The sequence below is a fragment of the Plectrocnemia conspersa genome, unplaced genomic scaffold (genome assembly GCF_051122295.1).
Source record: "Plectrocnemia conspersa isolate PC_06_02 unplaced genomic scaffold, ASM5112229v1 ptg000010l, whole genome shotgun sequence".
In the NCBI taxonomy this organism is placed as follows: domain Eukaryota; kingdom Metazoa; phylum Arthropoda; class Insecta; order Trichoptera; family Polycentropodidae; genus Plectrocnemia; species Plectrocnemia conspersa.
In genome coordinates this window covers 16511276-16582478 of record NW_028277174.1, presented here as the reverse complement: position 1 = coordinate 16582478, position 71203 = coordinate 16511276, and the positions used below count along the sequence as shown (strand labels likewise).

General features: G+C 31.0%; 10 protein-coding genes across 10 annotated transcripts in view; 6 read left to right on the top strand and 4 right to left on the bottom strand.

Annotated features, from left to right (window-relative positions):
* Positions 1 to 496, top strand: part of LOC148230756 (uncharacterized) — a 2042-nt gene extending 1546 nt beyond the window's left edge. The window contains exon 3 of the mRNA XM_088194562.1: positions 248 to 496. Coding sequence (XP_088050688.1) covers positions 248 to 346 — 99 coding nt within the window. The 3' untranslated portion in view covers positions 347 to 496. The remainder of the gene's footprint in view (positions 1 to 247) is intronic.
* A 13252-nt stretch (positions 497 to 13748) lies between these two features.
* Positions 13749 to 22219, top strand: LOC148230755 (synaptic vesicle 2-related protein). The gene is made up of 13 exons (XM_088195676.1): positions 13749 to 14167; positions 14636 to 14795; positions 14866 to 14962; positions 15032 to 15156; positions 15951 to 16014; positions 18293 to 18418; positions 18495 to 18566; positions 19457 to 19593; positions 19664 to 19821; positions 21406 to 21517; positions 21582 to 21666; positions 21743 to 21832; positions 22013 to 22219. The coding sequence occupies exons 1-13, from the start codon at positions 14038 to 14040 to the stop codon at positions 22151 to 22153; spliced, it is 1497 nt and encodes a 498-aa protein (XP_088051802.1). The 5' UTR covers positions 13749 to 14037; the 3' UTR covers positions 22154 to 22219.
* Positions 22220 to 23518: 1299 nt separating this feature from the next.
* On the bottom strand, positions 23519 to 27971 carry LOC148230754 (lysine-specific demethylase 5-like). The gene has a single exon (XM_088195675.1). It carries the CDS (start codon positions 27969 to 27971, stop codon positions 25734 to 25736), a length of 2238 nt encoding a protein of 745 aa, XP_088051801.1. The 3' UTR covers positions 23519 to 25733.
* An 86-nt stretch (positions 27972 to 28057) lies between these two features.
* On the top strand, positions 28058 to 31238 carry mRpL38 (mitochondrial ribosomal protein L38). The gene is made up of 4 exons (XM_088195677.1): positions 28058 to 28247; positions 30038 to 30606; positions 30668 to 30826; positions 30909 to 31238. Exons 1-4 carry the CDS (start codon positions 28072 to 28074, stop codon positions 31181 to 31183), a joined length of 1179 nt encoding a protein of 392 aa, XP_088051803.1. The 5' UTR covers positions 28058 to 28071; the 3' UTR covers positions 31184 to 31238.
* Eaf (ELL-associated factor) lies at positions 31235 to 35948 on the bottom strand. Its single transcript, XM_088195679.1, has 8 exons — positions 35792 to 35948; positions 33837 to 33973; positions 33673 to 33765; positions 33015 to 33153; positions 32741 to 32938; positions 32234 to 32402; positions 31670 to 31805; positions 31235 to 31600 (listed from the first exon to the last, which is right to left on the bottom strand). The coding sequence occupies exons 2-8, from the start codon at positions 33931 to 33933 to the stop codon at positions 31497 to 31499; spliced, it is 936 nt and encodes a 311-aa protein (XP_088051805.1). The 5' UTR covers positions 33934 to 33973; positions 35792 to 35948; the 3' UTR covers positions 31235 to 31496.
* An 868-nt stretch (positions 35949 to 36816) lies between these two features.
* On the top strand, positions 36817 to 39067 carry Pcmt (Protein-L-isoaspartate (D-aspartate) O-methyltransferase). The gene is made up of 6 exons (XM_088194685.1): positions 36817 to 37012; positions 37798 to 37934; positions 38011 to 38236; positions 38313 to 38398; positions 38497 to 38571; positions 38636 to 39067. The coding sequence occupies exons 1-6, from the start codon at positions 36859 to 36861 to the stop codon at positions 38729 to 38731; spliced, it is 774 nt and encodes a 257-aa protein (XP_088050811.1). The 5' UTR covers positions 36817 to 36858; the 3' UTR covers positions 38732 to 39067.
* A 4100-nt stretch (positions 39068 to 43167) lies between these two features.
* LOC148230750 (cytochrome P450 9e2-like) lies at positions 43168 to 49081 on the top strand. Its single transcript, XM_088194684.1, has 10 exons — positions 43168 to 43329; positions 46075 to 46292; positions 46356 to 46519; positions 46582 to 46725; positions 46795 to 47003; positions 47496 to 47706; positions 47773 to 47991; positions 48138 to 48235; positions 48508 to 48676; positions 48734 to 49081. The coding sequence occupies exons 2-10, from the start codon at positions 46087 to 46089 to the stop codon at positions 48919 to 48921; spliced, it is 1608 nt and encodes a 535-aa protein (XP_088050810.1). The 5' UTR covers positions 43168 to 43329; positions 46075 to 46086; the 3' UTR covers positions 48922 to 49081.
* A 4734-nt stretch (positions 49082 to 53815) lies between these two features.
* Positions 53816 to 55928, bottom strand: LOC148230749 (opsin-1-like). The gene is made up of 9 exons (XM_088195674.1): positions 55819 to 55928; positions 55580 to 55734; positions 55390 to 55510; positions 55197 to 55314; positions 54917 to 55130; positions 54693 to 54840; positions 54511 to 54621; positions 54279 to 54445; positions 53816 to 54211 (listed from the first exon to the last, which is right to left on the bottom strand). The coding sequence occupies exons 2-9, from the start codon at positions 55714 to 55716 to the stop codon at positions 54085 to 54087; spliced, it is 1143 nt and encodes a 380-aa protein (XP_088051800.1). The 5' UTR covers positions 55717 to 55734; positions 55819 to 55928; the 3' UTR covers positions 53816 to 54084.
* Positions 55929 to 60945: 5017 nt separating this feature from the next.
* Positions 60946 to 62674, bottom strand: LOC148230748 (opsin-1-like). Its single transcript, XM_088195673.1, has 8 exons — positions 62538 to 62674; positions 62348 to 62468; positions 62155 to 62272; positions 61874 to 62087; positions 61657 to 61804; positions 61475 to 61585; positions 61244 to 61410; positions 60946 to 61172 (listed from the first exon to the last, which is right to left on the bottom strand). The coding sequence occupies exons 1-8, from the start codon at positions 62672 to 62674 to the stop codon at positions 61046 to 61048; spliced, it is 1143 nt and encodes a 380-aa protein (XP_088051799.1). The 3' UTR covers positions 60946 to 61045.
* A 3868-nt stretch (positions 62675 to 66542) lies between these two features.
* Positions 66543 to 70166, top strand: LOC148230747 (uncharacterized). The gene is made up of 10 exons (XM_088194902.1): positions 66543 to 66902; positions 66963 to 67133; positions 67577 to 67777; positions 67836 to 68381; positions 68448 to 68658; positions 68724 to 68777; positions 68844 to 69021; positions 69086 to 69151; positions 69708 to 69852; positions 69935 to 70166. Exons 1-10 carry the CDS (start codon positions 66696 to 66698, stop codon positions 70001 to 70003), a joined length of 1848 nt encoding a protein of 615 aa, XP_088051028.1. The 5' UTR covers positions 66543 to 66695; the 3' UTR covers positions 70004 to 70166.
* Positions 70167 to 71203: the final 1037 nt, after the last annotated feature.

Below are 71203 nucleotides of genomic sequence, written 5' to 3'. Positions count from 1 at the left end.
ATATTATTATATTATGGGTGGCTAAATTTGAACGTGCTATACGCCGCATTGACTCAAACCCCTCGGTGCTAAATATAGCCTGCAAGAACTTTCATTGAGCGCTTTCCCGCCCCGTGCCCCACTTAAGTATTCTCTGCAGCCACTCGAACATGAGCAACGCTCACGTAGTTTCACGTTCCGCTCGAGTTCACTTTAACTTTTTCTCGTCAGATAAAAAAAGTCGAATAAACTGTTTTATATTTGACAGAATCGCGAAAACGGCGCTCGAGTGCAAAAGAGATTCGTCGCAACCGAAGAAGACTTGGTAGGAGAGCTGAAAGGCCTGAAGAGACGAAGCCCCGCGTAATTGACCCGCATCCGACCTACTACCACCCCAAATATTTAATGAAAAAAAATACTGATCGCCAAATATGGATAAAAATATATATGAATTAAAGCATAATGAATAAGTATAAATACGATATTTTATAAAATGAAAAAAATCAAACATCATAATATACATAATAATAATAATATATCTTTTTTGTATATTCATTAATTTTTGAGACTGATTGTGTACATTATGTATAATATAATTACGACATGACTTCTGATTGTTTTTCGTTGTGTTTAATCGACACCACGCCTCTTACGTTATTTTTATGATCGTGTGTATCGTTTGCCTGGTTTTTCAATTTAATTTTAAATAAAAATAAAATTTATCCATGTATAATAATAATGTAAAAATGTGGCATTTTAGTAATTAAATTACTTAAATGCGTACCCCTTCCGAGGCAGCTATAGACGCTCATTGAGTAAATGTAAATAATTAAAATATAAGATTACGTAATAAGTTAGATAGGAAAATGTTTCATTTTTTTTATTAAACTGATATTATTAATTTCTATTAAAAAAATGACATTCCAAGCCGTTAAATTTTGTAACTAGACTCTTATGATATAACGTATGAAGATAACGACGTCCGCTTATTTTTATAACTTCGTAAATTATTTTATAAATATATATATAAAAAAATGCAATACTGAATGGAACTGTATTTTCTTAATTGCCAACAATATAAAAAACTACATTCGCATAAATAAGCTTTTGCGTGTTGTTTCAGCATATATTATATTTATATTGTAATATATTATTTGAGCACTTCTACGGGTTGGCAATGTAAATTTTGTTATTGATAATTGCACGTTGTTATATAAAATTTGTATCGTGGATGACAATATCTTTTTTATAAAATTATTTTTGTATCTTTCTTATATGTAAAAAGTATGTGGAAAAAATAAGCACGTTCTTTTTAGGCTACGACATTTTTTTCTATATCTATATACTAACATCTCCTTTGCATTTAATATTGCAAATCGACGATAGAGTCTTGTATAATATTGTACAATTAAATCCAAATATATGTACCTTTTGTAAAGTGCCAACCCTTAGTGAATTGCTCGTCGAGCTTGCTAAACTAACTGATTATGAAATGCGAAATTCAAGCCGAATTTCAGTGATACTTTCAGCTTTATGAATTCATGCAATTTTTTCCGCCTAAATAAATTAAAAATGTCAATTCCTGTTTGATAAATTTTATAATACACTCTTTTCCTTTCACGAAATTTATAAGAATAAAAATTACTAGAAAAAAATAAAGAACATATCTGTGTGTGTAATTAATTTTTTGAAATCTTTGAAAAATCTTTGTAAATATTATATTATGAATTAAAATATTTTGATAAATGTATTAGAATAGCGACTTTGTAATGAGGGAGTTACGGGTGTATTAACAATGTTTTGTATTTATAATTCGTGTTACATATTTATTAAATTATCACATAGTATATTTTTAATACTATATATCAAGCGTTTTAAGTCTTGAGGTGTGACAGGAAAGATGGCCGAATAAAAGAGAACAATACGAACTCAAAAACATCTTTAAATTTCAATACAGGAAAATAAATGCAACTAAGCTCATTTTCCAACAACATAATTAATGTAATGTAAGTTTAGTATATTCCAATCTTTGGTTTGTTAACAAAAATAAGGAACGTTTATGAAACATTCTATAATTTTAGTAAATAATTTCTTACTAGCAAAAATTTTCTGTGGTATTTATTCAACATACAATTATTATCGTATATTTATATATTATGTAGATGATATATTGTATGGAATCATAAAATGGACTGATTGTAAGTAAAAAAAATATATGGTGATCGACAATGCAAGTTTTATTTATTTATTTAACACAAAACCATCAAACATATAGTTACACAAATATAAGCTTCTAGGTGAGTATAAAAACCTGTCTAAATCCAACTATTATTAAACAAATATTTTGTAAATATACGTGAATTTCTTACACAAATATTTATTTGTATATTATATTTTATTCATGAGTCACAATATAAATCGTAAAACTTCTCCTCGATCGTTGTCTCACACAGTTTTCGATATTTTATTATAGTGGTGTAGTTTTATAACCGCAACTAAGTCATATCGGCACATAAAAATATCAACAGCCAAAATATACGAATTTAATTTTCTTCGCGATAATGTAGTCGTGGAAAAACTTTTATAACTGGTAACTAATTTTCGACGAGTCTATCACGCAGGATTTCCATTTGTGACATAAATCAGGTCAATCGATCGTATGACCTCAATATCCCGCAGATATACATAGATATACATATGATATGAAAATCTTACATCTTCAAAATAACAAGTAATCATAAAAAGCTTGTCAAGAAAATTTGCAGATTTTACTGTCTGAAAGCAATACTGCAAAATATCTAAAAATAATTCTACCATAAGGTTTTCGAACATGTTAGAAAAGTATGAAAATAATTACTTAATTAAAATTACGGCTGTGCTAAGAACAATAAATAAAAAAAAAGATTAGATAAATTTAGAAAATGTTACTCAAATGCAATTTTAATGTATTAACGTAAAAAATCACACACTTTCTCTAAAAAAAAAATGTATATATGGACATTCATACATTGCCTTAAAAACAAAATACTAAATATGTTTGAGTTATCAACTCTATAATTAGGCATTCTGGTTTCTTGATGTGGTGTAACCGGTCATCCTTCGTTTTTTTAGTTAGGAAATTTTTGGTAAAGAAATCGAAAATAAATGGAAAGCTCCCTTATATTTTTTTCAATCTGTCGATTCCCACACTAAGCAGTTTCATCCTACCTGATTATTAATGTAGTTCTTAGATTACCAAAGGTAAATAGAGTAGTTGAGAAAATCGTAGACAATTTTTTGCCATTCAAATACTTTCAACGTCTATTAAAAATTTGCATGAAAGCATGCATATTTTTAAGCATCTGGAATGGACCCATCCTTTCTTATACAGCGGCTGTAAAATATTTTAATATATTCGTACAATTTTATATTTTCAAGAAACACTAGCTATAATTATGTACGAATTTAGCGTACTTTTTCAAAGCTGATATCTAATAAAAATTGATTTAATAAATACTAAGACAATTAAATTAGGTTACATACAATTACTATATATCAATTAATAATAAAATTTATAATTCACTATTAAAATAGAAACGTCAGTCGTATTAAAAAACATAAGTATAAATTGATACATAAAATTGTTTTAATTAATAGCAAATAAAGTCATTGTTAAAAGAGCAGTTCAAGATGTTTTTTAATCTTGTTTAATGCTCTTTTAAACAACCTTTATAATATTATACGTTATATCAGTAGATATCGTTTGATATGAACTAATATTTTATGATAATATAGTTTACGAATCATGTCAGTCGTCCAAAAAATCTATGTATTAGATAAATGCTATCATGTTTGAATAATAGATTATTAGAAGGGGTTTAAATTAAACTTGATTTATATTTTTATAATTTTTATTAATATCTGATTATAATTAAATATAATAAAAAATCTTATTAAAATATTAAGGGTTATATAATACATATCAGATAGAATAAAAGGTTTATGAATTAAATGTATCTCTTACAAGATCCTCTATGATGTCTTTGTAGACCTGTAATTATATATTTTGCTCTAATGTAGACGCAGATGACAAAATATGTAGTAGTAGTTAAAACTTTAAGTTCAAGCTCGTAATGAGGCATTCTTGTGTATTCTTGCTTAAAACTCTATTTTATTGCTTTATTAGCATTTATTCTAAGGTTTCCCTTAGTTCTTATTATTCTCATTATTCACTAAATGTAACGCTTTTTAAAATGTAAATTATTGTTTGACGTGCCCATTTAAATATATGTACATACAAATTGATAACAATATTACATAACTAATAATATAATGTGTATATAGATATACCATATATTATTAAATAAAATATTTATTTTTATTGTTTAGCAAATAAATGTATACATTTCCATATTTGTGTAGTAAAAACTCAAGTAAGAAGCCTTCTAAAAATGTTTTTTCTCCGACGTTCTCCTTGTATATGTATCTCCATTTACATCATTCGTATGATACAATCATGTGTCTCGTTGTATCTCTATTTGCATTTCTCGACGATGAATATACTTCAAAAATTGGTTTCAGTACATAGTAAACAAACTTTCTCCGAGACGTGTCGATGTTTGCGTGCTGCGAATGTTTTTCCTTCGCCGGAGAAAAAAAAACACGTGACTAATATGGGAAATTGCCTAAAAATAGAACCTACGACCAAAAAAACGTAACATTATATTGCTATTATAGCAAACGTGCTTTGTTGGCCGGGTCTAAATTTAAAAATTACCTCACTCGTGCTATTTTGGAACATTCCGAAACAATTATCGTTCTAATTGCCCCGATAATAGACACGCAATTTTGATAGGCCGTTTCTTTTTGAGGTCTGAGAAATTTACGGCCCTATTTATAGAACAAGGCGTTTAATAATTGATATATAAAACTTTATGCACGTAGATACGTTTATATTAAATCGATAGTAATTAACGTCGAGAATAACCAAATTCTATTTTCTTCATATATTATGTATAGACACACACGCACATACATAAAAAAAACTATACATTAGACACTCTAAATATAATATGAGAAGCAAACAAGAGAGTCCAACCCTTGGCGTGTTTATACTTTATTTCTATTCTTATGAATGGTAATAGTCGCATACTACGTCACACGTTTGACATTTACGTCAGTAACGCGACAACTTGTGTACGTGTTATGATAGATCATGAAAAAATGTATTGTATGGAAAAGTTTAATCTACTAATGATGCTTGTATGTATCTTTTCGTATTGAATTTCTGGCAAATGCGTCATCGCGGGACTAACAAATCGGTCAAGTGTTCTGGTGAAAAATAGCACTCGAACACGTTTTAAGCATTTCTCGATCCTTATACTTAGTAAAGCTATATATATCGAACTAAAAATAAAGGGTGTGAGGTATAAATGTTGGTAGGAAAATAAATGTAAATATCTCTGATATGTTTTATTTTTTACGATAAGTGGAACTATCTACAATTGTATCATGAGTTGAAATCTCATATTCTTGGTTCAGTGAGCGCTTGAAGGGATACAAATCGGAATGCTTCCTAGCGAATTTTAGAGTACTTTATTAATTTGCATAATGCTCCGATAGTCCCCAGCAACACTCGATCATATATGATCCCTCCGATAACACCCAGCAACAATTTCAAAATAAAATTGTCACTGAATATGACGCTACGAAGTAGCGTATTATACATAAAGTGAATCGACAATAAATGATTGAAGTAACACGCGCTCCGCATAACGAAGCCGAGTATCCTCGACGCCTTATCGCAAACTTTAGACATGTGCATAGAAAATTTGCACCCCTTATCAATATTTCATATCCATTTCTGATTAATCAACCCTTGTACACGTTTAGTTTTTAGTTATATCAGATCCTTCAACACTCGATCATATATTATATGTTCATTATTGAATTATTTCATCTACCGGTACATATTAGTGCTTTGGATGCTATGATTTTTCCATTGCAACATAAAATTGCCCATGAGAGAAAAAACTCAAATCTTAATACTAAACGTAGTTTTCATATTTTCGCATAGTTTGATATATCAGTTCGGAGTGCACTGTTACTAAAATTTATTATGAAGTACTTTAAGCAAGTTTAAATAAATATATTGAACGAATATAATAATGTGCTCTTTTGTGTAAAAAAAATGCTTGCCTTGTTTATTATATTCTCAAAAAAATATTACATGAAATAAAATTGGGCCTACGGTTTGAATATCTAACTTGAGATCATTACATTGGGGACTGCTTTAAAATTTGAGTATAAATATTTAAAATTATAAATGGAGTGGGATAAAATTAAGCACGGTTTTTCGCAGCTTTCCTCTAGTTACATCACCGTCAGGGGTACTTTATTTTAATTATGTTTTTCATGGAAAATTATCGAGTGTTTGGACAGCTCGTTACTTAATCTATAATTAATCTTTTTAACTATAACAAATAATTTCCAAGAAGCTACTTATATTATTTTGTTTAAAAAAGAGTTCAATGACTTATAAACTGCACTGTAAAAAAATATAAAAATCAAGTTTTATACGAGAAAAACAAGCATAAAGACAAACTTTGAGAATTAAGAGTAAATAAAATTTATTATAAGGAAAGCTCTTAATCGATATTTTTTATTATATAATATAATGTTTAATACAAATATTTTACTTAATTTTATACATTCACAATAAGTATTATAGATATATCAACTAATATGTAATCAATTCCTTCATAAAACTGTTATTGAAAGGTACGTCCCTTGCCAGACTGGGCGACCCATTAAATTCAGATCAATACCCGGAGGGGTAGACCGAAGCTTGCAACTACCTGCAGCTTTGCCCTAGTTCCCCTACAGCTTTTACTTCGTCGGCCCGAAAGCTCCATCAAGGGGCTACGAGCTACGAATGATTTTACGCTCGTCTACGCGTTAAAACATTCTAATGCTCCAACACTTATGTACAACTTTCAATTTATAAATACAAAACTATTTTGAGAGATAAACTATTTATATTATTAATAATAAATTATTAAAAAAAAGATTCAATAATATTTTTCTTTTGATTGAATAACAAATAATATATAATATTGGAGTATAAAATAAAAAAATTGCAATAAAAAAGGCTATAAATGTCAATGTAATTTTCTCTTCCTATGAAGGACAAGAAAATCCAATTGAGATACATTATATTTAAGGGCACGACTATTCTCTCAATCATTCACAATAAATCTATTACTTTAAAAATTGTGTTTCTCTCGAATTATTATTTGATGTCTTTTGATATAACATAAATAATTTGATAAATCAAAATATTTTACATACAATTTAAATTTGGTTGTATCGGATCAGGGAATGTCGATTATTATTATTATGCGCAAATATCGACAGATATATTATTTTGTAGCCTTTAACCGAAGTAAATTATTACGTTAAAAGCAATTAATTTCTTTCGCACAACGAACGTTTAATCAAATCTCAAATTGAACTCGCAATATAATTATATCAATAAGCTGAAGGGCGATTGCTATGTACGCAAATTTATTCGCAATTTTATTGCCGTCTCTGAAATGTGATCTTTACACGTGTTGAAATTGTTGATATTTATTATTATACTTATTTAAAAATAACAATTTTCCCATGCCCACCAATAATCTATAATATAGATAGATATATATATATATATATATATATATATATATATATATATATATATATATATATATATATATATATATATATATATATATATATATATATATATATATATATATATATATATATATATCGTCAAGAATACAATATATTGTTTTTTTTTCTTATTTATTATCACTTAGAGTGAAATAACTATAGCTCCCACTTACTCTCACATTCATCACTTACACACTTCAAGGTAAATGGATAGCTCATTAATACCTCTTTAAGAGATACCTTAGAATATCTTGCACAAACATTATGAAAGCTTAGTCAATTGTAGAAAATTTCATAGTAGACAAAAATTAATTTACTAGCTTTGAGCTTTCAAACCAATTATTGCTAAAAACGTTGTTTATGTACTGTTTTAAAAGTTTTAGATTGATTTCACCCCCTAATATATCTTCAAATCATAGTTTAGCAATTGAAAAACATAGGATATGCTTAAAGTCAAGTCAGTAAAACGGTTACCTTATGCAAAAAGACAGTGCTGATAATAAAATCACAAACACAACTAAATACCGTTGTACAATATATTTAGTTATTGCAGTATTATATTTATTTAGATATTGATTTTTTGTTGTCAAAAAAGTAACAGAAAACTCTTAATTTATTTTAATAAAATCAGAAAATATCTTTCGCACGAAGGAAAACTTTAACATATAAATCAACGCAATTACTTGTTAAACACGAATATATTAGAATTAAATAAATAATAAATAAAAGTTAATGTCTAAAAAATCTAGATAATTCCAAGGATTATAAAATAAATATAAAAACACTACATTTTTTATGATATTATGTTATAATAGATTGATGGTATCTAATATCTACACGTGTTAACAATTTTCTTGTAAAATATTGTTAGACGTGATTATTAAGAAAGGCTCAAAACATACATTATCAGTTGATGGTTTAAGTAAAGGTGCAAGTAATACTTACGTTGCAAATTTTCTATTTAACCCGTGACCTTTAATAACAAATCGATAAGGATAAACAGTTCTGGAATGAAGGTTTGAAGGTACGAAGGATATTCGAAAGTCCTGAAAATATTTCTAATGCATTTTATTTATGTATCGACTTATTTAGAATCTATTTTTATATATGTATATCTTTCAACATGGAACTCAATACATGAGTTTATTTGATTTCAACTTATATATAATCAGTTTTAATAATCACTTACATAATACGAAAATTTTGTAAGCAATTTATTTCTGTCAGAAAACTGATTGTACGGTTACAAGTGGAATACGTTTATATGATTTTTATGAACTAGCATGATAGACCAGTGATATTGACTTATACCTGTAAGACTTGGGTTTGAATCTCGTATCGACTCTAATGTTTTTTTTTAATTCTGTCGTATTTAAAATATTAAAATTAGTGATAATTTTATAGTAATTATAATTCTGATCGAATATCACTGTTTAGTTTTCCTAGATTTTCCTAATCTCACGAATCTATTATATATGATTATGATTAAAATAAAATCAAGCTAGGTCATGCATTGCAATAAACCGTAATCCTTGTTTATAATTAATAAAATAGATGTCACTGATTTATATATTTTGCTTTCAGTCTTGTGATTCACTACTTGCTTAGTAGTTGTTGATTGTGTTTATCTCGCTGTAACGCATTGGGATCACCATCAACTAATTTATTCTCTTAATATCGTTTGCCAATCATACATATAATACAATAAGTAAAAAGTTGTGAAAAACCTTTATATGTTAAATATGTTACCACTCAATGTACTCTTCGTAGACAATGTGCTGAGTTTGTTTCGAAAAGTAAATAACAAACACGAATTTTTTTGTAGCTCGAAAAAATATTGTTGGATTAACTTTGTATAAAAATAATATTTCTGATAAGAATGGTGTTTATTTTAAATTTATAAAATTTATATAAAATTTTGTGCACGTCTAACAGAATACTGAGAAGAAGATGCTGAACAAAATAAGTTTTAAAAGCGCTTTTTATTTTTATACCAAGTTCCATATTTTGATTTGTTTCGGTAATATTTTATATGGAATAAATAATAATTTCTGTGTTATTTCGTATTTAAAAACATGATTTCAGAATTTAATTTTAAGATACCAAAATATGGTATTGAATATTTAAATATAGTTTGTTTCGTTATTTTAACCAATATACGGTATTGCGTATTTATATATTCCGTTATTGAAAGACTTCCTAACACTATTATTTGTTTTAGCACCCAGCGCGCGCAGAATTTTTAATATTTCGGTAACTAATACAGTTTTGATAACTTTTTTTATATATTTTATTTTGCTGCTTTTTCGCTAAAAATACAAAAAAAAACATGTTTTTGTGCATCACATCACACAGAAATGAATCATCAGTTTATCCTTTCGAACAGAAAAAACTAGTCACTGATTTTAAATACAAACTACAAGCATAACGTTGTTGCGACTGAAGGCTGTCATCCTCTTGTCACGTCATGCCGACCTTAGCGAAAACAATAGTTTTTACAGCAATGTATCTATACTTTATAAATATACCTTGCAAGCATATCATGTAGTAGATAGGGGGTCCCAATATTGATTATTACACACAAAAATATTATTTGAGACCTTTTTTAATATATACATATTGATAATATAATATAACACTAGATATAGCAATACCTTTTGAAGGCAAGAGTGCTCGTGTAAGACTTGACATATACGTTTTTTTATAGATTTTGTCGTTATCTGGAACAGTAGGCTTTGTGGGGTGACCCGCTTTCGCTGAGTCGAATCCGTCCGGGTTGTTTGGGCAGAGCCAGGCTGTCTGAGTCTATCGAGACTATATTTATAAAACTAGGTCGCAGCTCGTCATTGGTTGGGTCGCCGGTGCAGTTCGCCGAACCCAGCCTCACGTGTGATGACCCCATCGTAAGGGAAACTTACCGTAGTCTGGCACCTGTCACCGTTTTCAACATTTTGAAGGCACCGGTTCAGTTTCCTGGAAGTTGTGATAGTCCTAGTTTAGATAATATATGTGTATATATTATATTATATATATTATGTAATATAAATTATAATATGATTAAAATTTAGATTATATAATGCATTATATTTATTTAATACAAACATAAAATGACTTGACAGGTCTCCCTTTTTTTTAAACATTTTTACAAAATAGTTATACTTAACATTTCATATACTATAAATTACTGAAACATGGACTCGTATACATATTTACGTTTACAAATTAGTACAAGATAATTCATAAAAGTGTGTTTTTTTATTTAATTTTATAATTAATTAGCGGGTTTTTTCCAATATTGTATATTTTGCGCAACCCGGAACTCGAGATAAAGGACAAAAAAGCTAAAAATTCATACTAATTTATGCTCGGAACGAGTTGAGGCAGAATTATTTCATAATTTTTAATAACTTCAAGAAGTGCTTCATTCTATTATATACATGCTACGCCAATAAAACAATGAATTTTAGACCAATGCATCTGGTAAAAATGCAATTAGAAAAAAATATATAGAAAACCTATGTAATAAATCCGTACTGTGAGAAATGGGTGAGAAATTTTATATGAATCCTTTCAAACAACAAGAAGAACTTCGCTTTGCTTGTATTTCAGACAATTAAGCCGTTTTCAAGAACACTACAAAAAGAATGCGAATCGATAATTGCGATTGCAATTATTTGCTAGTGATTTCCATTCTTCTAATAAAATTCTCTTAATAAAAATGACTCGTTTCATTCTTACGTTCGAAGCATTTCACAAAAACGAAAAAATGGAGAGCAACTGAATTTTATATCAAGTATAAATGCCGATATTCTAATTATAAAACACAATATTCTTAAACCAAGAGTTTTGGAGAGCTTACTTTCACCCCTCATCATAGTATTATATACAGTACGTAACTAGATTTGCGTGTACCTGTGTAAGGTTTTCTTTTGGGTCTCTTGAAAAATGATAACAAAACAAATATTTTATATATACACAATAACTATACTAAGATTACTTACATATATGAAAGTGGTTATTTTCAATGACTTTTTTAACTTTCATTTCAGAAAATTCATTGGTTAAATCATCATAAGTTATGTCTTTAATGCTATTATATTCAATCGTTATAATGAAAAGATTTATTTATTATTCTTGTCCGGTACCGATCTTAAGTGATTCTTAAATAATTTTAACTTGCTAAACTTCTCTCTCGTGAAGCATAAAAGTGATTAATAATAATCGAAAAGTAAAAATTACATTAGGCTTGAACCGTCAGAATAACCCGAGGCGAAAGAAACAAAACGGCCTCTAAAAGACAGTTATTCTTTTGTCATTGGCTATTTTGACGAGGTTTTGATATTCGGATACTTACAGTTGCAGTATTAGTGTCAAGCAATGGCGACCCGTAAGAATTTATAGTGGTGGGGCTGCACAGTATAAAAAGTTGAAAGATTGATAAAATATCCTTAATAAAACTAAAATATGTTCTACATAAGATTTTATAGTAGATAAAGTTTACTGACTTAAATATTTAAAACAGGAACATTTTATTTTGTACTGGAAGGCCTGCAGCATCGCAACCCATATGGACGAACCGCCACTGGTGTCAAGGCTTCAAACAATGCTTTAAAGTTTTAAAGCCCACATTTCCACTTGCATATGTTTTAATCTTTGTTATACTAAATAGCGAAATCTCAATATGAATAATAAAGGAGAGCTGTGCTTATCCGAGAACTATCCAATTCTTGCATGCTCTGGATTGTGAATATTCCCTGCCAGGTACTTGAAGTGTTATCCTAGTATACTCGTTGATTCGAATAGAGAGAATTATATCCCAGCATACCTTAAAAGGTTTTGTGGGAATCAAAAATTGTTAACATCTCTCGTTCGCGTGTTAAGTGATGAGAGTGCGGTCCGCATGCCCTTATCTCACACTCACTCTCGTCACTTAGCACGCGAGCGAGCGAGAGGGAAAGTATCTTACCGCCCGCGCCTGGTTAATATGTATATTATTTCACATACATGCAGGGACAGGCTATACAGGCGATCGCCCGGGGCGCTAATTATTTCAAATAGGTGCGTCATTTGATTATATTTAACACGATATTGATATCTCCTTGTTTTTTGTAGAGAATCACTCGGTTTAATATAATACAGCAGTTTGCATACATATATCAATGCAATAGATCCGTGAGAAACATTATGTTGTTAAGTAATTAACTATACGTATATGTATACAAATTAGCATGTGTATTTTCAGTTCATAGAAATAAATTTAATTTAAAATACCAATTCTTGGCAAACTAACTGCAGATGTAAGCATTTTTCTAATATGTTAAAGAAGCTGCAGAAAAGTTTAACTAATTTTCGGTGTCAATTTTATTGTTTTATTTTAATTGCCCTTTCTGTAAGCGTCAACTCTTTTACTTTATATGAATGACAAAAAACACTGTCGCGAGTATACTAGTCCCATTCTTCAAAACAAGCTCTAGTCATCAAAAAACATCTAATTTGAAGTGAACGTTTTCCTAGATTTTTCAATCCAGTATTTAATTTCTAGCGTATAGTTTCATGTATGTTGATGTACTCTCTTTCATGTTTCCGTCTACGTGGTAAATTGAGTCGTCTATTTTGTGCTTACATAAATTCACAAGATCTATTTTTCAGCATTGTATTTTAGATTGTATTTTTACATGCTTCCGGTATTCCACATTTTTAAACTTTAGCAACACTTCTCAACTATCAACGTTAATCACTGTTTTATAAGCGTATTGCATGTAATTGAGTAAGACTCTTATTTTTTGTATCCCTTTATTGCAATTTTTAAAGAACATGATATTTTATTCATTGTAATTTAATATTTAGTAACTGATTATATCTCCAGACGTTATTATATAAGACTTATTTTTAGAATCTTCTAAAAATATCTTTCATATTATGCCTCATGTCGAAGTAATAAAAATGGCATAATTATTTAAAAAAACATTTGCACGAATTTAGTGTTATAATCATAAGTATGTAGGCATAATTGGGATTAATAATCATTTATTGTATTAACGCGCGTGCTCATAATCCCCCTTATTTTTTTATTAGTGGCAACATTGCGTTTGACATTTACTGTTATGAATATTGTGACGTTTAAAGTCACCGGGCCATGACTGAAGGATTGGCCGCATACTTAAACTCTCACTCGATTGCAACATAATTGCATTCGTATGTCTTAATTCTAATATATTTGTGGCTATGGCTTCGTGAATGTAACGTGAAGTAAACAGAAAAAGATAACGGTGTCATGAGCATATGTTATAAATTATAGCACGAATCAAAACTGTACTTGCATTTTTACTGTATTATATTATATATATATTAGAAAAGGCAAAGATGCGTCGTTCGAAAGGTTATCAAGATCTAGACGAAAATGGAGAAAATAGCCAAAGGACTAGAGGACCACCTCCTATGGTTGGTCCCGTACAAGAAATCGAAATGGCAACTGTGTCAGTTGTTCCAGATGGTAATTATTTTTTTATAAGAGTCGACCGAATATTTTCTTTGGTTTCAACTGAAACCGAAACTTTTTTGTGTATGTGGCAAGTACAAAATAATTTTAATATACTTATTTATTAATGTGTTTGAACCTAGAAACAGATAAACTATAAATAAAATACGTATTTCTTAGTAACCCATAAAATAAAAATTTAAGACAGTATTACTCTAAAAATACGTTGTAGGTGATCAATTTGAGATTGGCTGATGTCTATTTTAACTCAAGAAAAAAATAATAGCTGTCTAAAATTAGATTTTTTCTATAGAATTGTTGTATTAAGACAAATTTGTAAAGTTTCAAACACCGTACAAAAATAAGTTTCAGTTTCGGCTGGATAATTTTGCCCAATCATATGTTCAGTTGGTCTTTCTTTTCGTTTATACAATTGAATATCCTACAAATCCATGTTCAATAATTCTATTTATGTATTTACAGATACATTTACTGTCACTCAGGCCGTAAATGCATTAGGTTTTGGCTGGTTTCAAGTTAAACTCTCTCTTTGTACTGGATTATGTTGGATGGCCGATTCAATGGAAATGACTATATTAAGTATACTATCACCAGCTCTTCATTGCGAATGGAACATATCAAAGTAATACATATTAATATACATTTAATTTAATAAATAATTATATCATACTAATAGCTCAAATTATGTTTAGATATCAACAAGCACTCACCACCACAGTTGTATTCCTTGGAATGATGCTCAGTTCAACGTTTTGGGGAAATTTGAGCGATAGATACGGAAGAAAAACTGTTATTATCCAACATTTATGTTTATTATTTAATATGTTTGATTTTATATTATTTTAAAATATGTTTCAGGCACTTAGTATGTGTGGAGTATTGTTATTTTATTACGGTTTCCTTAGTGCAATTGCTCCAAACTTTCTCTGGCTTCTATTGTTGAGAGGTCTCGTTGGATTTGCTATTGGTTGTGTGCCTCAATCGTAAGTGTATATTATTTTAAGGCATGCTTTTGATTTTCCTTGTGTGAATTTTTATTTTTAATTATATTTCATAAACACAGAAGGCGCTGGATTATTGTTGAAAATGTTTTATTGTATAAACTACCGTAGTTTTCATTCTTGCGTTTTGTTACCAGTTATATTGTATCAATTTTCGATAGACAATATTTTTTATTGAATTATTTTCATCAACTGCTGTGTATCTGTTTTTGACACTACTTGTGACATCCACTTAAAATCGATCACAAGGGAAATATTAATCATTCAACTCAATTTTTGTCATTGTGACTTATTTATTATCAATGAAAAAACAAAGTGAATTGGGAATTTGCTTGAAATTAGGAATTGGATGAAAGGTAAATCGTTAGGAATCAATGGGATTCTTGGAAAAAACATATGTCAATCAGGATTGTCGTCTCAATCACATCTGTAAGCAATTCAACCAACTGCATTTCATTACTCAGTTTTGGTGGTTCTTTAAGTCTGTTCTGTGTTAATTTACTAGGATTCACTAAATATTTCATGTCATTGAAGTGTTTTTAATGAAACAATAAACGTGAGGATAAACTTTGAGAATTTTAGTATAGATATGAAATATTTGTTTAATATAACTGATGACAAAATAAACAAATATAATTATTATTTTACAATAAACATAATCCAAAATCAGTGCCTAATTGTTACATTGTATATCTTCATCGCATGCTTGATGTTTTGTGCTTGTTTTGGTTTACATTGTTTTGTTTTGCAATCACTGTTTTGCGTTTGTTTTATAGCGTTACACTCTATGCTGAATTTTTGCCTACGAAACAGCGTGCAAAATGTGTTGTTTTGCTAGATGTAAGTATTACACTATACATATTCATATTTTTGCCATAATAAACATTAGTTTACCATCATTTAAATCTTCACGAGCTTTGAATTGATCACTATTGTGCTAATGGATAAGTATTGTCCAATTGACTATTTAGGCTTTCCTTATTTCTCTAATCTCTCAGATAAATATAGACATAAATACAATTACTTGAGTCAAATATTTCTGGATTAGACCTCATACTTATTACCAGCAACTTAACAAAATCTTTGTTAACACATTGAATACCGTGTGCACAAATTTATTTTAACTTCATATAACAAAATCACACTTTAAACTGTGTATTTACTGTAACGTATTCATTTCGCGCTTTAGCCAAAGATGTTACTAATATTATATAACCAAAATAATTGAAAAAAATCGATATCCGAAATTCCAGAGGCTCAAAACTTGTGTAAAAAACATTTCATTTCAAGGCAGTGTTAAAAGATTTTTTCTATAAATATATTCCATATAATATATATTTGTAATATTGAAATCAGTTACCACAAAACGAATCACGTACCAAGAAAATAAAAATGTATTTAAATCATTTTTAACACTTTATAATCAATACACACGGCGATATTCGCACGACACACAACCGTGCAACTTTGACATTTTGTTTGATATTTTCACAATGTGACAGATTTCTTTCAACTATTAACAAATACAATGAAAAATTCACACTCACCTACAATAGAGATACAAACTCGTAAAAACTTATTCTATTATTGTTTATACAAATTATATATTTTAACTAATGAAATTTTATATTTTTATTTGTGTGGCATGGTTTTACTGTTTTAAAAATAGGATTGGTAGTTTTTTAAAATTATTGCCATAATTAGTAATAAAGATAATCATTTTATTAAATTCTGGGATTATAACATCTCTCCATTTTCACGAGTGAGTCGTATTTAGGGTGATTTTTCTCCCGATATTGGTTTGTCTTCTCTGATATTGTCTAAAAAAAATCATCACCAATGAACTGGCACATCTTCAAAACTGTTTAAGCTTTCTGGAGTGTCATATTCTGACCGATCCAATGTTGCATCGAGGATATCTTTAAAGAATGCTAAACGCATGATACGTGGTCTTTCACTTATGTGGACTTCTGTACCAAAAACTTCTTTAGAATCACTGTGATTATTGATGTCTTCTTCATCTTTGATAAAAGGTTGGGAAAGATGATCTTCAAAAGTTTCTTCTAACAATGTCTATTCTCTTTCATCCATTTTGTAACTATCACAGTAAATATCACAAAACAAAATAATTACAATTTTAAGGTTGGTAAAAAATCATGTAATCACAAAATGGTTAAAAAACAATAACACAATATAATATTACAAAAAGCACAAGGTTAAAATAATTGTGGTAAAAATACAAGTTAAGTTGTGTTTTCTGGTAGCAGCCAGAATATAACTAAAATATTTGAGGCTTACCCAAAACGGTACAGCCCTAGACCAAAATTTCCAATAATGGCTACACGCATAGCGTCTACATGGCTAGTCGTTTTATGCAAGTACATCGCCCATATTGGTCAGCAATGACATCATAGAAAGGCAAATTTCGAAGAAAATGTCGCTATTGTTTATAATTTGTCTTATTATGATTAGATAAAATCCTTCCCTTTTTCCTTACTTACACATACCACTGGTTAGGATTCACTGAAGTAGGTCATTGTTATTGATATTGCCTGAGAAATTGTGATCAAAATATGTAACGATGTATCGATATTTATTCGCTGTCAACAGTATCAAAGTTGAACGGTTATGCGAATATCGCCGCATGAATCGACCATAATGTGTTAAAAATAAAAAAATATTGCAAAGGTCACAAAGTTTGAAATTTGTTGTTTTAAAAATAAGTTAAAGTATTTCATCATCATTTTATCATAATCTATTATATATCTTTTTAATTTTTAAAATAAGTAAATTTGGTGATTCTAAACAAATTTTTTTATTGGTATGAGTTTCAAAGCTTGACGGTTACTGACTTTACCATTGTAAATATGAAAAACAATCATTCCGAAAATGTATTGTAAATTTTACGATAAAACATTCACTAATTAAAAAGTTATGATGGTTTAAAAATAATTAAGTTTAGGTTCTAATTTCGGCAAATAAGCCATGCTGCATGGCTACATTTTAAAAATAATACCCGGTATGCAATGTGTTAAATATATAACATATTTTATGCAATATTGTATTTATCTAAACGTTTTATTTTATATGTAAAATTAATTAAAATTGTTAATTGTAGTGTTTTTGGGCCCTCGGAGCATGTCTTGAAGTTGCATTGGCGCTGGTGGTAATGCCATCTTTGGGAATTCATTGGCTTTTGGCATTATCCACTATTCCACTTCTGATTTTTGCTGTCATATGTCCGGTATAATAGAAGATATTCAAAATATATTATCCTCTCATTCATTAATATAATTATTGATTTTATATTATGCTTCTAGTGGTTACCAGAATCTGCTAGATACCATGTTGCTGCTGGACAGCCTGATAAAGCACTGGCAACCCTTCAGCAGGTACAACTAACAAAAAAATAATAGCAATTGAAAATATAATTTATATCGAATCTTAGCGCCAAATTGAAGTAGCACTTAACCCTTTAACCGCAGCTGATATTTCTGAACGCAATTTCACATGTTGCTAAGCTGCGGTGGGCACCTATTAATTCCATTTTTTTTAAACACAATTCAACAAATTAAAGTAATTTTCAGCCTTAAATATTATAAAATAACCATATTGCAAGACTCAAGGGTTCATGGCACCTATAGACCTTAATGCGTACTGGTGATTTTCTTGATGGCATCTAGAGATGCCATTCATGGTAAAAGGATAATTTTAATAAATCACACTATCGTTGGAGTAGCTGGCTATTTTATCAGCCGTCCTACATAGGTAAAATGACGTCCCATATTTACTATCGCTATTCCCTACAATATTTCTTATTTTTAATATTTATTTGTAGGTTTTATATACTATTTATTATTTTTTATAGCAAACAATCAGAGCTAATATGTAAACAATTTATTCAGTAATTATTACTCACGATATATTAAGTCAAAAGTGACTCATTTTCTACGGAAGTGGATCTTCCTGATGTCTCTACTGTCGTCTAAGAGTGGCGAAAACTTTGTAGATCAGAAAAGTCGTCTCAAATGACCAGGATCGACTTAAGTTGAACTTCATTTTACTTTTTAGTTCCAGAACCAGGGTTTTACACCCAATTACGTAGGAGTCTTGACCAATCATGTTTCAGTTTATTTTTAAAGTTGATCCACCTCTGCATTTTTGTTGTACAATTAGCATTACTTTGTTAATAATTAGTTTTAACTAATTATTTGAATTTAAGACTTTTGTTCTAAATATTTTGACGAAGTTTTCTGAACACACATTACAAATATATTTTTAGGTAGCGAAAGACAATGGTCGTATTATGTTGACTGGTCGATTAGTATGTGACGAATCTTCAATAGGACAGCGAGGAAGACTAGCGCCTCTTCTATCACCACCGCTTAGAAACACGTCGTTGCTTCTATGGTTTATTTGGTAATTTTATAATTATGGATTTATTTTCTATTGATATTTTTTTATATTGATTTTAAATTCTTTTTTTAAGGATGACATGTGCATTTTGCTATTACGGCTTAGTTTTAATGACCACTGAATTGTTCGAAACTTCAATGGATCACAATGGTGATTGTGCTGCTGATTGTCGACCCCTGAAAACGACTGATTATATGGACTTGTTATGGACTACCCTCGCTGAATTTCCAGGTATTGCTTCTTTCGATTTGGTCATTATATCAATAACTAGCATAGTGCCTGTTAAAAATGTAAGGGAATGTATGTTTTAATATTAAAATTATAAACTAACCAACCAATTGATTACATTTCAATCACATTGTCTACTCAGAAAGGCTACAGCTAATTGAGCAGGGGCTTTTAATATTTAATACTACCTTTTTATTAATATCAGGTTGTTCCATAAGTCTTTGCATTTTTTAAGGTGCAGGTTAAATGAGTTAAAAATTATAACGTATTATACTTTTACTAAATTATATATTCTTCATCTTTTTCTACAAGTATTCTCCATATGTTTTTATATATGATTAAAAATAATGTATTTCTCAAAGCAATAAATTCTATAGTCGTTTTTAATATCTGTTTTGTAAAATATTATTTTTCACCTAAAAACTGTTGCAGGGATTTAAATAGACGATAGTCGTTTAGAGCAATGTCTAAAGAATACGTCGGGTGAGAAAGGAATTCTCAAGAAAATTCATTGTTTTTTTCTATCGTCTTGGATACACGAGGGCGAGCGCTGTCTTGGTGTAAAATTACCTTTCCTTAATTTATAAGGGATGGTCTTCTTTATGGTCTAAGTCATTTTTAAACGAATTAGCTGAGCACACCACGTGTCTATCGTAATTGTCTGCCTATAATCCAATAACTCATGTTGAATTTTGCCCTTCATACCCCACCAAATGTATTACATTATCTTATTAGGGTGTAATCCCTCAAGCTGGAATTGGGAGTTGATTGGCATCCAACCATTGTCTTCTACGTAATGTGTTAAAGTCAAGGATCCACTTCTCATCTTCAGTAACAATTCGACTCAAAAATATTTTTTTCTATTCTAGAATCATAATTATTGGCATATTGAGATTCACTGTGCGAGCTTTTCCTCGTGCAATTTATAAGAGGCTTAGAACAATTATATATAAGATACCCATACTCTAAGAAATAACACCTTTCCTAACTTCTTAAATGTTTGTGAACATGTTGAGCTATTGTGCTAGCTTCTGTATCGTTAATCTCAGACCTGCTTTGATGGAAGCCCTAATATCCTCACTAACAAACCTCATACGAACTAACCGCCCTTACGCATATATACAATGTCAAAATTCCCAGAATGAAATTTTTAGAAGTACATTTGACGCTTTCTAAATTTAGTGACATTCCTGCCCATTGTATTAAAGATATTTTTAACTACTATTGACGCCTTATGACCAAGTGAAAACTCATAAAGCATATAGCTTTACTGATATTATTTTATCTCCACAGCCATTGTTGATTTAGGGTTGAAAATATCCAAATAAATATATCCCGTTACTAAATAGCGTCATCAATACTATTGTAACAAGCACAAAAAGAATAATGAAATTATCGTTTATTTATAAATAGTTATACATTCTTGCAAATGTAATAAAAAAACGCAGACTAATGGAACAATCTGATATAACAAAAATATAAAATATTAAGAATAAATAATGTTAAATATTTTACTGAGTGTTGAGAGAACCCTTATTTATAATAGAATAAGTAATTTTTCATTAATTAGCATACATTATGTTATAGGCATATTTACAACAATATATGTCATTGAACGACATGGAAGAAAGAAAACAATGGCTGCACAATTTATTATTTTTGCTATCTGCATATCGTTTTTGATCATCTCGACTGAAAAGTAAGTTACAATACAATATACTACATTACCAATCTATCTTTATGCTATTTTTTTATAATTTCAGTCGAACCTTTTTAACGTGTATATTATTCCTTGCAAGAGGAATAATCGCAGGATTGTTTCAAGCCGCATATGTGTATACTCCTGAGGCATCCTATATTTTATAATATTTTTAAGTAAATATAATATAATAATCATTCATTATATGTAAACAATATAATTTAGGTGTACCCAACACCATTGAGAGCAACTGCTGTTGGAGCATGCAGTGCTGTGGCCCGTCTCGGTGCAATGATTACACCTTACGTTGCTCAGGTATTAATTTATAATAATAATAATACCAATAAACGGCTAACTGTGTATATATAACATACATGATTTTAAATAATGATATCTCACATATATAAACTTCTTCCAATCTGACAATGTGAACATATATATATATATATATATATATTTATTTGTATTTTAATCAGATCTTTTTTTAAATTTCAGGTGTTATTAAAATCATCCATTAGTTTGGCAACCGAAGTATATGCCGTTGCAGCGTTATTAGCGGCTGTGGCATCTTTGGCGTTACCGATTGAGACTAAAGGTCAAGAAATGAAAGAAAGCATGCCCACTACGTCCACTTGACCAACGAACATTATTGACCTCGAATTTAATTTTTTTTAATAAATTAACATACTACTGAATACCTCACATGACGTTTTGTATGTAAAGATCTCGCTTTATTTTTATTTTCTACATACGATTCTATTAATATATTTTTGTATTTTATATAAAATTATTTATATATTTAGATTAAGCACATAAATGCCTTATTGTTTGAGCTCGAGAAGTGGATCGAATGACTAAAGAAACAGATATTTCCCTATTGATTCATATTTTATCTTTATAACGGGCATTAAAACATTAGCATAAAGAAATGAACATTGTTGTTTTTCACGCAACATACTCCCCCTTTTAACGAGCCATAGATAAGAAAACAATAAGAATTAAAAAAAAATATTTTACATTTGCTGGAATGTGCAGGCTCTCGCACATTGTCTACTGCACCTCTTCTTTCCCCTATCGAATTTTTGAGCAGCAAAAATTACTGAGGGGGGGGGCAAGTATGGCGATTTTCTTCCTTCACAATGCTTTCGATTGCTGCAAAGGACTCTGATGTCACTACTTGATGTGCCTGTTCTGCTTGAAGAGAGTCTGCTGCATTACTTTTTAATCCACTCCTACACTTGCCGAAGTGACACATGCATCATCATAATGAACATTTTTTTCATGAATTTTAATGGGGTTCATTCTTTCACTTCCCAAAAAACAAACAAAAACCACTACACGTAACACTGCTGTCACATAACAAAACAGTAGAGCGATATTTTTAATTTTCATTGCACTTTGGCGAGTCAAGGTTTTCAATTGACTCGCCCTACGAAGGCGAGTCAAATAAAAACCACCATCATATGTTTAGTATTGTTTCAATGTTTCTTCAATTCGCTTTTCCGAGATAACTCCTCTTGCACTAGTAAGAATTTGCATAAATTAGGTATGCACAACTGACAAGTATTACTGTTTTGTTTATTTTATATTGTTTATGTAATAATTATATTTATTTTATTATTGTTATTCAATCATAAATACTTTTATATGATTGTAATATTATGATTTTACTATTTATGTATGAAATACAATATATTTTATGAAAGTCAAAAGAAAATTGAGGCTCATGAATTCTATATTTATTTAACACGAAACTATCGCTAGTATAATATAAACATAAATATTGTATATTAAATAATGTTTACATGATAATCGTTAAGGTGCTAATCATCTAATTGTACTTAATAATTTGTTTTATATAAATATACACTATTGACCATTCATTGTTTATTTATTTATTAATTATTATTTAAGAGAACATTTCCACTTTAACCTATAAAATAATACTTAAATGTTAACGTATTTTTAGTTAAATAGATCAGAGGTTAAATAAAACAACGCTTTATAAATCTAAACATTATGATTTAATTATAATATACACACACACACACACATGTAGTTCGGTAATGTGTACATGTCACGGTGATGACATAAACGTGTACTTTTCCATGTAAATATACATATTGTCTACTTTTAGGTACTTTGGTACGATGTATATTTTATTACATTATAAGGCAGGATATGGAATGAGTTTAAATGCATCGGCGCGCGTGTATATTTTAAAATAAATAAAACGTTTCTTATCACAAGTGTTTGATAAATATTTAAATTTTTCTCAACTCGCCTAGCTTTAATGTGCAAATTTAAACAGATATTTGTTTGCCATATAAAAATACTAAATCTAATATAAAGCGAATTTGTACAAATAGGGTGATATAAAAAACTCTTTAAAGTAAACGATATCATAAAATTGTATTGGAAATTATTCGTATTCCGTACGAACGGATACATACATTTATCTGCAATAGGTAAATATTATCTATATATGTTTAATCATACATTAGGTATATTTTAAACAATAATATTTACATATTTGTAACGATTTGTAAAATATATATAAATTAAAACCTCATATAAAAAATAGTTTAGTGTAGTCGATATCCCCAATTCACATTTCGAGAATGAGGTTTTAGGGCAAAATCTAAATATTTTTTTATGCGGATAAAGATGGAATACTTCTGGTTTTTATTTTTCTCTTCCTTACAAATACCGACACAAACAAAGATTTCTACACTCAATACATAAATATTCGTAAGTAATATTGTAATATCAATAATTTTTAACGTACTACTACTTAAAATACGTAGTGTACTTATTTAATATTATATCTAGCATAAAATAATACACAATTGTTAATACTAAACCATAAGTGAAAAAATCTATTTTTAAAAGAACGATTTTATGTCAAAACTTACAACACAAAGATATAAATATGAGATTTAAAATTAAACCTGTAAGGATTAATAGAGACAAACTTTGAAATTGCGCTTCTGCAAAACTACTATTTTGTAGTTCTAGTTTTACCCTAAGACCGTTCGGTCGTATATGAATCCTAAGACATAATAAAAAGGTCACGGAAAGATCAATCATCTCAGAATTAAACTGAATCTTTCAAAAGTAGTTTCGTTTTATACATTTTAAAAACAATTTCAATCTCGAATTGCACTTATAAATTCACATTTAACACATTTTAATTAGAGCATACTAACGCTCGCTATGTTACGAATTGACTTAAATTTAACACAATATATATATATAAGTATACATATTTTTAGTGGTTCGTTCGTATCATTTGAAAGTCCAGTTTCGTTCCGAAGAAATGAAGAAACGGTAGATCTCGTGCTTTGATCAAGGATATTGCAAGCAAACCAGACTTTCAAAAGATAAATATTTATGTGTACGTATGGTACTAGCCTGCTTTCCGTCGTTCGTTGAAGTTCTAGCCAATTATTATATCCTGATAAAATGACCTTTTATCGAAATATAAAATAATGGATGTATAGTGTTTAGAATGCTCGATAATAATAATATATTTTAGATTTCTATAATAAAAATGATTTCATTTTGACTTATTAGAATTTTACAATAATTTTATTTTCATCGTCCGTAGTTTTAAGTACTTATATTTTTTTATTGGATGACAATCTCGATGGCTAAAAACAGGCGAAGGAGAGCAGACTAGTACCCGAAATATAAATAAAAACGCACATTCGCACTCTTTTCTAAATAATAAGTCATAATTTGGTAATAAATAATTTAACGAGTTTCATAAAGCTGTCGAAAAATTAAAATAAATACATATAAACTAGAATCTCGAACGATAACACAGTGGAAAGCTAACCTAAGGGCGAGTCGTTCTTAAAGTAAACAAAAAATACTAACACTGTAATAAGCAGTCGGATAATTAAAAAAATACAAGTAATGTCAACAAACGAAATTTTGTAAATACTTATTTAACACGACGAGAAAGACTAGCTACAGACGGTCGAAGCGAACTTCGTTGGGCGAAGTAAATTTCCGAATAATATCAAATTAATATGTACATTTGGGTCGAAATCTTCTTTTTAATTATGACCTTTCGCTGTTTCGCGTGGAAATCTTTAACGTTATCAAAAATAAAACTCTGCGATTATTTACAAGAAACGAAAAATATACTATATCACATGCGAAATCGGCGGAACGGAAACGCGTCGTTAATACTGAAAATTGTGCGAGCTCAATCGGGTATCTCGATGATCTCGGACGGCGGAGCCGCCTTCTCGCTCTCCCTTATGAGTCGAAGGTGCAGCGCGCATCTGGAGATCTTCAATTCCTTGGCGCGGACTAGGAGCTCGCCTATTTCGCCGGTGCTCGTCGGCGACTTGCGATCGAGCGCTTTCTTGACGTCGGTCATCCAGCTGTCGTATTTTTGAATCCTCGTTTTGAGGCCCCGGATTACAGCGTGCAGCTCGTCCAGCTTGTAGCGGTAATAGAGGAGGAGGGTCTCCGGCGGGCACGAGCAGAGGTTCTCGGAGTGGTCGAGGCAGACCATGGTGGAGCAGCTCTCGCAGGCGAGCGCCGACATGAAGCAGGTGGTTTTGCAGGTCTGGCAGGCCCGCTTGTCGTCAGGAATCAGTTCGAACTGGCGTCGGACGGCCTGTCTAACGCCGCGCCCGGCGAGCTCGCCGCGGCGCTTAGTTTCGGACTTGGCGGCGTCGACGAGCTCCTTGTAGGCGGGGATGGCGACGGCGAGGTCGAGCTCGTCGGCGGACAGGCCGATCTTGCAGACGAGCTCGTCGTGCGAGAAGACGCAGAAGCGCTTGAGACTCTTGTAGTGGAGCACGCACTCGCGACCCACCGAGAGCCAGTCGGGGGTGGCGAAGTTGACGGCCTCGGCGAAGTTGTAGCCCTGGTTGAAGCCGGCGTGGTAGGAGCGGGGAAAGGTGACGACGAACTCGCCGGCGGTCTGGTCCGTGCGGTAGACGGGCACGCCGGCGGCGCTCAGGACGTTGGGGTTGAGCGTCGTGACCAGCTGGTGGAGGAGGTCGGGCTGGGAGCCGAATAGCTCAGGGGCGATCTCTCGCATGGCCGACTCGAGGGTCTCCGCGCCGGCGCCCGGGACGCCGTACCACGTTTTGGCGTCGCCCCAGTGCAGGAAGTTGATGGAGTAGCTCCAGTGGTCCTCGTTGTGCCAGCAGAAGGCCGAAAAACACATACCGACGTACATCCACGGCACGGTCATGCCGGAGATGTCTCCGTTTATGAAGCGAAGGACGGAGCCGTCGAGCACGGGGAGGTTGTTGAGGTTCCAGCCGGAGTCCAGGTACTTCTGGTCGCCGGCGTGGAGGTCCCTGCAGGATCTGGTGGGAAAGCCGGAGCCGTGGTCCATCGAGTGGAGGTCTGCGCCGTACTCGACGGCGACGTCCTCGCTCAGGTCGGACACGACGCGCCAGAACTCCTTCTCCACCAGCTCGCCGGGGACCCTGTGGACGGGCATGCCGAAGTATTCGGACTTGAAGGTGTCGGCTTTCGCCCCGAACTCCTGGAGAGTGTACTCGCGCTCGGCCTGCGCGAAGCCGAAGGCGTCGGGGGGCTTCCTGACGAGTCGGAGCACGCAGGCGGGACACCTCCAGCGGACCGATCCGGGCCGGGGGCCTTCGCTGCGGGACTCGAGGCAGCGCGGGTGATAGGACTCCGAGCAGCCCGGACAGGGGATGCAGTCGAGGGCGTCTCCGCGGCAGACGACGCAGTCTCCGGGAGGAGGGGGCGGCGGCTCGGCGGAGTCGGTCTTGATGCGCTTGCGGGGGCGCCCCCTCGGTCCGGCTGGCTCGCGGGGGCCGGCTCCGTACCACGCCAGCCTGCGAAGCTCGCGGTTCTTCACCTCGGCCGCGGAGGGCGACTTCGCGTCCTCGGACGGCCGCCTCGAGGGGCGCTCGCTGAGCTCGCAGAAGGGCAGCAGGCGGCGGCGGTAGGCCTCCCTCACTTCGCGAGCGCAGGCCGCGTCGAGGCCCAGGAAGGCGACGACTCCGAGCCAGCCGTCGCCGTCGCCGGACTCGCACTCCTCGAAGCCGCCCCGGCCGCCTACGGCGCGATGCAGCGCGAACAGGTCCAGCTCGCGGCCGCGCACCTCGGGCGGCGAGCGCAGCGGGTCCCCGCGCAGCTCCCAGAAGTCGCGCAGCCTGTCGCGGAAGTGCGTCCGCAGCCTCGCCACCGCCTCCAGCTCGCACAGTCGCTGCACGCGCGGCACGAAGCGCATCTTGTCGACGTCGAGCGCGAAGGGCGGCTGCCAGTCGGCGGGCGGCTTGATCTTGCAGATGCCGAAGGGCTCGGCGTAGGGCCGAATCCTGGAGATGTACGCCAGCGGATCCGCGAACTCCTCGGGCGTGGGCGCGAACACCGGAGCCTCCGGGGGCCTCTCGAACTCGAACTCGGCCTTCGGCACGTAGGCCATGCGCAGCGCCCGCTCGAGCGCCATGGCGCCGCGCCCCCGATCGAAAGCGAGTTTGCGTTTGCGTCGACCGAAACGCTACGTTGCGTACATGGCCGCGATTCGGCGCGTTTAGTCCGCTGTCAAAATGTGGTGCAGGTCTAGGGTGCTCGCGACCGTGTGCCCTCCGGGGACTCGGGCCGGCCACAAAGTGCGCGGAAGACCTCCGGGCGAAGCCGTCACGCTGCGCCAGCGCATGCAGATGCTCGACAAGAAGGATCCTTTCTACGAATGCAAGACCGACATCGGTCTACCGTTTTATAGGTTATCCCAAATGCTTTTGATCGACGATAACCTTCGTTTACGTCGCTAAACCCTTATAGGAGATGTCGGTGCTTGTCTCTCATTCCTACCGGACTTCATATTCGCGTCTGCTGTGTCTCCTGACTGATGTTGTATATAAGGGATTCTGGTAGACCTTTATTTTTCCGTAAAAATAAATATTCTGCGAGTGAAACGCTATTATAAAAATTGTAAACATTATTGAATTTACCTAAAAATTAATCGAGAATTGTTTCACTTTCGCCAGCCTATCTACTATTTGAAATTGTTGCATTATTGACAAGATGCAAAAATGTTAAAAATCTATTTGTTGAAATATCTGCATCTTGAGAGGGTTGATTGACCAATTATCATTTAAACACCCCTTATGAACTATATCCATTATAATAACTAATCTAAACCACTTTTTCAGTTCACTTACCGTCACATTGTTCCATTTTGCATTTCTTTTCATATATATATTTTTGTATTTGTGTGATATTTGTTTACACTATTATTTCAAACAAATCATCGTCAATAAATAAATTGGTCACTTCTTTGATGCTTTCAATATTATTGGGAAACACTTGTACCCCTGGAATACCTATGAAAGCTTGATTATCCATTGTTGGATTAAATTCACTCCAGTCTTCTGGGATAATATTCTCAAAATGTATCCATAAGGTAAGCTTAATAAGACAGACAAGCAGTGGCGATTTACCCTATTTGAATAATATTGATTGTGATATATTGTATACTATATATAATATTATATTTATATACAAGTTGTTTTTCTTCATTATATCATTTAATTATGCGATCTACAGATCTAAGGAACACTAATTAAATTACGTATTTGACGATGAATTTATGCGAAAAATCATAAGGAAGCTACATATTGAATTTCAAAAAAAATATCTTAATTGGTTTACAAGTTATAGGAAACTTACTAAAAAGATAATATTTTGCCATTTTTCCACAAAATTATCCATTAATAAATTACCGTTTAACATCAAAAACTGTCATTCCATGACCCATTCTAGAAGAAAACTAACACCGCTTAATTTTCATTATAAAATATATAACAATATGCTGCTAAAGTCGTAACCGATTTGGTTTCCTATTTCAAACAGACTACAGATTCCATCAACATAGAAAACATGCAATAAAGATTAAGTCTAAGATGTTGCGATTTGTGTTGCTATATGTGCATCAAATTAGAAGCTCGAAGGCACTGTGCCTTTTATAATCGCCTAGTACAAAAAACCCTTGAGCGTACTTCTCCGATCTAGTTATCCAGATGATTTGGAACAACTTGAATCCTTGTTTTTATCTTGCACACATCTTTTAAGACTATCAGTGACCGACGATTCGTTTTGTTTGAGATTGTATACGTTTAGCGATGTTTGCTACCTGTTGTTCAGAAACAATATTTGAATGGCCCTGTTTTAGGGTTACGGCTTAACGATACAAGTATACTTTGTTTCATACTCAAAACTGAATTGTATTCCTACGATAACAAAAATATACATATGTTAAAAAACTATAAACATTTAAGGGAAAAACTAATATTCCCGAAATAAGCGTGTATACAAAGGAATATACTTACATTTAAATATTTTGTATTACTTGTTTTGTTACACACACGCCATTAACGCCTATTATGTTTTCAGCGGTACTTTATGGTTAATGATGTATCAAAACTTGAAATCTCATTAAATTTTTAGGATATTCTTTTTAACCATTAAAAATACAATGTTCATTATGAGTTATTATAAATATTTCAATTTCAGAAAGCGATATTGCGAAGAGCATACAATGCGCCAACTTCAGCTAGAAAAGATAAAATCCAATCCCGAGCTTGAAAAGTTAGCAAGGAATCACCAACTGAGGATCGACCTCGATAAGGTCGAGGAAGAATGGTTGCGACTCAACGGACCTATGCAAATTCACAAGATAGCCGAACACTATGGCGTGTTCAAAGACTTATACGATGAAGGGTATTTTATTCCAAGAGTGCCTATGAAAATCTTGTTCGACAGCGATGACGACGTATTAAGTCCAGTGTATCACGGGAACGTTATCAAGCCTGCCGAAGCGAAGACGCAACCCTCGGTGACTTACAAATGCGAGGAGAACACTCTGTGGACTCTCGTCCTCTGCAATCCGGACGGACATCTGACTGAGCCCGGAAAAGAATACGTTCACTGGTTTGTGTCCAACGTTCCGGGTAACCAAGTGGAGAAAGGAGAAACTTTGGTTAAATATATGCAGCCTACGCCGCCGAAAGGAACCGGTTATCATCGATATATTTTTGTGCTATACAAACAGAGCGAAAGGCTAGACTACGATATCTCTCGAGGTAATTATTTTATTAGAATAATATATTTTAGACGACTCGTATTAATAGTTTTTTTGTCTAGTCACCGAAGATTGTTTACAAGAAAGAACTTTTTCAACGAGAGATTGGTATAGCAAATATCAAGATATTATTACTCCAGCGGGATTAGCCTTTTTCCAGTCCGATTGGGATACGTGTCTGACCGATTTTTTTCATAATAATTTAAATATGAAGGAACCGAGTATGTATTAACTTCATTTTGTGATATATAATATACATAACGGAAGCGAAATAAAATATAATTTATAATTTATTTGTTCCAGTCTACGAATATGACTTTCCAGAAAGGTATATTAAACCTCAAGAGCTGTTTCCGCTTAGGCAGCCTTTCAACTTATACATGGATAAATACCGAGATCCGAAACAGATAAACAAGGAATTTTTTTTGAAGAAATTAAAAGCTGATAATCCTTTCAAAAAACCGGACCCTCCGCTGAAGTACCCTCTTGTGCATAAGCCGCCGAAAGATATGCCTTCCTGGTTGAGAACTCAAGAGAGAAAGAACAAATTGAAGTGGGGCCGTATTAATGATTTTTAACATCTACGTTTTGTATAGTTTAGTATTTTAATTAAAATTAAAATCTGTCGAAACATTTCATTAATTTATTTCACAGACCTCTTTTTTATACATTTTTTTAATTATATAAAAACTAATGCTATGAGATTAAATATAATTGTGTGCAGTAATAATTTTACAATTACTGGTAAGCATCGCTTAACTATATCGAGGGTTTTAACATATTTTAAAATGTTTATGCACAATATAACATTCGTAAAATAATAAACTGATGGCTTATATAAAAATCACTTTGACGTATCGAGGGAAACGATCGAAAAATCACCGCTCGCGATCAATCGTCGTCGCTGCCCGATTCCGAAAGGCACAGGTCGTCGTTAAGTAAATGCATTGGCATAGAAGCTTCCGGCGGATTCAAGTTATTGCCGTTCATGCCGCCTAGAAAGTTATTTTTAATTATAGCAATGCGTCTTTAAAATATGTTATATCGTAAAGATTGCGCCTAACCGTTCACCGGCGGTCTCGGAGCGGGTAGATTAGTTTCCGGTTCGCTGTCGCTTCCTTCGCTATCGCTGTGATCGCTGTCACTGTCACTGCTAGATGATCCACTACTGGAGCTGAGAACGCCTACCTCGGGTTCAGTCTGAAAATTAAATACAAAAAAATAATAGCAATAGAATTTTTTCTAATTATTATTTTTCTCGTGAATTTAGCTACTGTAATAATGTAACTCATGTATAACATACACATATTTAGTTCATAGTTGTTGCACTTTTGAAAAATCCTTCCCATTGTCGTTTGTGAAGCTCAGAGCTCACATCATATCTGGCTGTTGTGTTAAATTTAAGGGTGTGTCAATATTGTGAATCAATATTTTTTAATATTTCGTCCTCATACCCCACAAGCCAAAATTATATCAACAAAAATATTGATACATGTTGACATTAAAAATATTTTTATTTAACAAATTGAAATATCCGCATATAAATCTTTGGCAGATAAGATTTTGTCGTTATTTTATATAGAATTATCAACAATGTTATCAAGATAAAAAATCTTGTTATACTATACCACTGGCACAGGCATGCTTCTAGAATAGGAATTATGGCCATTGATGGCCGGCGGGGGTGGTAGTTGATTTAATGGCGGTTGCGGCAGTTCAATGTTGGAGTTGGTCAAGTCGTCCATTCCTATCATCGGCAAACTGGCTAGTGTACTTTGACCGGCGTTGGCTTGCCACCTGCAATAAAATAAAACATACAAAGTTTAGTGCTTCACACGAGATGTTATTTAGATACAATAAAATTGTTTAAATATTTTATTGAAATTCATCAGCTAGTGACTTAGTATGACGATGCACATTCTTCATTACAGCAAATGTTTGAGTGGGGCAGGATTTTAACTGAATATTCTGCGACACTCCTCGACTAGATCAGGCGCAACTAATAAGAGCACCAATCGATTGCAGTCGTCTTCTATTTCAGACTTTCTCGAAAGATCACATTTTGAAACATTAATAAAAGCAGAGGAAAGACTAGGTCTGGTCAAGTGATCTTTGCAATTAAACAATGAACTCACGGAGCTGCTTGCGGTGGCGAAGTGCGATGTCTCAGCGGAGACACTCGAATGGTACTGGGGCCGGTGCGTCTAGCGCCTGACGCGACACGCGTACGCGATACGGACCTCTGGGTGCAGTTACCAGCATCTATGGGTGTATGCGGACGAGGCGCTGCCGCAGCCGAGTGCAACGAATTCGGCTTACTAGGCGCTTCTTGCCTATTAAAACAAATATTTATATACAAGTACACATTAATTTCTATCTAATTGATTTAGTAATGAAATAATTGGTCACCTCGTCTTTTTGACTTGAATGCTACTAGACAATTTTTCTAAGATGAATTCGCCGGTGTTCCTATCTATAATAAGTACGCATTCTTTCTGATAGGACTTGTCGTTACCCTTGAACACTGTTTGAGGTATGCCAGATCCGTCTGAAGTGTTAACATTTGATTATGTAGGATTAATTGTATCAAAATTGTAATTTAAAAGCATAAAGGGGATGTATATAAACAATGCGTAATTTTGTCATTATTAATTAAATTGCTGAACCTACTGTTATATATCCTGACATTATTCTGTACTATTTAACACGTTTTTCGTAAAATGTCCAATTAATAGTTTATTGTTTTTAGGTTTAATTTAATATAATTGTTCGGAATACAATTATTTAATTTGTTTTGAGATATTATTGGGGTAAATTACAGTGTATTTTCATATGTCGGTAAAATATGATATATCGACCAAGTTTAATAGTAGTTTATACATAATGTGTGGCCGACAGCGCAAAATGACAATCTAAAGTTAGGAATGTCGTGTCGGCCACCGGTGGTTGACACGGCCTGATTGGAATACCTTGGTGTCGGCCACCGGTGGCTGACACGGCAGTCAACGTGTTAATGAATCCAGTTAATAATAAATCTACAAAAACAATATAAATATATTTTTAATACCTAAATGTGGAACCGTCACTGTTACTTGGCTGTTGGGTGCCACTTCTAAAGTTGCCATTTTACTCGCGTCCACTGAAGCTGGTTTAAAATCACCTAAAAATTAAAAACGAGTTTAATTTATAATAAATATTTGTAAGTAAATAAATATTAAAAATGTTATTCACATCTCAAGGTGTGAAACGATGTCGATTTATTGTTTGTAAAGCTCGGTCCTAGTTTCAGCTCGCGAACGTCACATCCCAATCGCAGTTTTTCCGCCATCGTGCTTGTTATTTTAGATCATCTCAGAAATATTAATTACCTATTAAAGAATACAAAGCATTATTATTACTGATAATACTGTTTACTGACATGATTTTACAAAGCACAGTGAGTCAAATACAAATTGCATAATTTGTTGAATCTATGCCAAAAGAGCATTCTTCAATTAGGACACGGTGAAATCATTTTTAATCACTTCAATTATATACACATACACACATATGCTCAATAATTATAATAGGAATATTGTTCATATTTGTGCACTGACTAGCATGAAAGTGCTAGTCAGTGACTGATGATTTAAGACGGTCATTATAGAGATAAGATTGAGACATATGTTGATATAAATATAGATTCTATACTTGAACATGTGTAATGATATTAATATATAATTATACCTTAATTGATAATATTCAGATCTCTATTATTATTTTATAAAATCTGTTGTTTTCAATTAACCCAAAGCAAATATCGATTTTTCTGATTAATATTGTCGGATTATTTGACCTTGAAACATATATTATCTCTGCTACTGTAGTCGATTAATGCACTCAATTCTTAGGTCTATACAAAGATAATACATATACACTGAGACAATATCAATATATTGTAAATAATCTCAATATAGTATATTGTAGATAATTACATTGCTTTAATAACAAATAAATTGTAAACCACAAACAAATAAGTTTTGTATGTTTTTTATTAACAGCAATAAAGTGGTTGACCACTTTATTGCTGTTAATAAAAATATGGTATTTTAAAATGGGATGATCTATAATACAACATACATGTTTTGCGAAAGTAGCTGTTATCACTGTCAAATGTTCTTATAAATACAGCACCTTTGATGTTAAAATCATGTAACTTTTTTCATTTCTTTTATACGTTAGCTAATTGTTATGATAATCCTCAACCGAATCTCACTGGACTGAGTTTGATGGTTGAGTTACATACTGAAGCAGATTTAACTTATTCTCACATGCATGCTTCCCGATTTTTTCGGCAAATTTATTGTCAAGTCCAGATGGAGTTTTTCTGTTCTATAGAGTCGCAACACTTTATTCTAGAACTTCTGGATAGTTTTAGAATTGATATTTCTAGAACATCCCCAAACCCAGATAGCATATGTCAAGATAAGCTTTAAAACTGGTTTGAATGTCATACGTTGATTATATATTGGTCGAGAAGCAGTACAATTTAGCTATATAATTCATCGCAATTTCGTGGCAGTTTTAAACGAGCTATTTTTAATTTGTCCAGTAATAAAATCATATTCAGGCATTCTGCTTGCGTTCATGTTCTTATATGCTTCCAAAAAATATGGATGTAAATTTGCCTGCAAAATGAAGCAAATTTATATTTTTTTAGGTTATGTGGAAAAAACGTCATAATTATATTGGTGTGTTTTTTTATATACTTCAGTATAATATACTCTTATATTCAATGCAATATATTTTTAAACATACAGACGTTTGACCAAGAAACGTTAAATCGGCCATATTTAAATTATTCAAATTTAATAAACGCACACTAAAAAGGACTAAAACTAACGTTTTTTCGTAAATACAAACAAAACTCGTATATCGAGAGAAGAAAACGCTCGTAGAAGGTGTGCCGCCATTTTTGAAAATGTGTCCCAGAAAAATACGAGAACAATATTATGACGTACGTCGCCACGATTCGTTTTTATCGAACGCTATGCGTTCTATCGAGACTTTCGAACGTTCCCCGATACCATTTCGTACCCATTCGTGCAAAACCGGAGGCAGCTGAGCCAGAAATGGTCAAGAGGCGAAGAGCTACGTGGCAGCCGTTTGCGGTCGGGGGGCGAAAGGAGTGCCGCTAGGCCTAGTACCTTGGTTCGGTGCGGGTCTGCAGCATGGCTCGGCCCGGAAACGGGAGGCGATGGTGCGTCGGTAGGGCCGCGACGAAGGCCGCCCACACTTTACCCCGACATATGGACGCCTGACATCTCACGCCGCACTGTTGATGCCATAGACAATTTTGCACTCACTCCTCCTATCGCTTTTTACTCCAATTACAAAATAATAAATATTTAAATAAATGACATATAAAATTAATTAAAACAAACCAAATTATTAAATATAAAATATATACGAATTTTTAAAAGATAGACATTGAATAAGCCCTATTTAAAAAAAATATATTGTAGTTCAATAAAATGTAACATACTTCACTGCATGAATAATGAAAAGCATTTATTTATTGACAAAAACAATTAATAATACATAAAATGCATCCACGTTTCAGTGTCAGTGTAAGATAATTTATATATTTTTCATTAAAACAGCAAGATGTTTTTATAAACATTGTTGTAGTATTCGTAAATAATATTAAAATTATACCACTTTGAAAAATCAATAACTTTCGAGTAAACCTTAATTTGTAAAAATATGTTTATATAAAGGACAGTAATACTTCCAGTGCTTCATTTACTATTCTTGGCTCTTAGATTCTTGATTTATCTCACACAAATACCGGAAAATTCTCGCGTGACCAAATAATTTTTATATATTTTTTAAATAATAAATTCAGAGGAAGAGAAGTTTTTGGGGAGCAGAAATTTTTTTTTAAATATTATATACATTTGATTTGTTATATAATATTATTAACAAGAATCATAGAAAGATAATACGTATTAGAGCTAGGAATTAGAGATACATATATGTGAGACTAGTAAAATTTTATTATAAATAGATTGTATTTTTTTATATGCCGCAGTATTTAAAGAAATATAGTTAATGTTTTTTTTTATTTTAATTCTTACTATCTAATGTTATTATTTCATTAAGGGTTACTAATCGAGTATCGCATGATAGAAAAACTAGCGAACATTTTTATTGTGTATTGGTCGACATTGCACTATATTTAGACCAACGCACTCTGCATAAAATAATATAGATGTTATTTTTGACAGCTGCGTGGGCAAATCGGTTTGCTCGTAAACCGACTTATTGGCCAACGAGTGTAATCGTTTTATCATTGAACATATTTAACACCATGGCTTGGAGGAGCCATGGTAAGGATAACGGCGATATGGTGAAGAATCTAAGAGGTTCGTTTTTGACATTTATAGTTATAATTATATAGTCACAGAAGCTTGTAACAGGTGTAATATAGCAACTCTGATTATTACTCATCTGTGTGAGGTATCAATGATGTCAGGTTGACATTTATGCGAATTTTATGAAAAAACGACACAAAAGACAAGCAAATAAACACGTATTCTATAGTGTAATTGTTCCAATGTTTTATTTTATAAAACTATAAAACATTTAACTATAAATTTAATTTTCTATTTAGAAAAAATATAAAATATCAATATCTATATATTTTAGTATTAAATAATACTATATTTAACTTTTTGCGGTAAAATTAAACTATACCATTAGATAAGTCCTTGTAGTTCGCATTATTTTTAAGCCTTGAAAATTATTTATTACCTAATATTTTAGCATTAGACATTTTTGGTACTGGCTGTAACGATCTAGGTAATCAGTATCTACCTGCTAAAATGCCTAAAACCACCCGAAATAAATTCAATTATTTGTTTATCAATTACTAGCAAAAATACCTGACATGGCTTAGAATATTTGTAATTAGAAACAATTAATAATTCTTCACAATTACCTACTTTATAGCAAGCCGCAAGTATTTATTTGATCATGGGGAAAACAATGTAATTCAAAATTATTCCAGCAACTAAGAGATTATTTCGGAGATTAACTATTAAAATTGCAATATTTTAAAGTTTAAAAAAATGCCTTTAGCACAATTGATTAAAAATTTAGTTTGCAATATTTTTATGTACTATATTATTGAATTTTAATTTAATTACAGTTAATGGTGTGATTCGTTCAGACGAAGTGGAAAATGCTATGAGAGCCGTGGATAGGAAATTCTATAGCCCTCAGTCTCCATACATAGATGCACCACAATCTATAGGATATGCTGTTACAATTAGTGCTCCACATATGGTACCTTTGCTAATGTTTTGTAAACCTTTCATTTATTATATTTCAAACAATATAATAATAATTTTTGCTTTTTAAGCATGCACATGTATTGGAATCGCTCAAAGATCATTTAGTTTTTGGGGAGAAAGCTTTAGATGTCGGATCTGGCTCAGGCTATTTAACGGCATGCATGGCTTTAATGGTAGGTGAAAGTGGTAAAGTCGTCGGAATAGATCACATACCATCTTTAGTGTCAATGGCAAAAGCTAATATAAATAAAGACCATCCAGAATTACTGACATCAGAACGTATTAAGCTTGTGGGTAAGATTATGATTTTATTTATTTTTATTGTATTACATAACAATTTTATATTTATTGATAAATATTATATTTTCAGTTGGAGACGGAAGATTAGGATATGAGTCTGATGGACCATACAATGCAATACACGTTGGTGCAGCTGCTCCGACTATGCCTCAACCTGTTAGTAAATACTTAAATTAATATTTTTATAAAATTAACACTACCTTTAATATATAATCATTATTTTATTATTATAAAGTGAACTAATTTTTTTCTAGTTAATCGATCAGCTAAAACCTGGTGGCCGTTTAATTATTCCCGTAGGACCTACTGGAAATCAACACCTGACTCAGGTAAATAAATTCTCTACTAATTAATATATGGATGGATTCAATGATTAACTATTGGTAATTTTAGGTTGATAAAGACATTAACGGCACAGTTAAAACGCAGGTTCTCATGGACGTTTGCTATGTACCGCTCACTGATAAAAATAAGCAATGGCAGGATTGACATTGTTATTTCTGTATAAAATTTTCGGTCATCTCTTTGTGTGTTTTATTACTAATTTGGCGATTAGTCGGGTTCTTTCTACCTTACATGAGATCAAATTGATTAATATGCAATGAAGGAAATGTATTCAATTTTTAAATTTGAACACTTATCTTTGAAATCTGTTTTAATGTATTTTAAATATAAAAATGTTGTAGTACAGTAGCATAAAAAAATCTTAATGCTGTTATATTTTATTTTTGTATAGTATATTTTAAATTATATTGGCTTCATTTTAAATTTATTAATTAATTATTTTCAAATGGACTAAATGTAAATAAATAAGATTATCATCAACATAATGTTTTATTTAATAATTTTTATATTGGTTTGAATAAAATATATTTTTAATGTTATTATTTTTGTTAAAAAAAGTTTATTTTATGTTACAAATTTGAACTTTTTTTTATACACACATATATGCAATAAAATCGTTAATAAAATATAATCATTGATGTTAAAATATTTGTTTGTGTCACGCTTCTATTAAGATTCCATTATTATTAGTACTATATTATTATTTATTTATTTCGTAAATTTACAACAATAAATAAAATAATAATTCGAGTAAAATATAACTTTATATGTAAAAATATAAACAGGATAAATAAAAATACCTTATTTGATGTAAGTATATTTTGTAAACAAACGGGTCTTCATGCATATGTTTGGACTCACTGACACCTGGGACATTCAGAAGGCCATAAATAATCGTCACTTTCGTCACTCGGATTATTTTATGTGTTGTGTTGTTCGAGTTGCGACTTTTTTCATTATATTGTTTTTTGTTGGAGAATATGACTTGTAAATGACCATAGTCAGTTTTATTATATTTATTTTTCTAATCTATGTATCATCATTTCGAATAAGAATATTTATCACAGAATATGAACTATTATAATTTTGATATTACAATCAATATAATTTTTTATAAATTTGGTGATATTCAGTTTTTTTTCAAAATAATATCACGGTTAAGTTAAAAGTATAAATACTAAATTTTTAAGTCATATGTTTATGAAATTCTACAAAAAAATGTTAAACAAACAATTGAAGTATTCTGGTCGTGAGTAGTAGCTTCGATGTTTTCGGTTGCGCGAGCTTATGATTTGCGGAAGACTTATACAGCGAACTGTACCATGTGGCCCTTATGAATATCTCCTTCTGGAAGGCGTCAGTGCTTGTTCTTGAGGGCGTGTACTGGAGGTGATTGCTCGTACAGGAAGCGAGGCGTAACTCCGAGGTCGAAAGAGTCCGTTCAGGGAAGATGTTCTTGGAGCGAAGAGGAAGTCCGTGATCGAAGGTGACCTCACTTATTACACAGCGGATCTAGACACGAACACCATCCCCCACAAGCCATCCTACCCCGCCAACTACCAATTACATCCACATCCATTACCTCAAATCCAGTCCAATCACAACTTTAATTTAACAACCATTAATAATCAAACAGCTTAACAAAATAGAAACACCAAAATACAGCAGGATTAAGGCGGGACCTTAGATTCCTGTCTGATGCATAGGAGTAGCTACACAATTACCATCCTTTTGTATAGAATCAATCAATATACTCTTCACGTCTAGTAGATGTCAAGGAAACATCACCTACTAGATGTCAATCAATAGTATCAATCGCAGAAATTCGTTTTTTCTTTGCCATATGGCTTCAGGAGTGTCATTATTCATTTCAGTGACTTCGAATACTATGGATTTGACACCAATATCAGACGTTTTTGACAAACGTCAAAAGTATGTTACGTCAAGTTCAATGAATTTTAGTTTTTATTTAAAAAAAGATTTTATTAAAAATTGTGTGGTTCAATGCTGCGATAATGGAGCCAATATGGTAGGAAAGTATAATGCTGTTTAAGTAGTTCTCTTTATGTATTATATTATGTGTATTTTTTTATTAATTTGTATTTTTTGTGTTCAAATGTATTTTTTTTATTTGAACCTGTCATTATAAATAAGTAAAAAATCATGAATTATGTAAACGTGTCATTTTAAATGTTGAATTAGTTTTTTATATTCTTGAATTTTTTTAATTCAAAAATTGTCATTAATCTTTTTGCTATCAATTTTATACGCTGAAAAAAGGCTTTCAATAAAAATGTTCAATTCGGAGTCGGTAAATTTTGAAACGACTTTACACTATTTTAAACGAGCTCGCATCGCCAAGTGTGTTTGTCAGTTTCACAAACTGTGTGTGCATAATAATCTTTTATACTTGTTACTAAATTTAAATAAACATGTAACAATATTACTTTATTTTTCATTTTGAAAAAGGTTCAGACTTGTCCATTATTTTTCTCATGGAAATAAGCTCGCTCTAGTTACTTTTATCATAAATACGTACTTACCTATTAGGTTATGATACCTGGTTTTTGTATTTAAGCATTTATTTATTTAAATTAATATTATCGCGACTTTTCGTTTCCTTGATGTGTTAATATATATGTATGTACATAAAAAGTGGCAATACTGCGTAAATGAAGAGATGATGCACTGCGTACCGGTGCGTAATGTCACAAAAAAGCAATGGTACGTATATTATTGACGCTATTTGTTTGAATAACTAGTCTTAGTTAGCAATTAATTTATTTATTAAAAATATATATTTAATGCCAGTTTCCTGTTTTTAAAAATGGCAGATAAGAAACAAATTTTATTTTATAAAGTCGTCAAAATTGTGTATAAAAATTAAAATAATCAATAAAAAAACAGATGAAAAACTATATAGCTAAAACCAATCTAGAGAAGACCGATATGCTGGCAATATATATTACTAATATATAATATATTAAAAAAATGTATATTACTTTTTATATTAACTTTAAGAAAATTAAAAATAGATTTTTAATAAAATAAATTAAAAAGAACTGGTATAATCATATCTAAAAATAATATAAAAGCATCACGCGAGACCATATTAACCTATCAAATTTCAAAATTGATACATGGCCAAATTTAAAATAAAGTATAAACATAAAATTACTAAGCACATTCTGTTTTAGAGGCATAAGCTTGAGTTTAATAATTTAAAATAATGAAATATATATTACCTTCCCCCCCCTATTTAAGTTTATAAAAGGTTAATGTTTTTTCCTTAATTTATCTTATCTTTTTATCACTATTTCTTATATTTTCTTCTTGTAAACTAGATAATAGATATAAAGCAGTAACTTTTACATAATTTTAAATTATGTATTAATCTATATTCTTAATTTTGTAATAAACGTTTAAAAAATAAGTAACTAAAATTTCTTGGAAAGTTAACCATAACCATTTTTTTATGCATTTTATTACATTTTTAGTACTGTTTTTCTATAATTAGGTTTTACTACATAGGTTTCTTAGTGCGTTTTTAAATTGTATATTTACTGATGTTTTTTATGTAATTTAATTATTAGTAAACAGATATACAATTAAACATTTACATATTTTTATCATTAGTAAACAATGTTTTTTTTTAAAAATATGCTTATTTATTTTTTTTAATAAAAAAAAATGCTATAATATTTTTTCTTTTAAAGTTTTGCTGAAAGTGTTTTTATTCATATATAAATATTTTCATATTCGTGATTAATTTGTATGTTACACTAACTGTGAGTCGTTTGGCATAAATTGAAAAACATCACAACCGGTTTTTTACTTTAATACCGATCCGCATGTTAGGCCAAAGGCTTACGTTATGTGAAAGATTTAATAAATAAAAATAAAATATTTCTTAAAATTATTTTCCTGCTAAATTTAGAAAAATTGTCTATTCTGTGTAATTAATGGATGATTTTGATTATTTGGATGCTGAAACATGTATAATTGAAAGTAAAGAGATGGTCTAGATCCATGAATAATAAAAATCACGTAACCACATTGTACACCACAACGTTTTTTAAAGCAAGTATCGTTTTAATTTATTAAAAAATGCATAGCACATATTTCACATAAATGTTTTACCTAATACATTGAGTAATAAATGTATTATTTAATACTTTATGTTTATATATATTTTATAATGATTAAAACTTAGGATATGATTAATACGTTAAAAGGTTTTTAAATTGTATTATTAATTAAATAAACATAAACTTGTATGAAGATTTAAGTATTTTCGCGTGTTTTTTTGATGTATTTTAAAGGTTTCCTTGAGCTCATTACAATTTTTCATCAGTCTTTCTAGATTATACGCAAGTAACGCGGGGTTTAACTTAAAATGTACGTAACTGGTTTCCTTTCATTATGTAACTATATTTGGTAACCGTAAAAAATATTAACCAGTACTTAAGTTCCCTTGAAAAGCTGTTTTCTGGTTTTATTAATAAGCGATATATTCCTTTGGTCAGCTCATGGTGGAGTTGGTGTGTTATGACAAAATGGTAAATCTTGATTTTTTATTCGCATATACGTCGCAACATTTTGCTTAAAGCTATGTGTTGATCTGAGAGTTCAATCTCTTTCCGAAACTGAGAGAAGAAACACATCTCTACCGGTACATTGTATTTTTTTATAAAGTGTGGAACGACCCCATAATATAAACCGTGCTGTTAAGTTGTATACAGGTGAATATTAATATTGTTTAAAAATCAAAACCTTTAGTTAAATTTAAACTATATTTTAACGATTAAAAACTTTGTCAAATTTTATCGAGAACGGATTTGATATTTTATACATGCATGTGGAAAATATATTCAAGTATTTTGATACTTGTGGTAATACTAATTTTATCTATGTGATTTACATGAAAAAACTAAGTTTGATCCGTTTACAAATTAGCGTCAAAAACTAGTATGTTTAATAATAAATTAAACTCACCTAAATAATTGTGGCGCTTTAAGTTTCATATGACTCATACCATTGCTTTAGACAAGTAAACAAGGGCACCATATGACTTAAAAGTATGCTAGAACTCGTTTTCTAAATCAACCGTGTATTAGATACTCAGTTATCTTCCGTTCTAGAACTTGATACCATCATAATCCGAAGATCATTCTCAGGACCTTTTAATACTATAGAACCCCGTATCTATAATATCCATGCTTCGCATCTATAATCTGATTATCTATTTTATGGAAATTACAAAACACTGTGTGGCTTAATTTAATTATTAAATTATTTTTTACATAGAAGTAGAGTTAGTAAAATACATTGGTAATAATATTTTATACAGTATATTATATTTTTATAACTTATTGTATAAACCGCTTTTGTATTAATGTATACCATACATACACGTATAATCATGTATTGCCTTTAATTATTAATTTTAAGAAGCATTTTACACAGGTGGTAAACTGGAATATAAAAATGAAATTCGAAAGTAACCCAACAACCTTAATTTAAGAGTTAAGTTTGTGTGCCCTCAGCAATATTTAAACCAAGTGGCATTGAACCACAAAGTGCTAAATGTTTTATTTTTTTCACATAAAGGAAGTGAATATTTTATTAGAGTATCAGATTTAATACTATTAGGATATTTAAATTATCAGACTACTCTGTGTTAGTGTCTTTATTAGTTGTGAAATTAAACCTTAGCATTGTCTTGGATTATTTTGCGTAAATTATGCAAAAAAAAATAATTTATTTTACGTTTTATGTGTAGTCTTAGTGGCACAATAAAAATTACTATGCATATTATGACAAATTTTTACCGTTTCAAATATTTATCTTTTCTGAGAAATTCGTATGAAAAATATATATTAAATAATAAATATAAGTTTTCCAGCTAAATAAGGAAAGAATATAAATGTATGATATAAATCAATTTTCAAGATATAATACTTGAGTTTTGTAATATCTATAAGCTCACGAGTGTGGAAAATGTTAAAATTAACATAATTAATCTTATCATTTTTAAAATATACATTATTTTACAAAGAATAAAAAACAACTCTAATGTTTAATTATAATAGAGGTAAAATACACAAAGTTTCATAAAAAACAATTAAAAAAATTAACTTTAATTAAAACGTCAAAGGTATTTAAATACAATTTACTTAATTTATTGGTTTCAGAAAAGTTTTCATAGATGCAAATTTTGTCATATGGTGAACTGAAATTACATTGTATCCTTGTACTCTTAGCCATCTATGTAAATTATATTTTATATGTAAATAAGTGGTATGTTTCCGTTTAGCCTTGTGTTTTTTTTAAATTTATTAATTTATTCATAGCAAATTTAATTACATATATTTTCATTTTCTCTCTTTGAGAGAGTAGGTTTTATCATCTACTGAAAAAATATTTTCTCATTTATTTTAATATTAATTGCTCTAATAATATATATATATATATATATATATATATATATATATATATATATATATATATATATATATATATATATATATATATATATATATATATATATATATATATATATATATATATATATATATATATATATATATATATATATATATATATATATATATATATATATATATATATATATATATATATATATATATATATATATATAAGTTAATGTTCATTAATTATTCTAAATAAAAATGATTTACTTTTATTTATTTGCCAGGAATAATTTCTTGTTCATTTTTTTCCATATTATCGATAACATTTTTGATTTTGATACATTGTTTTTACCTAAAAATATTTAAAAAAAATACTATATATTTAATCAATTAAAACTAAGTTTTGGGTTATTGATTACAATTATAAATTTTTTATTAGTGATAATATAATCATTGCTGGATTTACCAAGAATCATAAATTTATCAAAGATTAATTTTGAGAATAATTTTTTGTCATTAGATTAAAGAATATAAATTTGCATTTATTAACAATGGTGCGTGGCGATTTTGTAGTTATGTACAATTTTATTTTATAAACAATTATGGTTTTAAATACATTATAGAAACGAAAAAATGATAATATGCCAAAAAGTAGACTTTTGTTGTAGTGATATAGTGTTTCTTAAACTTTTACCTAAAAACAAATCGAAGAGGGGCTTAAATTATTATTTATGTATATTTTAATAAGCATTTATTAATCTGTATTAGATGAATTACATTGGAAAATTAAGTCTTAGATGAAAATATAGTGTAGTCATATTTATAATAGCTAATGTACCACATTATTCATTTATTATAATATATTATGACCTATTTATATTTTGTGAATAATAAATACAAAAAATTGTTATAATATTAAATATTAAAATTTATTATGTATAACATATTTTTGTAATAAACTTTGACATGTGGCTATTGATAGCAATAACAACAATCAATGAAAATCATTAGATACTTTTATTATAATTAAACTATTGTATTTTTATTTTATAGACGAAGGAAATAATGTATATATACATAATCTTGATTATATTGCTGTTATGCACTTTATATGGGTATGGAGTTTGGATAAACGGATTCTTCGAAAGAAGAGGTATCAAATACATAAAACCGACTTTACCATACATAGGTAACATATGGGGATGTGTTACCATGCGAGAACATATTTTTTTAATATTAGATAAAATTTACAAATCGTTTCCAGACGAATCGTAAGTCTTAGACAAACATTATTTCAATCACTGAACATCAATTATAGTGTATTTATTTTGTAGATTTGTCGGTTATTTCGAATTTTTGACGCCCAATATTATTCTAAGGGATCTGAATCTGATTAAAGAAATTGCAATGAAGGAACACGAGAGCTTTCCTAATCACAAAGTATATATAGACGACACTTCTGATCCGCTGTTTGGAAATTTTTTGATCACGCTAAGGGGTAATTTCTCATTGTTTAACTTAATAAAATATGCAGTAACTTGATAATTTAATAAATTTTAGATCAAAAATGGAAAGACATGAGGACTGCATTGACGCCAGCTTTCACCAAAAATAAATTAAAAGGAATGTTCGAGTTTATGACTATTTGTGCGGAACAGTTAGTCGTGCATTTTGAAAAAGAGATCGACAAGACCATAGAAAATAGTATGAGTTCAGCGATTTAATAAAATATGTTTATTAAATGATCTAAATTTTTATATATTACTTTGATAGAAAAAATAGATTATCTTGACATCGATATATGCGATTATCTTAAAAGATACACGAGCGACGTTATATCAACGACTGCGTTCGGATTAGAGAGTAATTCATTAGATAATCCTCAAAATAAAATGTTGCAATGCGGAATAAATGCAGCCCATTTAGATACAACTCAGGTGGTTACATTTTTATTGCAGTCTTCATTCCCTAGCATAATGAAGGTAATTAATATATTTTTTTACATATAATATGTGGCAATTTAATTCCCGAATTGGTAAAAATAATACTGAAAATTGTATACCATTTCAAAGGTCTGCATGCTCAAGGTTATATTATATCCGACGGTTCATCGATCTCTCATAATACCGAAAGATCGTCGAATGACCCTCCAAATAATACAATTTGAGCTCAATAAACTTTACATGATAATTTATGAGAGGGAAAGAACTTTAGAAAACTTGCAGTTGACCATATTTGCATGACTGTCCATTCTACACTGATTGTGAAATCATTTCTTACGAAACAGCAAATATCAGACACCAATGGAGAAAGTACACGGTGCAAGACTCAGTATGAAAATAGAGGGCTTTTTAAAATTAAATTATTGTTTTCTATAATATTTTTAATTCTGTGGTTAAGAATTAAATTGCCATATATTTTTTTATTATTACTTGTTGTTAAATTTATTAATTAAACTGATTTAATTATTCTAGTTCTTGGGAGTATCTATATACGATAAAAAGATAATCAACTATTTCAATATGATGGTTCACAGTTCCATAGATTATAGGATCAAAAATGAAGTATACAGAGCAGACATGATACAACTGTTGGTGGAAGCGAAAAAGAAGATGGCTGCGCAAAGTATGAAGAATGTTAACGGGAACGCTAATGGAAAACCGGATCTTGATAATGATAAAAGAAGTATGGATGTATGATTTATACAATTAATTGACAATTGTTAATGCTTGATTTTTAATACATTTTTAGTGTTTACCGATTATGACATAACAGCACAGGCAGTTTTATTTTACATCGGCGGATTCGAGTCGACATCGTTGATTTCTAGTGCTTTGATTTACGAGCTGGCTTTACAGCCTCATCTCCAGAAACGTCTTCAAGATGAAATCGACCACTTTATAAGATCAAACGAAAGATTGACCTTTGATATGTTTGACGATATGAAATATCTGGACATGGCTGTATCAGGTATTTTTTTTGTACTTTTGTACTAATGTCGAAATGTAAATAAAATTAAATATTTATTTCACACGCGACCTTTGGTATTTTAGCACTTTTGTCCAAAACGTGCAATGCTTTTTTACATTTTATTTATATTATGCTAATATTTTTAGAGGCATTGCGGCTATGGCCCACCGTAGCGTGCGTCGATAGAGAGTGTAAAATGGACTATTCAATACCGGGCGATTATCATAATAATGGACGTTATCAGGTTTGTAGATAATTTTACAAATATTTTTTTCTGTTATTTTACTGCATTGAGTCTGCGCTTTTATCGGTCTATTTTCGGATGTACTTAAGCAAAGGAAGGTTCTATATTCTGATCAAGCACTTGCCTCTATTTTTACTTTCATTAGCTATTGATCTTATAAAGATCTTCTAGTTAGTCTCAACGATTAAGAGGACAAAGTAGTACATTTTAAACGTAGTTTGATTTTATATGTGTTTTGTTAATTATTATTAAAATATGCATTACATTTTCAGTTGAAGAAAGGCGATGTTGTATGGATACCGATTTATAGCATTCAAAGGGACGAGAAATACTTTCCTGACCCGAATAAATTTGATCCCGAGAGATTTTCTGATGAAAACAAAGCTTCTTTTCAATCTAATGCATATATGCCGTTCGGAATAGGACCTAGAAGATGTATAGGTACGATAAAATTTATTATAAATTAAATTCAAGATAATAATATTACTGATTTTGTAGGTATTAGATACGGAATGGTCGTGATGAAAGTAGCAATATTCTTTCTACTATCAAAGTTCGAGTTCTTCGCAACCGAAAAATCAATGCCAATAGTGGTCGATCCAAATTCAATAGTGTTCCAATCTAAAGATGGTTATTGGGTAGGAGTAAGAAAGAGAACGCAAACGACAGAATGGCTGAAGAAATAACGAGTGCTATAATTGTCATCTTTAAATAAATTTAAGCTGTGATGAATATTTAGTATTTTACTTATTTTAGGTATTATGAATTGGTGTGCAAGCACTTGTATTAATTTGTGTATTATAATGTTGTTATTTAAATAAAATCTAATGTTCTTTCAATACAAAATATCATTTTGAACATATTGGTAAAAAAAAAATGGATAACAAAGCTTCTCGATTTGTTTATGGTTACCGCACGCGATGGGAACTAACAACTTATAATCTTTACATAGATATCAGGTTACACAATGAATAATTTATAATACATCAAAGCATTTCTAAATGGTCTTATTTTCCGGATGAACGAACGTTGATGGCTATCAGTTTTGAGCGGCCGCAAGATGAGCTATATGGATAAATCTCTGCGACCACATCTGCCTTCGAGTGGCTCCAACTGGATCCCCTTCGATTTTTTTTATTGACCAATGGGTAGTTAATTGGGGGATTGAGACCACACCCATACAATATATATTACAATATTATGCTGGGGGTTGGGAATTGAGAACAGGAGTCATTACTCATAAATATTAAAATATTGAATAAAAAATATGGATAGTAGTTATTCGATTCGTCTAAACTTTAACTTCGTCCACAGTGTAGAAAAAAAGTGTTTTAAAAAACAACGAAAGATGTAATCTGTTTGATTTAATACAATATTACACATAATATGCAAGAGGTAGGACAGATCAAAATATATTTCACACATTGTGATAAAAAGATTGGTGAGAGATTGAATTCGTAAATGAAGTAAACAACTTTGGTAATCAATCGGGCTAAGAGAAAGTAACGACATTATATAAGCCTCATCAGTCAAAGTGCCAGTGAAAAATATAAAAATATAAATTAAACTTGCTTACATTGAGGAAAATATTCAAGTTTTATTTGACAATGAAGTCATAAAGCAAAAATCATTTTTTTTCTAGTGTATATTATTGAGCAATATTATCAAAGGATTTCTTCGTGAAAAACAAATTAAAAATATTTTTATTATACTATAAACTAAAAACGAGTTGTAAATAATAATAGTTATTGAGGAAAAATTTACTCAAAAATTTAAAAGCAATATTATTATAATTTATCAACAATACAACAAATTTAAAAAAACGGGTAAAACTCAGTTCAATTAAAAAATAGTCTTTAATCCAATTAATAGATCAAATTTAACTACTATGAAATATAAGATTGAGATGTCTCGTGGCATATTTGAAATAAACTGGTACAATAAATACACAAGTGGTTAACATTTGTAAACATAGAAAGTAAAAAATGGCCACGTCCTACACACACTACAAAGACTTGTTTTGTCCGAGCACATTGTTGCTTACAGTAACTCAATTCAAGCGACACTTATGTATAAAAACTGGATGTATCAAATTAATCACTCGAATGCGCAACACATTTTAAAAGACATATTTTATAAATTATATTCTCAACAACTATAGGGTACGTGCATCCAATGACGTTTTTATATATTTTTCATTGGATTTTCCTTATACAGAATTATTTTTTTTGTTTATAAATATGTTCTTAGAAGTCGATTTCGCAACTTTGTGTAAAAACGTTGGTAATATTAATATGTTTATGTTAAATGCATGAGTATGTAGAATATGATCTTGAGCTTAATTTAATTCTTGGACTTTTAGGACCATTACAAATTTAGAGGGGATAAATATATTTTTACTTAAAAACTGGTTTAATCATGGCAAATGTTTTTTTTATACATATATATATATATATATATATATATATATATATATATATATATATATATATATATATATCCCGATCCTTTATCTTTGCCAATCAATATATAAAAATATTTTTGATAATTAAATCTGATATATAAAAATGTGTTTATGCTATAAATTTATAAAGTAAATTAACGCAAAACTTTGTTTTGGTACAGATATTTTTATATATGTTAGTATTTGGGCATATATGTTTTATTTTTATGATTATTATGACTTAACAGATTTCTCGAATACGTCATGATCTCCATTAATTATTGAACAAATAATAAAAAACATTATGATGCAAACCTAAAATAGATGAGTGCCATCCCACATAAATTTTACCTGCTCCTCATAGCTAACACATTCTTGTGTTTGGCAAGCTCATTAAGGAACGCGGTCAACGAGCATTAAAAAGTACTTCATTAAGTAGACACTACGCCAAGAATGCAATGAATTATATTTCAACGCTCCTAGCTAAAGAGCATTAGGATACAAATACGGATACGACCTGTACTCCTTCTTGTAGAGATATCTTATAATTTTATTTTGAATTCTATCCAACAATTCTTTGCTTCACTCGGATTCCAGGCAATGGAGCTATATTTGAGAACGCTACGAACTAGCGTACCGTACAGAACGTGAATCGGCAATAAATTATTGTGGTGACATATTACAATAAATTACATATAATTAAAAAACAGTATATATTACAAAATTAAAAAAATATTAATGAAAATAATTAAAATTAAAACATAAGCTGTAGTCATTATACAATATTATAAATCCAGATTAACTCGAATGTAACATGACATCTATATTTCAAGCATATAATTCAAACCCAAGACGAATCCACGCGCCCTTCGGCGTATAGAGTTACACAAAGGGCGGCAATCTACTAACGGATTTATATGAAGCAAAAAAGTAATAATTGTAATATGTGTGTATAGTATCTCATAATCATCAAAGCGTCGATTGTAACTTTCGAATGAAATTTTACTCCAATTGGTGCCTTGCAAACCATACGCTGGGTATTAATATCATATTAACCATTCAAAACTCGCGATCCGTTAAATGTTTACAGTTGTTGTTGTAAAATGATACTTTGTTTATGATAAAAGCGCGTAATTCGCATAGGGTTCAATGGAGGGTTTTATGTGATTGGTTTAATTTTTCTAGAAAGGGATACAAGGGGAGATTTGAGGCGGTACCTTGAACGTTATATAAAAAAGGCATTTGCCAATGGGGATCATTCCCGATTTTACTCTTCGCGATATATCAACAAATATTAACTATAAATAACTCTGCTGTGATTGTGTTCAAGTTAAAGAAATGACAAGCGTTAACGATGAGGTTAGTTATGTAGCAATTTGAAATTTGTACTCATAAAAATAGTAAGCTATAATATTTATTACATATATAATTTTAGGATAATCGAAACACATGCAGCAATTTTAGCATCGATCATATTTTAAATAGAGCAGGTCCGAAAACATGTAATACAATACCATACAATGAACAATCAAATACTGAAAATCAAAGCTCAGAATTTGATTATAGAGATTTAAATATAGTTTTGGATGAAGTTAGGTATCCATATGAATATCATTGGCTCAATTGTACGCGATATCATCCTCCAAAGCTACAAAGTAAGTGAAACAGTATCACGATTGAATTAAAATATACACTATTTTAGTATCAGGAGACGATTTTTACATTTGAGGAAAATAAAGAAAGTAATTCATAATTTGTTTGCTTACATATCTCTTATTATTCAGGACATCAAAAACGCGAAGGTGTTAAAAGACAACCCGGAAGACATCCTAGAATACCTTTTACAGCGGTTCAGATTGATATTCTAGAAGAAAGTTATAAAAAGTCTGCTTATCTGTGCCCTGAAGAAGTAAGCAAATTATCTAAGCAACTCCTCCTTTCTGATACACGGGTAAATATACATTAATTTTATTATTTATGAATTGTTTTCGAGAGGCAAATCTTGTTTACAAAAATTATTTAAAAGTGACGAATGTTTATTGAAAATATTGGCAATAATATTGCTTGTGCAAGAATGTTATTTTGATTAAACAAGTTCTTTGTTGTTGTTACAAAATATATTTATGATCAGGCGGTAAGGAAAATAACAGTTACGATAATCTAGATAGCATACGCATAGTTGCTTATTAGTATATATGTAAACAAACAATATAATCCATTCATATTGTATAAGTATCGGTTTAGCTCTTACACGTTATTTTGACCAATATTGTAAATATCCCTAACTACGTAGTACAACAATTTACTTATATGTTTTTACTTTTCATTTTGATTTTACCTGTTTTTTTTTAATTTTTATATGGATGGTCTAGTTTTAGATAAATTATAATAGGAAACTTAAAATTTTATATGCATTAACAATATACACAAAAATATTTTTAATTCGATTTTTATGACTTGTTTTGGTCTAAAATTATATGGCACAAATTGGATTAACTTACAGTTAAGTTGTTTTTGGTTCCAGATTATAATTGTTTTTTTTTTTAAAAAATCTGTGACATAACATTTTATAATTGTGTTTTGTGATGTTATTTTTTTTATTCTCGTAAATAATTTAAAATTATATATGTGTATACATAGTATAATTTTCTATCATATTTAAGTATAATATGCAATAAAAAATATGAGTATTTAATTTAAAGTTGAAATTAAAAATATATTTTAGTAAGATTATGATACAGTTAAAATTATCAACGCTTAATGTAAAAAATTCGTTGTGTAGTTAAATTATGTTTTTTTATCCAAATATATGCCATTTTTATTGTAAGAATATTTTTTTTGTATGCATATTTTATAATTTTTAAAGATTTTGTATTAAAAAATATTTGTAAATTTTCAGATTAAAATATGGTTTCAAAATAGAAGAGCAAGAGAAAAAAGGGAAAAAGATAACGTATATGCAAAAACGAGTGATTAATATTTATATTTTTTTGTACCTATAATAAAGTATACTTTATTTAATAAATACAAAATATAATTTAATAAACAATATTGAGGATTTTTTTCGCACATTGGCTATTTAAATTCTTTGTTTCTTAGTGGCATCCAAATGACGCATATTATAAATTAAAAATGTGTTGTCATGCAGGTAAAATATATTTACAAATCTTTACAAAACATCATAAAAATAACAGCCTTAAAAATTAATAATTTACAGTATAAACAAGAAGATCAGTTCATTGCAGGACTCGTTCTAATGGCCTATTAGAAGTAGCTCTAAAAGGGCATATGACATTTTGTACTAGCAAGATCACCAATCGAAATAAATAATTACAACATTCCCTTTTATTCTACTGTAAGTCGCCATAAAATAAATCAAATCGAATCAAATCAAATATTTCCAGATTTAGGCAGCAGGTTTTTCTTCAGAAACATTAGTAATAGCAGATGCTACTGATCCTGTGTCTTCTGGTGCAGATTGACACGATAATGATGGGAATTTCTTGTATAGAGCGGCTCTGTATCTGGGATGACTGAAAATAATAGGATGAAATATTATTATCAATTATAAATTAACATTAACAATTATAAACATCATACCTGATGCCATAAATTATAGGGTTGTACACAGCGTTGGCTTTGGCGAACAGTGATCCCCAAATTGTTGAGAGAGGAGTGATCGGAGCGCTCTCGAAGATACCAGTGAAGTTGATGATCAAATATGGTGTCCACGCGACAAACCACAGAGAAATGGTCATCAGTGCGATCTTGATAATTTGAGTCATAAAATCAGCAATAAATTATTGTAAAAAAAATTATATATAGATAATACCTTAGCAAGTTTAAATTCGACACTAGTGCCAGATTGTTCAGCTGATCGTAAAGAAGTAACGTTCATTTTCTTGGCTTGATCTCTCATTTGCTTCTCATGGGCAGTTACAGCCTAATTTAAATGAACGATTAGAAAATTTGACACAATAAATGTTTCCATATTAGGAAATCGTATGAACTAACCTGGATGATGAAGTAGTAAGAGTAAATGATCATGAAGAGAGGAGCGAAATACACCCACACGGCATAAACGAAGATGTAACTGCGGCTCAACATTGTCTTTGTCAAGTAATCAGTTCCACAGACACTCATGTTCCCTTCTGGTACATACCTAATATATATATATATATATTTTAATGTTTATTATTTTGTGTGTAGGTTTAAAAAATATTGGGGTTAAATTGTACCTGTTCCATCCGAAGAATGGAGCTAAAGTCCATCCGAGGGCCAAAGACCAAACTAATGCGATTCGAAGCATAGCGCCTTTGTGGGTTAAAGGCCTACCCGAAATACCCTTGACGATGACGTTGTATCTATCAAATGCGATCATGGTCATTGACCAGATTGAGACGCAGCCAAAGAGAGATCCAAAACATCCATAAAGTTCGCACATTAGCGGTCCTGTTAAATTCATTTTAATTTATAATTTTATTTAATCCATAAAGCAATAGTTGGCGTAAAAAATACCTAGCACCCAAGTTTCGTAGTAGCAGTTGATGATCATAGGTGGTGCCATTGTAAACATCATAAAAAAGTCGGAGAAAGCCAAGTTGACAACAAAAATATTTGAGGGAGTTTTTAGGGTCTGTAAATATTTATAGGTGATTTTAATATGCATTATTGGATTTGAATATTACGTGGTTAATGATTTCTCTTTCACCTTCGTCGAAGAGAAAATATATATAACCATGCCATTTCCAATCATTGAGATTAATCCGAGTAAGCCAATAACAAAGCCAAGTAGAGAGTGCCATAAGGGGTTCATTGGGGGGAATTGGTACCTGTTCATGGATATTAATAAGGTATTAGGATTATTTATAAATAGTTGAATGAATCGAAGATGCAGTTACCAATATGTGTCGACCATATGTAACATGTTAGATGGCACTTTATCGACGACGGTAATGTTGGAGGAGCCATAAGATGCAATCTGCGACCCCCATGAGTGCAATGCGCTGTATCCAGCTGGAATAAGATCGGACGACATCTCTGCCTGCTAACTGACCTGATTTACAAAATAAATAATGTTTTATTATATGAAACAATGAGTTAAACGTTTATTAACATATTAAATATTATTTTTTCTTACTTGAGAAAAAATAAAAATTGCTAGTCTGTTGACTGAAGAAAATCGAATAATCGAACTACTTCAGTTTCAGTACAGCCAGTTTGCCGCAAAAGAAGCGTCTGTCGCGACTCGATTTTACTAGCATTTCATTCAACTTATATACTCAAACTTTGAACTAATCCCTAGGCTAAAAATCAATAATCTTAATTTAATAATAAGAAATGCGTCGGTTTTCTTTGTAACGAATTAGGGGATGGATAACGAATATTTAGAATAAATTTTATTGTTTTTACTTACATAATTGATTTTTATTTTCCTATGCATTATTGATAGATTCATATTAAATTAATATATTATTAGTACATACGGAGACAGCAAATATTCAATTTTGATAAAAAAAAAATGATTCGAATTATCATTGCTTTTATTTTAATTATATGTTAATATAATATGTACATGTTAAAAAATATAGTAAAAACCATACACGTATAAAATAATCAGACAGTTGATAACTCTATGATACCTTATAAATAAAATATTTTTGCATGATAACTAATAAATTTAATTCTTAACTCGACATTAAATTTTAAAATTAGTCTTTTCACATTTTAATTAACTTAACTGAAGCTGGTCGTAGTAGAAAGTATGAAATGGAATTCCAGTACGTATATCAGCAGCACTTTAATTCTAGTATCTTAAATAAAATGTAAGCTCTTGCTTGTATAGAGTATTTATACTCGATGTAACGTCTACAATTGTGGTCGTTATAATGTCTCATGAATCATGAAACGAAACCAGCATCCTAAATCATTTGAAGAGCGGCAGTTGATGATGAAGCTGGATAATCGCATGGATTTGTACTACCCTTTTTAGGTAGAAAAGTGCTTATTTTGATTTTTTCAGCTTTAATCTTATTGATGTTAAAATATTTGTTCCTATTCTAGGTAGATTATTTTGTGGATCTATTTTAACAACGAGGTATACAACATTTCTAGTATAAATACGTAATATTTCATAATCACTCAGGAATATTAGCACTTCGATAAATATATACTTGATTTGCTTTTCATAATCGACTTATTTTATTTTTCGTGTTTTGAGGCCGAAGAAGTGTAACTTTTCAGACAAACAAATATCGAAAAAGCTGGCGACATTTTATTTTATTAACATATATAAATTACCACCTATATAGAGTAATGTAACTGCCACTATTGGCGGTGTAGATAAAACGAGAGTCGGAGAGTTTTCGCTGGCGTGTCGAGTTGTATTATCGTCGGCTGTGGTTTCATGGAGCAGCTAGGATCTGTCTCCTGGTTCATCACTGTTGCTGTGATTCTGTTGCGTCTCCCTGGCATCCTTCCCGTTGTGACCAAGTGTCAAATATTTTATAATACTGATTCGAGAGAGCTTTGGCAAAACGCAGATAAATGTTTGCGAGCCAATTGCATTGCTTCTGGGACACACCCCAGAAATATGCTTACGCCTAAATAAAAACTGTACAGATGACCACCAAGGTAATCAGTAACTAAAGTTAAAGAACAATAATACTATGCGGAGGGTAGAATGTATTGTTTACCACGTGTCCTTTCTAAACAATGAGTGGTTTTTTCGGATGTACTTAAGGGTGTCTATTGTCTTGGGATGGCTGTACTATTAGGTGGTGGGTGCAATGTTTCCAATAAATAACGCAAATATTTGGTCACGAGATTTCTCTTTCACTGTGTTGTGAATATACTGTGTGTGGTCCCATTTTCGAGATGGGCTGATCTTTTTTTCATTTGCTTAATTGGTCGTTAGGGTGACCTTTAAATTGTAACACGTTATGTAGGTGGTTTAAGATCCTGCGAAAGCGAAACGGTGCTTTATTTGATGGAATTTGTACTTGCTCGCTCGTAGACAGTATTTTGGGTATGGATATTAAAATGCACATTTGTTTCAGATCTAGCTGTTTTAAGCACAGATATGCATTATGACTATTATTTTGTCTGTTTATTTTCAAAATCGTAAGTTTCAGCTTATGTTTGATTTTGGACACGAATATTTCGACTAAAACTTTTTATTCGAGCCAAACTGAATGTTAGGCTAATTTATAAAAGTACATACGAAGTTACTTGTGAAACCTTTATTTAAAAAAAAAACGTTATATTAATAATAATATAATATATATTTTGGCTCTAACACGGCTATAGTTAATTTAATTTGCTGTTGTGGAAATTGATTAAAATCACAATAAAAAAATGAATAAAAACTCTATCTCAGATAATAAAAACGATTTAAATTTTTTATTTTATAAAATGTGAATACATCTCGTGAATGTTTTTTACTTATTTTTAAGTTTCATTTACGTACATTTTTTTGTTCTGAAAAATAATTCTTGTACCGATACTCAGGTGTTACATATTTGAATCCATAAATTTATTAATTAAACTATTTTGCAATTTGTCGGTCATAGTATTATTGATAAAAGTAGACAAGTGTTAACTGAGTAACTGACTTTTTAATGTAAATTACCGACATATAAGAGTTAGTATGAACCTCAGAACACCATTAAAAAGCTGCATTACAATTTATGTATGCATATATATTTAAGCGTTACAAGCAATATAAACATAATATTTCATGATATGATTTTTTGACAAATATTTCAATAAATAAAACAAACAGTAAGGAATTTCCAATTACCTAATGAGTATCAATAAACGATTTTATCTTGTAGAATTAAATAGATTTAAATTGCATTCACTATATAAAAAGTGGAGATTACGCCGTAATTTTGTTATGGTTTTAATTTGTTTTTATTAATTTCGGCAATATGTATTATATACAGTTTGTTAATAAATTAAATAAATAAAATATCAATAAAAAATTTCAATATTTTAATCATGTGAAAAAAACTCCGGGTACACAGGAATTCCTGGAAATTATTCTAAAGGTGCGACCCTGGTTACGGGTATTGAAAAAGTCCGGGTTTTCAGAAACCTTTCAGCACTGATAACGTTTCGATAGTATGAAATATAAGATATAATTTTTAAATTAAAAATTGTGATAATATTTAAATATCGGGAAACATTTAAAACAAAACCCTCCATGTAGTTTTTTATTTATATTTAAATACTTTTTATATGAAAATAATGACGAAAGCTAATATTGTTTTTTAAGCAATATTTTAAAATTTATTGGTTTGGTAAAAAAATACATTAAAACATTGAATCGCAGACACGTTTAATTGCTGTTTGCCGAAGTAATCATGATTTTTATCAACAGTTTAAATATTATAAATGCTCCATTGTAAATTGAAAGATCTTAAAATTAAATTATAAAATGTAAATATACATATTTAAACTTGGATTATCCGAAATAGTGATGAATAAATTACTAAGAAAAAGAAGTAACCATTCCAGATTTATACATTTATATTTTAAGGTAAATAGGAACTACTTTGAAAAAAATATGTTAAAGAAAGAATTGCAGATATTGAAAACGTTTATAAAATCATTTATTTTTTATTTGTTATTATACACATATATATTACTTATTTAAATATAAATATCTTGAATCCCAGGAATATATGGGATATTTTAAAGAGAGAGTCTCGATTCTCGGAATTCTAAAAAGAGTCGAGAATCAGAATCTCTAGATGTATGTACTATATTTTAAATGCATATATAATATTTATGTGTATAATATGTAAATAATAATATATTCATTATTTGGTATAACACAGTGTTGTATTATGAGTTGTTTAATAATATTATTTTATACTTAGAAATACTTTATTTTTACAATTCCACTCTGGTATATTTTTCAAATCTAAGTACTATGATTAGGACGCAGATATTTTTTGAGTATATTTGCTTAAGAAATAATTTCATTACTCCAAGGTTAAACATATTTCATCTAGTAATAATGTTTTTGTTATTTTAATTTATTTAATAAAATTAATATTTATATATGCATTTAATACCAATACTATGACGTACGTACTATATGTATATTCCGTTTCAATGACGTATTATACCAGTATACATATGGCGTACAGACATACTCGGAATATTTATCCTTATAATTTTTGTTCTTTTGATTAGATCAATTTTATAGCGACGGTGTTATATCTAAAAAGTAATTTATTGTCATTTGAGTTCATCGCCTTTAGTATATTTTTAAAAATATATTAGTGAGTATAATGTATTATTAAGAATTTTATTGTATAATGCATATATTTATAAAAAAATAGGATATTAAATTTTTATCTCTTATTGTAATGTATGTACATTTGATAATTATTTTATATTAAGTTTTATTTATTTTAATTAAATAATAATATGAAATTTATAAAAAATCACCTTCTACGTATATGACCTTAAATGGTAATCCATTTATAGTGTGCTTCATGCTTTAGTAATTTTATCTAAGTAACTAATCTTTAAAACTCAATATATGTATATATATAATAATACTACACACAAATTACATTCAATTGTGACGCACTGGGGTAACCTGATATTACTACGAATGTTACATTTTAAATAAAAGTATGATTTAAAGTTTTAAGTACTATATTTTTTTATTATTGGCAATTATTTATTTAATATATATTGCATAGTTAGTTGCTCGATATGTAATCTCTAAATTTTATTTAAAATATGTTTATTTGTGTATGTGTATATATTCCTACACTAAAACTATTTTTTTCAGTTTAATTGAAATAAAAATATATTTTTTTCTTTTAATAATTATTTTAAAGTAAACAGTTATTACTAAACTTTGAACGTCCTCGATTGACTTCACTTTACTCTCGCTGATGTATTATATGATAAACCGCAGTGTTTTTATTATTTTGCAGTAAAAATACGAATGGCGTGCTAGGATATTTTATTTACAAAACAAAATTATAACATCAGCCTTAATTAAATAATAAAATACAATAATATAATAATTATTTGTTATTATTTATAACAATATACAGTCATATTCATATACATATATGTCCTTATTTAAGATTCTTCATAAAATCGTTAAATTTAAATAAATAATAAAATGCATTGTGTCAATTTTTGTCAGCTTACTAAAATATGATACCAAAAACGACATTGATTTTTTTATACTGAATATTTTTATTATACTCATGCGAGAGATAATAATTTAAAAAAAAAATGTTTAGTTCGTGCACGAGTACGTACGAATACATTAAATTATGCTGAGATCATATAAAAAGTTTGCTGAAAAATATCTAAGTCGGTTTTCAGATTTAGGCAGCAGGTTTTTCTTCGGAAACATTGGTTATAGCAGATGCAACCGATGCTGTATCTTCTGGGGTGGGTTGACACGACAGCGATGGGAATCTCTTGTAAAGGGCGGCTCTGTACTTGGGATGGCTGAAATTAATAAAACGATATATTAATATCAATTTACGGTTGACATTAAGTAATAATTGTAAATATCATACCTGATGCCATAAATTATGGGGTTGTAGACAGCATTGGCTTTCGCGAACAGTGATCCCCAGACGGTAGAAAGAGGGCTAATTGGAGCGCTCTCGAAGATACCAGTGAAGTTGATGATTAAATATGGTGTCCACGCGACAAACCACAAGGAGATGGTCATTAAGGCGATCTAGATCATTAATAAAATCATTTAATCATATAACACCAATAAGTTATTTATGTATAAATAATACCTTAGCTAATTTAAATTCAACGCTAGTGCTAGATTGTTCAGCCGATCGCAAAGAAGCAACGTTCATCTTCTTTGCTTGATCTCTCATTGTCTTTTCATGGGCAGTTACAGCCTATTTAAAATAAACAGTTACACAATTTGATCTAATATATATTTTGATATTTCGCTGTACTATGATCTAACCTGGATGATAAAAAAGTAAGAGTAGATGATCGTAAATAGGGGGGTAAAGTATACCCACGTGGCATATACCATGATGTAACTGCGACTTAATGTTGTCTTTGTCAAGTAATCAGTTCCACAGACGCTCATGTTGCCTTCTGGTACATATCTTAAAAATATTTATATAATTTTGATTACTTTATGTTTAGGTTTATTAAATATTGGGGTTAAATTATACCTGTTCCATCCGAAGAAAGGAGCTAAAGTCCACGACAAAGCTAATGCCCAGACCAAACCGATTCTAAGCATGGCACCGTTGTGCGATAAAGGTTTGCCCGAAATACCCTTGACAATGACGTTATATCTATCGAATGCGATCATGGTCATTGACCAGATGGAGACGCAGCCGAAAAGAGATCCCATGGCTCCGTATAATTCACACATTAACGGTCCTGTTGAATTAATTTTAACATATAATATTATTATTATTCTTAAAGCATAATTTATTGAAAAATATACCTAGCACCCAAGTTTCATAGTAGCAGTTGATAACCATGGGTGGTGCCATCGTGAACATCATAAAAAAGTCGGAGAAAGCCAAGTTGACGACGAAAATATTTGAAGGAGTTTTAAGGGTCTGTCAATATGAATATGCGATTTTAATATGCATCGTTAGATTTGTACACAACATTATTATTGTTTTCTGTTGTACCTTTGTCGAAGAGAAAATATATATAACCATGCCATTTCCAATCATTGAGATTATTCCGAGTACGCCGATAGCGAAGCCAATCATAGAGTGCCATAAGGGGTTCATTGGGGGGAATTGGTACCTGGTAAGTGGAAGCAAATAATATATAACTATGCTTAAAGATGGGAAAACTGTTTAAAGTAATGAGTACCAGTAATTGTCGACCATATGAAGCATGTTAGGTGGCACTTTGTCGACAACGGTCAGATTGGAGGAACCATAGGCGGCTGCTTGCATCCCCCAGGACTGCAGCGCGCTGTATCCAGCTGGTATGAGATCGGCAGACATCTTCACCTGGCAAATATGCTTGTAAGTCAAATTTTCATAATTAATTAAAATTTAATAAAACTTTGCTTTACCTGAGATAAAAAGTGGTAAAAGGGTTATTTGGCACTGAAGAAAATCGAATAATCGAACTACTTCAGACACTTGCCGGTTGTCACTTGGATGAGCCTTGGGTGCTACTCATTTTTTTAAAGAATATTTTTCGCTTATATACCATTTTAACAAAGAAAGTTTACGCAAAATCGATACCCCTAATTAAATTGAAGGAATCAGTGGATTATGCGGCCGAAGTGGTGCGAAAAAATATTTTCAAGCAACTTTGATGTTAGTTAATAATTACTATTTACTAATTGTTGATTTATAAATTTGATAATTCACTTCGTTTTGTATGATTTATATTTTATATCTTATCTTAAAGATTTTTTAAAACAATGTTTAATAATTTAAATTAAATTATCGAATTCGATTTGCACAATAACTCCACCCCTGTTTTTAAAAAGCATTGTAAGCTAAGCTTATTTACAAATCAATTCACGATTAACTTTGTTGGTTGCTATAAACAGGATTTATTTACTTTTTTATTCATATTTTTTAGAAAATTTAATTTAAAAATATATTTTTTAACACTTTGATATAATATTTTGTCTTAATAAAAGTAAATTTATGTATTAAAAGCTACACGTAATGCTAATTTCATTATAGGGGTAAGGAAAAGGGCGATAAATGATATCTAAATTCACCCCTTTCTTGATTTGTTTTGTGTTATATATTATACTTATATATTACACGTATTCTTATTCAGTATGCAGTTTGTAAGTACGTAAATTGAAATATATTTCTTTATCGAGTGAGGGCAGAAAGGCTTAGGGTAAAGTGTTATTTTTTACAATTTCTGTTTATGGTAGTAAAATATTTTCGATCATCAAACACTTTTAATTTTTATCGAATTAAATTACATAAGTAAAAATTTTATACTTGTGTGCCAATTATCACGAAAATGCCTCGGCTCAATCCGTCCATCTTCGGATGTGTTGTATATTTTCCTTCTGGATTTTTAGCTCCCTATATATATAATCGTCAATTTTCATAGCATAGGTTCAAAATACTAAAAAGCTATTCAAGAATTTGGCTTTTGATTAAATTTAAGCAATTTATTATTATTTTTTTACTGTATGATTATTTACTTTATTAAAATATTTGCAAGTCTATGTAGATATTTCCGGATTTTTTCGCAAGACTAAAATACTACACAATATAATACATACATTCTAATATACAAACTAAGAATCTTCTCACTAAAGCTGATTCTCAAATTTTATTGGTTTTATTTATTTTACTACTTTTTTGTATTCGTACGTTTACATGTACGGAGATACCGCTAAAAGGATTAAGATAGGTTTTTGATAGAATAATCCAAATAATATTTAAATTAATTTTATTTTACTTTATTAAATGATATAGGCCCGCTATGTTTAACTGACAGCTACGGAACGCGTTGCCGAGATTCACGTTTTTATTATTTAATCATTACTCAACAACCTTGACTTCACACAAAAACAAAATTTAGCTCTAATTTATAACGCTGTTCTATGGTATGGTTAGAAGGTAAGAATTTTTCACAAATGGGACTCTATAAGCTATCTAATAAACGATTATTTATCAGTATAGGATTATTAGTTTCGAAGATATAAGCCTTCAAAGTGTGACATGTTTTCGTTGCATCCGTGCTTTCAAGGTTACCCAGCGCATGAATAGGCGTAGTTTCTTATTAGATACCTATTTTAAAAAAATCATCCATTATTGTTACACACAGAAATCAATAATATTTTTTCGGCGTATACCGGAAGAACTTCATATTTTGTTATACAAAGATCGGTCCGATCGAAGTGCTGGACAAGTTATAGCACTTCAGTCGGATCGATCGGATATCTGGACTTTTTGACCAGACCTTCTGCAAAATTTGTCGTTTGTTACAATATAAAAAAAATCATATTTAATTTATTTTTACATATTAATCATGTTATTCTGTTTTTTTAAGTAAAAAACAAATCTCGCACTTATTGCCATTTACGTAGATTTTTGACTTATGGGAAGTGATAATTATTTTTTGCGCTCTTCTATTGGTCAAAATTTGCTTTTGATCTACTTCTTAAAAGTAGTAATATACTATCATCACCTTCGTAGTGCGAATGATGGAGCATTCCTACTACGACGGCGATGGTACAATTTTATTACTTTTGATATGTTTATTTGCAGTATTTAAAAAAATGTTTTTTCTTAATCATTTAAATCGAAAGAAAATGTATATCAGTATTGTAGTTCTAATACTGCAGTACCAATGCATGGGTGTGAGTTCACGTCACGGCAGGTGGGTCTCAGGGGTCCGTACTAGGACCGGCCCTGTGGAATGTCATGTACGACGGCTGCTGAGAACGCCCATGCATAAAGAAGCAACTTTAGTTGCCTTCACCGATAACGTCACTATTGTCGTGACAGGTAAGACCTACGCCTGACCGGGGCAGAGGCCCTGCGAAGAGTAAATAGATGGATGGACGGCGCAGGACTCCAACTAGTTGTCCATAAAACAGAGACCATCTTCTTTACGAGGTGCAGAAAGCTGGCGTCGCCAAAGTTCACCGTTGGCGGCTTCGAGATACCGTTTACCAGATTTATGCAGTATCTTGGAATTTAGCTCGACGACAAGCTGCGATTCACGGCACACGTTGAAAAGAAAGCGGCAAAGGCGGAACGTATTGCCGGGGAACTATCTGGACTGATGCTGAACCTCGGTGGACCCAAGTTGAAAAGAAGGCGATTGTGGAATGAAGTGGTCCACTCCATCCTCTTATATGGAGCCCCCGTGTGGGCAGACTTCATGCGGGTGGAAAGGACGAGGCTGATGTTGGCTCTAGCTCAACGACAAAGTGCGTTGAGAGTCACCTCAGCATATTGCACGGTTTCGGAAGATGCTACCTTGGTTATATTCGGAAATCCGAATTCAAAAGATATATAGAAGGCGAAACAAGGAAGAAGCCAAAAAGCTGACTAAGACAAAGTGGTGCGAGCGATGGGACACCTTCACCAAAAAGCGGTGGACGTGAAGACTCATCGTGAGCTTGGAGCCAAAGAAAACAAGGTGAGTTGAATTACCACCTCTAATAGACACTCACTGAAGACGATTGCTGCCTCTCTGAAGCATTACGTAAAAGCCGTTCACAGAAGGATGGTAGGATAAGCGGGGTTTTAGTGGGTAAAAGTAACTTACTACTACCAATTAGCAATGCTGGTTGGAGTGTCGTTTAAAGATTTCGCCCTATTGTAGTTCTAAAAATGAGCAACCGGAACGCTACTCCCCTTTCGGAAAATCAATGAGATTTTAGTTTATGTGAACCCAGAGATGATTACCATAGTTTTTTTATTGTGCAGATCTTTTAACAACGTTTTGTTAGAATATCTGTTAAATTTATTTGATCTTCTTGAACGAAAAAGCAGATCTTCTAACAAGTCGTTACTAGAAAATCTGTTTCATCCTTTGCAATAAGATTTTTTTGATCTAGTCAAATCTACTAATAAATTGTACCGGAACGCGTACACGCGTCACTTTCACAGATGTTAGGGCTAAAAGCATAAAATAGTAGAACAAATGTTCATAAAAATCTGGTTTCTGAGCGTGGTGCCGATAAAATTGACAAGTACCAAACATAAAAATATATATAAAAATGTATTTTATTTAAAAAATTAAAATAAAACTACTCCTAATCAAAATTTATTTACATATTTTTTTAAATAATAAAATATATTAAATCAATAAAAGATAATATTTGTATAAAATTTATTAATTTATTAAAATCTAAGGCAAAGTGCAAAAATCAATTTAATATTTTTTGCTTATGGCAACACTGTTAGAAATGTCACTTTTTCTGCTCCAATTATCGCCATTTGGTGCAAATTTGGACTTGTTTTAATAGCATTTGCACGTGATATTTATAATAAAAATTGTACGATTTGCATAAAATAAGTGAAAATGCCTCTCGGCGACGATTTGCTAAACGACGCTTCGGCGGCTGAAATTGTCAAAAATATCAGTCATTTAACCATTCCCTACAACATAAACGACTTATGCCGAGTGTGTTTGCTTCCCATTACGTCTAAGAAAACGTCCAACTTGTTCTTCGCGTCCGGAAGGTCTATCCAGCTTTGGGCCAAATTAATGGCGTGCGCTTGGGTTCAGGTAAATCAAAAAGTCTAAAAATGAAAATATTGTTATTTTAAATAATCAATTATTTTATAGGTATTCGAAGGAGATGGCTTACCGTCACATATATGTTATAAATGCCATAATAAACTGGACATTGCATATCAGTTTAAACAGCAATGCGAAGCCGCCGACTCTCACATTAGACAATTTCTAAACAGAGCCAATGGTAACAAAGCCGCAACGAATCATATTGATTTGACACAGGTATAATAAGCCATATTAAACATTATTCAGAAGTTCGTGCATTTATATAAATATTAATATGTTGTACTGATTACAGTATTTTGTAAAGATTCCTCGTACTTCTTAATGAATATTAACTTACTCAGTGTTCCCCACTATTAGGGCCATGTAATACATTGATCAAAAAGTTTATGCTTCATAAAATAATAAATTATGGTGGAATCTTAAAATTTAGTTGTTATTTTACGTGCTTTGTATATTTCTTCTTAAGATTTTCTATATTTGTCTTTCAATAATAATTCTATAGCTTATTTTTCGTCAGCTCTTACATTAGGGTAATTAGATTTAAGACTTTGTAGAGTGCAATTCCATATGCTTCTGAATGAGTTACAGATCGGAAGCATTAAATGTGCTTATGGGCTTTTTCGATCATTAGTATATTTGTAAAATTTATATTTTAATAGACACAACCCGAATGCTTATCCGATTGCAAGCCGTTGAATTACAACATATCCAGTGTGCTAACTGATATAGATTTATCACTTTCGACATATCGCTTAGAAACACATCAAGATATTACTTCACAACAATTAGATTTTCGACCCCGTGATTCAAATGACTTTGCATCAATGAAACAAGAACCAGGATTTATAAATAACTTGAATGTGAGTATCTTAATAATTTGCATTATTTTAGACTTTTTTAAATTTTAATACTTTATAGGCAATTAATTCTTTGTCGCTACAAAAGAGTTGTCAAGTCAACTCTGCTTTTAAATGCGAAAGTTTCAACGATAGCGATATAATTTTGGATAGTTTGCCGGCGAAGTTGTTTGAATCTATAGATGAGACTATAAATCAGGATAGCGTGGAAGCTGCCGATCAGCTCGACACCAAACTTGTAGCTTGGGATCTGCAACATAAGAATCAGAGCAGTTTATTAAAGAATGACTTCCTCTTTGATTCCAATGATAAAGAAAATACAAAAAATAAAGAGAATAGTTCTTCAAATAATGATGTAGATATGACCTTCCTCACTGACGATAGATCAGTGAGTCCTTTGGAGAGCAATAATATGCTATCGGAAGCTTGCAGCGATTCTTCCACAATGGATATAGACAATGAATGCAGTTTTGCTAATACTGACGGCAAACAACTCTCTGCTATCACAATTACTAATGATGAGCATATAAAAGGAGAATTAAAACCGGAAGAAAAGCCAATTCAGCCCATAGTAACAAAAAAGGCTAGAAAAAAGAAAGCCAAAAATGTAATCAATTTATATTTTATCATATAAATATATTTATAAATTTATATTTGTATGTATTTTTTTTAGGTAAAACAACCAAAATCTAAAGATGAAAAGAAAGCTAAGAAGAAAGAACCACAGCAACAATGTGAATTATGCGGTAAAGTGTTTACTTACCGAAATTATATGGTTCAACATTTGCGAACGCATACAGGAGTTAAACCATTCAGTTGCACGCACTGCGATCAAAAGTTTTCTTTGTATCGTTCATTGGTCACTCATTTACGGACACATTCAGGTTATATTAATTTATTTTTTCCTGATCGTTTGCATTTACAGATAATTAATATTTTATTATTTTAGGCGATCGTCCGTATATTTGTTCTGTGTGCGGAAAAGGGTTTACACAATCCGTTGGTAATATATTATTTATGGTTTTAACATATTATTTACTTATAGAACCTAATTAAAAGTTTGTCAAAGGTTTAAAGTTTCATATGAGAGCTCACACTGGAGAAAAACCTTATGAATGCGAGGTGTGCTCCAAGAAGTTCTCGCAAAAAAGTAACTTGTTCATACATAAACAGATTCATTCTGGTCAACGAGATCATGTGTGTACTGTTTGTTTTAAAGCATTCAAGTTTTATAAGCATTTGCAAAGGTAGGTGCATCTGAGAGTTATATTTTGTAAGAGAATATACAACTACATTTGATGATGATTTTAGTCACATGGCATTGCATTCCGACGAGAAAAAATATAAATGCTCCGTTTGCTCGAAGAGTTTTCATAGGTAATTTATATCTAATATTATATCGAAAGGTCTTGAAGTATCTACTTTATATATTTTTAACCGATACTAATAGCCTAGGATGTTTATATAATGCATTTTCAGATTAACAATGAAATATTATATATTTCTTTGTATTAAAGCTTAATCTGTAACCACTACTAAACTTTAAAATTTTTAATAATATCATAGGTATATAATAAATATGGGATTCCATTTTGAGTTAGTCACTAAAGATATGATAAATATTTTATTAATGGTTTTTAACTTGACTACAATTATTTACTATTTTATATTGTTTTATGAATTAATAAAATATTTTTTTTTATAAAATACAGCAATAGATATTAGGATTAGATAAATACTTTTTAAATGGAGTTATGTATTATAAATAAATTAAATTTTCTATGAGTAATAAATGTTGATTTTTCAATGGGTTTGATATAATCGCTCAATAATAAGAATATACTATTTTTTTTATACATATTGAAATATGACACATCGGATACTTTCAGACCAATTTATATCTATACTTTATTAATTATTTTAAATATTTTAGGAAGAGTTATTTGCACATCCATCTATCTATACACAGTGGTGAAAGACCGTTCAAGTGCAACGTTTGTGAACATGCTTTCTCTAATTCTAGCAATCTTCGTGCACATTCACGCATACATTCTGGCATTAAACCATACAAATGTAAAGTGAGTATTGATTTTGATATTATATTAATTAAATATATTTTTATATTTATACTATGATAACTATCTTATTATTAACTTATAGGTATGCCTCAAAGAGTTTTCGCAATCAAGCGCTCTCAACAGACATATGCAGCATCATGCCGTCAAATAATTTACCTAATTCAAAGACTGATTAAATTATACATACATGCTAAATATGATTATGAATAATTATTTTAAATATCTTATATATAATTGTGACTTTGTATTCCAAATTATTAAATGTGATATTAAATTTTTTAAGTGTACTCTTAATAAATGTGTTGTGCCAATAATAACCGTATTTTATTTGAAAGGATTAGGTATTATAAATATTTATTGAACCATTTTCTTCTCCATGAATTTAAAATTAATATTAAAAACGCATATTTTTCAATATATTTTGATACAAGTGCAAATCATATGAAAACGTTGAATTTGTGATACAAATTGTGTGTGATTCTTGGGTGCGAAAGCATGGAATTATTTAAAAAAATGTGTGCGTTTAAATAAATACTCTGTTCCATAAAACGAATTGCTTGTGCATTTATGTAAGGTAAATCTTTTTTTTTAAATAGTATTTGTTGCAGAGAGTTATTCATAATACTCGCTCACTACCGCTCGTTGGCACCTAATCTGTCCAACAATAATGCACAAACAATTCGTTTTATGGAACAGCAAAAAAAACATTAGCGTATCGTCTAGCATCATCATAAAAATACATCACGTTAGTTCACACCCCGCAATAATTCATCTCAACACTCCAACGAAGTATCTCCGACTTCCAAGATCTGCCATTTCAACTTCACTACCTGATAGTGGCATCTACATTTCCATAAATATGTAGTAATTTATATATGCTTACAAAATAAATTGTTATCAGCTTTCCCGGCGTCTATTTTGGCTGCAAAATTAAACCCCTACAGTCTCAAAACACGAAAGCACAGTTAATATGTATACAAATATACAGACGAAATGAGTAAGTGACAAGTTTTTTAAATGAATATCCTTTCTAATGAAGCATGAGTATTTACTGGGTAACTTTTATTAAGCCAAACCATTGTGGTCACTTCCAGATGACGACAAAAACTATGGTTAAGTGAATCAAATCCTATTGTATAATACTTAGTGCTTAGTGGTAGCAAACAGTTAAGTAAGTTTGATTGTAGTAATTAATATGTATGGTTATCGAAAGTTTGTTATTGGGTGTTCTAATAAAGGGTTTGTTTGTAAAGTACTTCTTTATTAGGCAATTATGTAGGGTCTACAATAGTATTTTTGTACTTTTATGTATAAAAATATTTAAGACTTGCCTTCAAACCACTACAATGAA

Coding starts and splice junctions, on each gene's coding strand:
- LOC148230750 (XM_088194684.1), top strand. CDS start 46,087: ATGTATATATACATAATCTTGATTATATTGCTGTTATGCACTTTATAT. Junction 46,293..46,355: donor AAATCGTTTCCAGACGAATC/GTAAGTCTTAGA, acceptor TTTATTTTGTAG/ATTTGTCGGTTATTTCGAAT. Junction 47,992..48,137: donor TCTGGACATGGCTGTATCAG/GTATTTTTTTTG, acceptor TAATATTTTTAG/AGGCATTGCGGCTATGGCCC.
- LOC148230748 (XM_088195673.1), bottom strand. CDS start 62,674: ATGTCTGCCGATCTCATACCAGCTGGATACAGCGCGCTGCAGTCCTGG. Junction 62,469..62,537: donor CATATGGTCGACAATTACTG/GTACTCATTACT, acceptor TCCACTTACCAG/GTACCAATTCCCCCCAATGA. Junction 61,805..61,873: donor CCTTTCTTCGGATGGAACAG/GTATAATTTAAC, acceptor AATATTTTTAAG/ATATGTACCAGAAGGCAACA.
- mRpL38 (XM_088195677.1), top strand. CDS start 28,072: ATGTGGTGCAGGTCTAGGGTGCTCGCGACCGTGTGCCCTCCGGGGACT. Junction 28,248..30,037: donor ATCGGTCTACCGTTTTATAG/GTTATCCCAAAT, acceptor TTTCAATTTCAG/AAAGCGATATTGCGAAGAGC. Junction 30,827..30,908: donor TTTAAATATGAAGGAACCGA/GTATGTATTAAC, acceptor TATTTGTTCCAG/TCTACGAATATGACTTTCCA.
- LOC148230755 (XM_088195676.1), top strand. CDS start 14,038: ATGCGTCGTTCGAAAGGTTATCAAGATCTAGACGAAAATGGAGAAAAT. Junction 14,168..14,635: donor TGTGTCAGTTGTTCCAGATG/GTAATTATTTTT, acceptor ATGTATTTACAG/ATACATTTACTGTCACTCAG. Junction 16,015..18,292: donor AATGTGTTGTTTTGCTAGAT/GTAAGTATTACA, acceptor TGTTAATTGTAG/TGTTTTTGGGCCCTCGGAGC.
- Eaf (XM_088195679.1), bottom strand. CDS start 33,933: ATGGCGGAAAAACTGCGATTGGGATGTGACGTTCGCGAGCTGAAACTA. Junction 33,154..33,672: donor AGTGACGGTTCCACATTTAG/GTATTAAAAATA, acceptor TTAACACTTCAG/ACGGATCTGGCATACCTCAA. Junction 32,403..32,740: donor TCGCCACCGCAAGCAGCTCC/GTGAGTTCATTG, acceptor ATTTTATTGCAG/GTGGCAAGCCAACGCCGGTC.
- Pcmt (XM_088194685.1), top strand. CDS start 36,859: ATGTTATTTTTGACAGCTGCGTGGGCAAATCGGTTTGCTCGTAAACCG. Junction 37,013..37,797: donor TATGGTGAAGAATCTAAGAG/GTTCGTTTTTGA, acceptor ATTTAATTACAG/TTAATGGTGTGATTCGTTCA. Junction 38,399..38,496: donor CTCCGACTATGCCTCAACCT/GTTAGTAAATAC, acceptor ATTTTTTTCTAG/TTAATCGATCAGCTAAAACC.
- LOC148230749 (XM_088195674.1), bottom strand. CDS start 55,716: ATGTCGTCCGATCTTATTCCAGCTGGATACAGCGCATTGCACTCATGG. Junction 55,315..55,389: donor ATATTTTCTCTTCGACGAAG/GTGAAAGAGAAA, acceptor AAATATTTACAG/ACCCTAAAAACTCCCTCAAA. Junction 54,212..54,278: donor CCTATAATTTATGGCATCAG/GTATGATGTTTA, acceptor TATTATTTTCAG/TCATCCCAGATACAGAGCCG.
- LOC148230747 (XM_088194902.1), top strand. CDS start 66,696: ATGCCTCTCGGCGACGATTTGCTAAACGACGCTTCGGCGGCTGAAATT. Junction 66,903..66,962: donor TGGCGTGCGCTTGGGTTCAG/GTAAATCAAAAA, acceptor ATTATTTTATAG/GTATTCGAAGGAGATGGCTT. Junction 69,853..69,934: donor TTAAACCATACAAATGTAAA/GTGAGTATTGAT, acceptor ATTAACTTATAG/GTATGCCTCAAAGAGTTTTC.
- LOC148230754 (XM_088195675.1), bottom strand. CDS start 27,971: ATGGCGCTCGAGCGGGCGCTGCGCATGGCCTACGTGCCGAAGGCCGAG.